At 37.5% G+C, this 65964-nt stretch overlaps 6 protein-coding genes, 1 long non-coding RNA gene and 2 pseudogenes across 14 annotated transcripts; 7 read left to right on the top strand and 2 right to left on the bottom strand.

The window, feature by feature from the left end:
• Positions 1–6170: 6170 nt before the first annotated feature.
• On the top strand, positions 6171–10165 carry LOC104809840 (E3 ubiquitin-protein ligase ORTHRUS 2-like). Its single transcript, XM_010535925.2, has 9 exons — positions 6171–6691; positions 7130–7659; positions 7839–7964; positions 8329–8428; positions 8518–8579; positions 8664–8766; positions 9040–9184; positions 9339–9553; positions 9682–10165. Exons 1-9 carry the CDS (start codon positions 6245–6247, stop codon positions 9994–9996), a joined length of 2043 nt encoding a protein of 680 aa, XP_010534227.1. The 5' UTR covers positions 6171–6244; the 3' UTR covers positions 9997–10165.
• Positions 10166–17688: 7523 nt separating this feature from the next.
• LOC104809839 lies at positions 17689–19962 on the top strand. The gene is made up of 3 exons (XM_010535924.2): positions 17689–18078; positions 18203–18397; positions 18685–19962. Exons 1-3 carry the CDS (start codon positions 17934–17936, stop codon positions 19857–19859), a joined length of 1515 nt encoding a protein of 504 aa, XP_010534226.1. The 5' UTR covers positions 17689–17933; the 3' UTR covers positions 19860–19962.
• Positions 19963–25664: 5702 nt separating this feature from the next.
• LOC104810140 lies at positions 25665–28450 on the top strand. Its single transcript, XM_010536340.2, has 2 exons — positions 25665–27464; positions 27593–28450. Exon 1 carries the CDS (start codon positions 25819–25821, stop codon positions 26986–26988), a length of 1170 nt encoding a protein of 389 aa, XP_010534642.1. The 5' UTR covers positions 25665–25818; the 3' UTR covers positions 26989–27464; positions 27593–28450.
• Positions 28451–29549: 1099 nt separating this feature from the next.
• LOC104809838 lies at positions 29550–31176 on the top strand. Its single transcript, XR_771215.1, has 2 exons — positions 29550–30197; positions 30301–31176. It is a non-coding gene; the product is annotated as an uncharacterized LOC104809838 (long non-coding RNA).
• Positions 31177–33762: 2586 nt separating this feature from the next.
• On the top strand, positions 33763–34304 carry LOC104809836 (non-specific lipid-transfer protein 2-like). Its single transcript, XM_010535922.2, has one exon. The coding sequence runs from the start codon at positions 33815–33817 to the stop codon at positions 34097–34099; it is 285 nt and encodes a 94-aa protein (XP_010534224.1). The 5' UTR covers positions 33763–33814; the 3' UTR covers positions 34100–34304.
• On the bottom strand, positions 34166–36155 carry LOC104809837 (annotated as a pseudogene).
• Positions 36156–54949: 18794 nt separating this feature from the next.
• Positions 54950–61949, top strand: LOC104809834. 4 transcript variants are annotated; one of them, XM_010535921.1, is made up of 16 exons: positions 54950–55541; positions 55999–56208; positions 56320–56514; positions 56599–56966; positions 57397–57625; positions 57780–57948; positions 58050–59282; positions 59432–59603; positions 59872–60093; positions 60182–60319; positions 60523–60754; positions 60880–60942; positions 61075–61146; positions 61225–61395; positions 61485–61590; positions 61708–61949. In XM_010535921.1, exons 1-14 carry the CDS (start codon positions 55197–55199, stop codon positions 61363–61365), a joined length of 3789 nt encoding a protein of 1262 aa, XP_010534223.1. In that variant the 5' UTR covers positions 54950–55196; the 3' UTR covers positions 61366–61395; positions 61485–61590; positions 61708–61949. The 4 variants fall into 4 exon arrangements, with proteins under 4 accessions (XP_010534223.1, XP_010534220.1, XP_010534221.1 ...); XM_010535918.1 differs by having other exon boundaries at positions 61225–61590; XM_010535919.1 differs by having other exon boundaries at positions 60523–60757; positions 60883–60942; positions 61225–61590.
• An 894-nt stretch (positions 61950–62843) lies between these two features.
• On the top strand, positions 62844–64383 carry LOC104809833. Of its 5 annotated transcripts, none has more exons than XM_010535917.2 (3): positions 62844–63586; positions 63723–63803; positions 63899–64383. In XM_010535917.2, the coding sequence occupies exons 1-2, from the start codon at positions 62957–62959 to the stop codon at positions 63798–63800; spliced, it is 708 nt and encodes a 235-aa protein (XP_010534219.1). In that variant the 5' UTR covers positions 62844–62956; the 3' UTR covers positions 63801–63803; positions 63899–64383. The 5 variants fall into 5 exon arrangements, 3 of the variants coding, with proteins under 3 accessions (XP_010534219.1, XP_010534218.1, XP_010534217.1); XR_771214.2 differs by having other exon boundaries at positions 62845–63586; positions 63723–64040; positions 64147–64383; XR_771213.2 differs by having other exon boundaries at positions 62845–63586; positions 63723–64040; positions 64126–64383.
• Positions 64384–64572: 189 nt separating this feature from the next.
• Positions 64573–65964, bottom strand: part of LOC104810139 — a 5287-nt pseudogene continuing 3895 nt past the window's right edge.

The following is a 65964-nucleotide window of genomic DNA, read 5'->3' as shown; positions in this document are numbered from 1 at the left end:
AAGAAGTTCGTCCCAGTCAATTTATCCTTCTCAAGGATAGATCGCATTGTCAAACTCGGTACGCTAGCGGTTGACGCCATGTCCTACAAAAAAAGACAAACAGAACATACAAAACAAATGCAGATTCTATTAATGATCAACTACCAGCTAGCCCATCATCAATCAGTGTCTACATATCTATGATTTACTACCAGCTAGTCCATCATCAAACAATGACAACATAGATGCAAAAACGAGCTATATTCCCATACAGAAAAATAACCCTACAATAATTCTCTATATGGGACTAAGATTCGTATTTCACATAAGAATGAGTTGTTATACTCAGCCTTACGCTATTTAGGTAGACATCTAATGTCAATCACATCCAATGTGACTCTCAGATCCTTTTATGAGACTATGATATCAAATATCATTGCATACTCATCTCATCTGTACCGTTAAGTCTCAAGTCAAAAACTTGATAACTCAACCTAAGGTAAACCGCGTTCAAGCTGTGGGAACCACGATTTCCCACCCTGCCTCACAAAGATAATCCGGCACGCTCAGCTTTGGCATGACCCGTGTTACGGACGATCGATGCCTTGACATGCGCTCTAGTAATGGGAGGTACACACTTAGCATTACATAAATAAGGGATTTTCGAAACCACGCTTAGATCAAGCATCTACTTTCAAGCTATGAGAACCACCATTTCTCCATCTTGCCTCACCAAGATAATACGGCACACCCAGCTTTGGCATGGCCCATGACACGTACGATCGAGGCCTTGACAAGTGCTTTACTCGTAGAGCTCTTAGATCTAACAGGTTTCTGTGCAATGATTGATCATAATTCGAATGGATAATCCAATCGATTATGCAATCCCAATCCTGAAGCTCCCACTCAATCAAACACATTTAATACCTTGATTAAGTTACATACATTCATTCACTATGGACCATCCATAAGAAAGAATCATGTTATTCTGAATCATAGTTGATCGGTTTTAAGCAACGATTGCTCTAACTAGATCCCGAAACGCAAAATCAAATTTTGGTGAAGCGTCGGGACCTAGACCGATCGGTCTAGGCGGTTCGGTCTTCGGATCATAGTCGGTCCGTTCGGTCTGACTCTCCAGACCGTTCGGACTTGCCCCTTCGGACCTCCTCTCTCGGACTAGTGACTTAGACCGGACGGACTGGCTAAGCAGTCCGTTCGGTCTACACACCTTAGTTCGTTCGGTCCAACATCTTGGTCCGAACGGACTGAGGTCGTTTAGTCCAAGGAGACGAAAAGCCCTAGATCGTCCGGTCCAGAGGACCAGACCGTTCGGTCTAGGTGGAAAAAATGCGATCAGATCACGTTCTTCGTCGTTTCGGTCCCGATTCAGATCCGATTTCAACCCCGTTTTCGCCTGTGAACTCAGAATAGAAGCCTCTTGCACACTATGGAACAAAGAACATGAAATCTACCCTAGATCCATAATCAAATCATGCATAGCATCAAAGCAAACACGGATTCAAACAATTCAAATCCTATAACGTGCGTGATCGGGTTCTAACAAAATCATGCAGAGCAACCAAGCTCTGATACCAGGCTCTGATAGGCGGTCTCTAGCAAGACACTATGACTACTTATCTCGAATAGAGTTTGTTCGTGATCTTACGAACGCCAATGATGATTCCGGTTGATGATCCTTTTGTATCACGATATCATATGTCGAATATAAGGCATGGACAAACCACCTTATCTGATTCGACTGCTTTCTCGTTCACTGAGTTCGACTGTCTGAAATAGACGACGTTCGTCTATAGTGCGGCCACACATTTCTATAGTCTCGCTCACACGAGGGGCCCAGCGATATCTCTCTCTTTTACGAGAGGTACAAATCCCGTCTTGACTATCTACAATCTAGCACATGATTCGTTTCGTATCTGATACACGCCTTTATAGTCCTCCTGTTACGCAGGACGTTTGACGTAATCAAAGTACGCAACTCCTCATGTTGGATTCCGTAGATATCTCAGGTCTTAGGATCCAATCATGGAACCGTCATATGAGATTCAAGTCATGACGCTAGTCCATGTGACAATCTCATGCGGGTCAATCCGGTATTGCGTTCTCCAATGAATACCTATGATTGTGATCGTATCCAATACCTATGATCATCTATGTGATCATCAATCACACATCATACTAGTCTTTTATGTCGTTATTCCCATAACGACACAAGACTAGGGAGTTAAGTATCATTCATAATGATACATGGATTCCATAACACATCTAGTATGCAAGAACATGTAATGAATCAAATACTCTCATAAACCATAGAAAGTATCAATACATCAAATGTATCTAAATAAACCTCATAAACAGTACATCATAGAGCACTAAACCAACAATTTGTAATGCTAGGGATAATGCCCAGGTCTCCCACAAATTTCCTGATCCAAACAGCTTCCTTAGCTGCATCCGATGCTGCTCTGTACTCGGGTTCTGTAGTCGAATCTGCAACGGTTGGCTGTTTGGAACTCTTCCAACTAATAAGCCCACCGTTCAGGCAGAAAACGTAACCTGACTGCGATCTGAAGTCATCTCTGTCGGTTTGGAAACTAGCATCGGTATAACCCTTTATAGCGAGCTCGTCTTCCAATCCGCCATACACTAAGAACAAATCCTTAGTCCTTCTCAAGTACTTAAGGATGTTCTTGACCGCAATCCAGTGAGCCTCACCTGGTGTAGACTAATATCTACTAGTCATGCTCAATGCATATGATACATCCGGACGAGTACACAACATGGCGTACATAATGGATCCAATTGCCGAGGCATATAGAATCGTACTCATGCGCTCTTGCTCATCATGTGTCTTTGGACACCGAGTTTTGCTAAGAGCCACGTCATGTCCCATTGGCAAGGCACCCCTCTTGGAGTCTTGCATCTTGAACCGATTCAAGACCTTGTCAATGTATGTACTCTGACGTAGACCAAGAAACCTTCTCGATCTATCTCTATAGATCTTGATGCCTAGAATGTAGGCGGCTTCTCCTAAGTCCTTCATCGAAAAAACTGATCCTAGCCAGGATTTTACTCCTTGCAAGGTAGGAATGTCATTTCCGATGAGCAATATATCATCCACATAAAGCACAAGGAAGACCACTGCGCTCCCACTGACCTTCTTGTAAATGCATGGCTCATCTTCGTTTTGCTTTGCAAGAAGCCAAACGTTTTGACTGCCTCGTCAAATCGAAGATTCCAGCCCCTCGAAGCCTGCTTCAGTCCATAAATGGATAATCAATACAAAGTCAAAATGTCATATCACGGATCATCCTAGAGCATCACAACCAACATAATGGAGACAAGAAAAATTCTACATTTCTCCATCGTTTATACCTAGATTTCCACGTATGATATTATGATATTTATTCCCTTTCTTCTATGGTTAGGCATTTCGATTTTTGATTTAATTTATTTATGTTTGTTTTTTCAATTTAGAAAATTTAATTGTGTTTAAGTTTGTGTTAGATTCGAGTTTTAATGATAGAAATACTTATTTGTAAAAAAATACGATTTTTTGGTTATTTTTATATTCGGTTCGCATTTGTTTTTTGAATTATAAACTAACATATACTTATTTGGATTTTATATCAAGTTCATTTTGGTTACTCTACGTATTATATAGTTAAGATAGATTCGATTTATGAATAACCATTCTTGATATCAAACCCTGCTGTCTAGTTTCTCGCTGCGTCTGCAATTTGCGTTTGCGTTTTATGTATAATGGCATTTAGCGCATCCCTTGATTATCAAACGCAAAAATAACCTCTTTCTACTCTTTTCAACATTTATTTTTTCTCATGGATTAGGATTTAGATTGTTAAATAACATAATATTTTAGTAAATAATTTTGGTATATATATATATTAAATTAAATGTAATAAATTCAAAGGCTAGAGAAGTCAGTTTTTTTATTACAAAACAGTGTAATGCTTGTAACCAATGGCAATGGACATTGGGTCTACACTTCGATCGAGGAATACTGTTGCATCATCATTTGAGTAGTGAAAGGGTGAGTTTTCTTTCTTTTCTTTTCTTTTTATTTTATTTTATTCCTTTCTCACGATCGTCAAATCATTTGATTTAATCTGTCACAATTTTAAATTTGCATAGACTGTAAAATGGACGGACGGGTTCGGGTTTAGAATTTTTTTACTCGGTATCAACTCGGTTCGGTAAACTTCGAGTCTATATTTGAGCATTCGAAACCCGGTTCTACATGGTTTTGGACGGGTTCGAATTTCATCTATTTTATTTAATAATAAAAATAATTTTTCTTCATAATCACAACATAACTATAAAAAATAATATAGTAGTAAACATTTAAAAATCATAAATTCAAAAAATATCTTTACAATTAACAATATTGAAATAATATATTCAAAAACAGGAAAATTACAAATAAATATATCAATTTGCTAATTTTTTACTGATAAATACATGAATTTTTTATCTCTTAAAAAATACATCAATTCGCAATTTTCTTCCAAATTATTACACGGACACTAACACCGTTAACTCTTAACGATTTTCGATGAACGGTGCCGACTTGGCTCACCAGATTTTCCACGTTAACACCACATGTTACTTCCACATAGATTGAGATATTACGATTATAGATTATACTCAATTAATGAAACTAAATTTGTGTTTTTTTTTTTGCAGAAAATTAGCACGATAATCTAAAGACTTGATTAACCAATGTCGGTGTTGGCAATAGTCCTCGAAATCTAGAGTTTGATCCTTAGATTTTCCCACATCGCCAGAGATTTTCAGATTTCCATAATTGAAATTTGGGCTAACCAAATTCTTGCACATAAAATAAAGCAAAATTCAACTTTTGTCATATAACTAAACATAATAAAAAGAGGTTATATCAATGAGTTAAATATGATAAAAAAAAAACATACAAGTTAAGTGTATCATTAGTATTAGAAAGTTACTTATTAATCAAATTAATCATGAGAACGAGTTAGTTAATTTCAAAAAATATATATTTTTTGGGTAAATTCAAAGAATATATTTCATAAATCTCTTTTTATTTTGCATTTGTTACATAATCAATTTAACTATTTTTTCAAATCATCACGAATCCGCGCGAAGCAAATTTTGAAAAACTTTTATTGTGCATTTTTAATATATATATTCTCCTTTAATTCAATATATATCCTCTAATTATTAATAAAAAATGAATTCTCCAGAGCAAAGGAATTAATGAATATAATTTTTAGATGGTGGATGAAAAAACTAAAATTTCAGAGTATTTAGAGAATTTATTTGAAAAAGAAGATTAACCGAATAGTTTTGTTTTATAAAACGATTAAATTTATATTGAATGAAAAGGCATGTATACAAATAATAAAACATTGGACGTCAGATGGCGACAAGAATTTTAAGGGGACAAAAAAGATTTCGAATCCGGCCTAAAACCCATTTGATCCTAGACTTGAAAGCTCGAAATCTTAATAAATTTAGATTAACCGCGTTTCGGGGTTCAGACTTTTTTACATCCCTAATTTTCCAATTACCTTTAACGAGTGATGATCATTTCGGATTTGGATTCGGTTATATCCGGATATCGTTATTTTCGTTATAAAAAATTATAATCATTCGGTTTTTATATAAACTTTGGTTCGATTCGGTTCGTTTATTTTTCGTTTAGGTTTTGTTTGGTTTCTATAAAAAAATTTATTTTTTTTAAAGAAATTGTAGGTTTTGCGGTTATTTTTTTATTTGGTTCGGTTTTGATTTTTTAAATTTAAAAAAAATAATCCATTCAAAACCATTCGGTTTTGATGTTGGTTTCGGTTCGAATACAATTATGTCTTATTCGGTTCGGTTCGGTTCGGTTCGATTATTCGGTTAATAAGCGAATTGACCACCTACGCCTTTTAACTATTTGAAAAATCACAATAAACCATATATGTATATAATGAACTCCACTAATTATGTATCTTAATGCATAGTCTATTTAAAAGAAAGTGGAATAAATTTCATCCCAAATCTAAATTTAATATTCATTCTCTCTCTTTCTCTCTCTCTCTACTTTGAATTTCAAAGACGCTCGCCCTCCCAATTTTCAAAGCCCGCCTCTGCTCTATTCGCCTCTCTGTCTCCCCCCTTTTTATAAATCTCTCTCTCATTAATCTCTCTCAGAAATCAAAATCTCTCTCTCTCTCTCTCTACACACACTGTTCGTAGGAAAATGGTGCGTGACGTTCAGCTTCCGTGCGACGGCGATGGCGCGTGCATGCGGTGCAAGGCGAAGCCTCCGCCGGAGGAGACCCTCAGGTGTGGCACGTGCGACGCGCCTTGGCACGTGCCCTGCCTCTCTACCCCTCCCGAAACCCTCTCCTCCACTCTCCAGTGGCAGTGCCCTGACTGCTCCGGTGACGTCGATACGCTTCCCGCTTCTGGAGTCGCCGGTGACCTCGTGGCGGCGATCCGCGCTATCGAGGCGGACGAGTCGTTGTCTGAGAAGGAGAAGGCCAAGAAGAGGCAAGAGCTGATGGGTGGGAAAGTTGTCGGAGATGACGATGAGGAGTGCGGGAAGAAAGAGGATCATGCTGGGATGGAGAACGATGTTATCGCTGCTCTGGGCGAGAATTTAAACTGCTCTTTCTGCATTCAGATCCCTGAGAGGCCCGTGACGGTTCGTTTTCCATTGCTATTGCTCTCTCGCTTTACGCATTAACTCACATGGGTATGTAGTCTAGTATATCCAATGTGTTTCTTCTCTTAGATTCCTTCTATGGCTATGGTGACAGTCTCTTTATGTCATGTGCGTTCTGTGTTCTTATTTTCTATACCCAGAATTTTGTTAACGGGCATTCATATTTTCCTACATTTGAATGATATGATACTCCAAATCCATCAATAGTTATGATAAATAAGCCTGCACGACGATTTTTGGAGCTTGTTTGGATGTGGTATTGATCCATTTTGTTCAAATTTTTTGTTCTGATCGATCCTTGCATGTTGAGAGCTAGTTTTAAATTTCCGGTTTTCATCTATTCCTTTGTCAGAATGTGAGTATAGAGGCAAGAATTACCCTGAGCGATCTGACTGGAGCTCGTTTGTTACTTTTCAGACACCATGTGGGCACAACTTCTGCTTGAAATGTTTCCAGAAATGGATTGGGCAAGGGAAGCGGACCTGCGCAAAATGCCGCAACCCTATTCCAAATAAGATGGCAAGCAACCCGAGGATCAATGCTGCACTTGTTTCTGCTATTCGTCTGGCAAAAACACCCAAAAGCTCTGCTGCTGCTGCTGCAAAGGTCTACCATTTTATCCGCAATGAAGACCGTCCAGATAAAGCATTTACCACTGATCGAGCAAAGAAAACTGGGAAGGCCAATGCTGCTAGTGGTAGGATATATGTGACGATACCACCGGATCATTTTGGTCCTATACCAGCTGAAAACGATCCTATAAGAAATCAAGGTGTTCTGGTCGGAGAATTCTGGGAAGACAGGCTGGAATGTAGGCAGTGGGGGGCTCACTTCCCACATGTTGCTGGCATTGCTGGACAATCAGATTATGGATCTCAGTCAGTTGCTCTTTCCGGAGGATACGAGGATGATGAGGATCATGGGGAATGGTTCCTCTATACAGGAAGGTATGCAGTAGATGACTTGCTAGTATTTGTTTCTCATCTTATCCATGGATAAGTATTGGCTCATTTCATTAACCATCTTGTGCTTTTGTGTGTCTGACTGAGTACTTTCGGGAAGGGCTGTGTTTTAAATCGTATATATGTACGTCTCTCTTTTTACAACTCTCACTTGTGTTTTTCAGTGGAGGCAGAGACCTTAGTGGCAACAAAAGGACTAACAAGGATCAGTCTTTCGATCAGAAGTTTGACAAAATGAATGAAGCCCTCAGAGTTAGTTGCAAAATGGGTTATCCTGTTCGAGTTGTCAGGTTAGCTGCTTTTTCAGCAAAATTTTCTTATGTACGTTTATGCCATCTCTGAACCTGAAAGGTTGACTGAGTTAAGACACTTTGCCTTTCATCTATCTTGATGTAGTTGGGCTAAGACCGTCGAGCATCTGCTTTAGTGGGTTTAAGAAATTTGAACTTGTTGTGCCTTGTCTTTGATCTGTAAAGACATTTCTTCGCATACAATTACTTAGTATATTCAGGTTCATTGTATAGTTTGATCCTTTCTTCGGGATATATTTACTTCCAGTTTCAGCATTGGAAAACTTCGAGCTGAAAGTGGTGGGGTTTACTCTTACCCTAAATATGTGACCTCCTATCTTCATCCTGTACTTGAAATAAGCAGGTCTCACAAGGAAAAACGTTCTGCCTATGCCCCTGAGGTCGGTGTAAGATACGACGGGGTCTACAGGATTGAGAAGTGCTGGAGAAAAGTTGCTAGACAGGTAACATATCTAATGATCCAAATTAATTCACCAAATAACTTTTTTTTTTCCAATAATAGAATCTCAGCTGATGTATTCTTCTTCCACAGGGTTTTAAGGTCTGCCGTTACCTATTCGTTAGATGTGACAATGAACCTGCTCCATGGACCAGGTTTGCATTTTGATGTTTGAATACCTTCCACTTTCGTGCTCTTTGAGTAACTCCGTTAAAAGGTGCTTGACAATTCTACTACAGTGATGAGAATGGGGATTGCCCAAGACCTTTGCCTAAGATTCCAGAGCTTAAGAAAGCAGTTGATCTGTTTGAGAGAAAGGAAAGCCCATCTTGGGATTTTGATGTAAGATGCGTCTTTTACTCCATTCCCTGGTATCTTTTCTTATGTTGGATCCATGTGTCTTGGACATGAAGAGATGGATATACTACTACTAAGATATCTCATTCACTTAACTGCCATCCGGAATATCTGGACATATCCTGGCATAATTGTAGCAACTTGAGCTTTTATTTTCTCAATCTCAAGTAGTTTGTGAATGGACTTGAAATTTGTGTTTTCTTAATTCAAAGATTTGAAATTTTCTAATGTACTTCTCTTTATGTGTGACATGAGCAGAAAGCTGACAGGCGTTGGAAGTGGATGAAGCCTCCACCTGCTAGCAGAAAATCAGTTAATGCAATGGATCCTGAGGAGAGGAAGAGGGTAAGGAAAGCTATGAAGGAGGCACATTCCAACAATGTCAGGGACAAGCTTCTGAAAGGTCAGTCTTTTCAATTATATCTATTATAGGACCCCCATGGATGGAGCTCGAGTGTGTTTGCGTAGCTCCATATATTCACTAAGGAATTGGTGCTTTCTTTTTGGTGTTTCATGGAAGACATCAGATTTATCGTAATTGGGTTTTGTTGAGACAGAATTCAGTTGCCAAATCTGCTGTCAGACGATGAGTCTTCCAGTGACAACCCCTTGTGCTCATAACTTCTGCAAGGAATGCTTAGAAGCCAAATTTGCAGGGAAGACTCTTATGAGAGATAGAAGCAGAGGCGGACGCACACTCCGTACACAGAAGAACATCATGAACTGCCCTTGTTGCCCCACTGACATCTCTGATTTTCTCCAGAACCTTCAGGTAATAATGCATGGCTTTTGAACTATAGCATTTGCTCTTACACCAAACATCCCAAGTATATTGCTGCTTCTTTTCTTCACTATTGCAAGTTAGATATCTTTGCATACTCTTTTGTTTTTTAATAACAGGTCAACAGGGAAGTGATGGAAGTGATAGAGAAGCTGAAGATCAAGATTACGGCTGAGGAAGAGAATGCAGACCCTGTAGATGCATCAAGCGAAGAAGAGCCTGACACAGTCACAGATGGGAAGGATGAAAATGCAACTGGGTCAGAGTTCGAGAATGGGGAAGCCGCTGCAGGAGAAACCCCAGACAAGGCCGAACCCGAAACCAAACCTGAACCACTGTCTGAATCTGAACAAGAATATCCAAAGAAGCGTGTTAAACTGGACATTGGCAACATACCTCCTGTGGCTGCATTGAAGAGCGTTGAAACCGCCTGAGAGCTGTAATGGAACATAATATGCCTTTTGTAGAAGATGCAAGAGAAACATTTAGGAGGTTTTAATTCCGTTTGGGTTGTTTTTGGAATATGAGAAGAAACTGAACTCTGTCAAGTATGCATTATGACTCGGAGCACATTTGATCAATTTGATGAATGCTTTCTTTTAACCATTGGTTCCCTTTTATTTCAATTTGCTGTTGTGTTTGTTTACGATTACGACAGTCTTTTTCTTCTCTTCTCTTTACCCATTTAATTTTGAACGATCAGAAGCAAAAAGCCATCTCTGTTACGATTTTTTGGGAAAGGATCCATATAAAAAAACATATTAAACTAAATTTAAAATTTTGTGAATTTCTAAACTAAATTTGTTAAATATAAGAAAAAGAGTTAATATAAATAATCGTATTTTAAAATAATAAAATGATAAAAATAAACAAAACTATTAATTAGAACTTCATAGGTAATCTTCTTCAAAAGAATCACTCGTGCGATTAATACTATTCCATTCAGTCTTTCTGTAATTGAAAATAATGATATATATCTGTTAAAATGGAATATAATTAATATTTTAACGCTCTTAATTGATATAAAAAGGTGATTTAAAAATTAAAGTTAAAAATTGTGATAGATTTGTTTTGATTTGTTTTTAAATTTATGTAGAATTTTGTTTGAACCATGAATCGACATTTTTAATATAAAATAAAAGATACAGAATCACATGATTATTATGATTATTGGAAAATGTAATCCAAATGCGGTAAAAAAAATTGTAAACCCTTGAACAAACAAAATTTACTAAGATCAAATTTGGAAATTTTGGAAAGTAATAAAGATTAAAATTAATATATTTTTTTACTGTGTAAATCCCTTAAAATATGGTAGTGGGCAAAAAATTCCAGAATGTCAATCACGCCAGTCCAATCCAACCCGGTTTGGGTTCGATCCGAAAGTCCGAAGAATATTTCCAGACCGATATATTTAAATCCAAAGTCTGATATTTTTCGAATAGATTTAGATGCGAGTTTCAAATTTCGATCCAAAATTGACACCCTTACAGACAAGGACCTGAACGGCTCTCAATAGGAGTTATATGAAAAATGTCTTTGAAGTGATGTATGCCCTTCAAAACATATCCTCCAAAATGCAACGGTTCAAAAAAAATAAAAAACGGGCAAAATAACAAAAATATCCATAATTAAAATAACAAGTGGCTCAACTCCAAGAGGCATTCTTTTGAATTTCCTTAATCGCTATATAAGGATCCAATAAATAGAAGTTTCAAAATTTGGAAAAAAACCCTAAAAATTCATGAACTTGTATTTTAGAGTAATATTAATTCCTAAACTTGTAGAGGTGTCTATTAATTCTCAAACTTGCAAAATTGAACACGTTAAATCATGAACTTATTAAACGGTTCCATATTCGTCCATAGCGTTATTTGGTCAAAAAAACGAGTTGACCGATCCGACGTGGCGCGTGACGTGGCGAGTCACGTCGGATCGGTCAACTCGTTTTTTTGACCAAATAATGCTATGGACGAATATGGAACCGTTTAACAAGTTCAGGATTTAACGTGTTCAATTTTGCAAGTTTAGGAATTAATAGGCACCTCTACAAGTTTAAGAATTAATATTATTCCAAAATATAAGTTCAAATTTTTTTAGGGTTTTTGTGAATAAAATATGAGTATCTTTTAATTTCTAAATTGTCTATAAATTGTTTTAGAAAAAATTATATTAAAAAGAATATTTCTAAATTAAATATATTTTTTAATAGTTATGAATATGTAATCAAAACTGTGAAAACTAAAAATAAGATAATAAAATAATGTTGTGGAAGAAATGCACATCGAGCACATCACTATAATTTATTTATTTAAATAGATTATTCTAATGGTCCTAAATTAAGTTAAACTAATTGAATTAACAAAACATTTAATCAATGGTTCGTTCTTATCCAAAAATCTGTTTATTTATTTATTTACTTTGTTTTTATTCACACAAAACTTTTATTTAATTATTATTTACCTTGTTTTGTTTTGGCAAATTAGTGGTTCTCATTTCCGGGTCAATGCTAAATTGTACTCAAATAATTTTCTTCGTTCTTTCTACTCTTCCTAACGAGATTGAAAATCATATTAAATCTCATATAATTTCTACGATAAATGAATATTTATTCAAAAGAATAGTTTATAATTTTATTTTCATCCACAAACTGAGAAAAAAGAAATACAAGTGGAAAAAATATTCATTTGAATGTTGAGACTTTTTTTGGCAATGTTATTAGTTTCTATTGGAAAAATATTTTTAAAAAATGCATGTCTTAATTAAGCATATAAGTTTGGTGGATCCACGTTATTTACTCCCTTTCATTTTTTTCTGAAATTTTCTTACAGAAATTTAAATAATATATTAGTATAATTTGTCTGCTCCTCAGATTAGTCCAAACAATAAATTACAAAAAGAAAGTTTGAAAATTTAAAACAATAAAGATAATCAAAGACAAGAAAGAACAATAAAAAAACCTAAAAATTCCTAAAGTTATAATTTGGAGTAATATTAATTCCTAAACTTATAGAGGTGCCTATTAATTCCCAAACTTGCAAAATTGAACACGTTAAATCCTGAACTTGTTAAACGGTTCCATATTCGTCCATAACGTTATTTGGTAAAAAAAAACTTGTATAAATATGTAACTGATGTTATGGAATGAAGTTATGCTTTTTGATAAATCATCGTTAGTCACAAAACTCCATCGATCCCTTTCATTTCGGAAATCACAAAAGTATAGATTGAAAAACATCAACAATTCAGAAGCAGAGATCAGGCGGGACGCGGGAAGAACTTTTCAAAGTCTTAGTTACATCAAAGCCCGTGCCCGAGTTGCTATATTTGACGATGCATTATCACATAATTACGTTGCCTGATTCTAGTGGAGCAAATGAAATTATGTTGATTATGCATATTGCCGCTGCTGCATATCTTCCCCTTGGCATTGATTTGTCTCCCCATTTGTTTCCATTTGTTTTACCATAGAATCTTTATTTCCTTTTTTGTCGGGTTCATTAGTTTTTTTTTCCTAAACTAGGATTTCTATTTATTTGTACACTTTCTCATTAGGTCACACAAGTTATATTGGTCATACTAATTCAAGTTATGACTGCAATCCTAAATTGAAAAAACATGTCGATATTGTTGAAATAGAAACAAAATATGGAGATTTGATATGATTGATAATAATTAAAGGCATCATATCAATTAAGAATAAAATATATATCGTGTCAATTATATTTTGCCTTATTTGTTTCTTTCGTATCTTTATTTCCTTGTTTCTTTTAATGACTTTTCCTATAAATCTATGAATTATTTTCATTGTAATGTAACAAAAAGAAGAGATGTAGCAATAAAGTAATTCCGTTTATTTTCATTTGTCTTATTCTGTTTCCACATTTTATTTTTCAATATGCTATCAGAGCCTGGTTGCGATCTGAACTATATGTTTCTCTTTTTCTAATTTTCCAATCTCTTCTTTTCTTTTGCGTTTTGGATGTTCATATATCCAAATCGTTCAAAAAGGAGTAAAAAAAAAACCAGATTCAAACGATGTGTTATGAGAAAAAGAAGTCAAAGCTAAAAACTCTAAGATCAAGCAAGATGCTATGACAAAAAGAGTTAAAATTAGAACTTTAAAGTCAAGCGAAGTGATTTGAAAAAGGTTAGTATTCTCTAAATGAATGAAATTTGGTGTCTATGGATTGTTCTAATAACAGTGAAGTTTTTCATCATTTTGTTTTATCTTCAAGATTGATTTTTGAATTCTTTCAAAATCAATCTTGAGGGGGAATGTTGAAATAGAAACAAAATATGGAGATTTGATATGATTGATAATAATTAAAGGCATTATATCAATTAAGAATAAAATATATATCGTGTCAATTATATTTTGTCTTATTTGTTTCTTTTGTATCTTTATTTCCTTGTTTCTTTTAATAACTTTTCCTATAAATGTATGAATTATTTTCATTGTAATGTAACAAAAAGAAGAGATGTAACAATAAAGTAATTCCGTTTATTTTCATTTGTTTTATTCTGTTTCCACATTTTATTTTTCAATAGATATCATTATTTAACAATAATGTTGAGTTATGCCGACGATATTCGGGCTTAATGGGTCCAATTAATCATGGATCTCGTAATTATATATTGTGTTAAACTCTTTAAACATCTCTGAAAATTAAAAATTGGTATTGGATCGATCTACTTTTCTTTTGATTCACACTGCTCAAATCGTCTCACTGGTGATACATGTCACACTATTCACGCCATATAAAATTCTATTTGAATAACAGGTGGATCACACTAGTTATACCGTACAAATTTTTATGCAGATACGTTCTATTCCTTCGTCCAAAACGTAAATTCGAGTGGCTTGGTACGAAATATTGCTTCGCCGACGCTGCAATTCTATTTGTATAATTATACAAATACAAATCTCGTGTGGTACACGGAAACATTATTAAAAAAAAAATTGGGAGAAGAAGTTCGTTACATATCAAATAATATAATAAAATGTCGCAACTATTGGAGAGAGAGAGAGAGATGAACTTTGATTGATTGGTGTTTCCCAAATGGTCAATCAAGAAACTAATCTGATGTAATCAGCAATGATTAAATTTGTCCTCAACCCCTCCCGTTGTCCATTCGTTAAATTTATTAAATATGCCTTTCGCTTATTTGAGAACACATTTCAATATTTATATATTAGCACCTACACTACTGTCGGTCGAATACATATATTTTTTTTTGGTTAACTTATTTTTATGTTTTCTTTTTTTTTTCCCTTGTATTTTGGGAATGCTTTTTTTTTTCTTCAGGATTTGCCAAATCACGATCGATAGTTTTATAACCAAAGTGTTACCTCTTGCCATGGGTTCCAATCTTTTATATTCGATTGTCTTGTACAGTATTAAGTTAGTAATATAATTCACATTTCATATAAAAAAAAACAATAGGATGTATGGACAAACTAGTGAGAACCATCATAATATATAGAGATTACATGACAAACGATATTTAAAAGAAAAATAATTATAATTTGATGCATTGGTATCTAAAAATAAAGACAAATGCTAAATAATGCGAGTGACGTTGTTCTTTGTGACTATCATTTTAGTTTATAAAAAATCTCTGGTTAGCTAGAAAACATCTAGGTAGGTATCATTTCAAAAGAAGGTATAACTATCATATAATATATATATATTTTTTATTTTATTAACACATGTATGTTTAAAAGAGTGTTTTATTGCACTTGGAATTGGAAACACAAGGGGATGCTTCATGTTTGCTTGAGAAATGTAATTAATTATAAGTTTGTGTTCGAATGTTTGGAAAAACGAAATTAATGTAATTAACATTAGTTATTATCACATGTGATACACAAACACACACGCTTACGATTATAGTTGTAGCTATATATGCATGCATGTAATATTATACAAGGTGCAACACTTGGCTTGTCATGCAACCTCACCAAATGGGCTACGAAAGACATGGAAAACTGTTGGCATGTCTCTTTCCACGTAACAACTATCCTCATTTTCTAATTTCTTATTGCATATTATTTGACTATATCATCGTATAATTCTTGTACATAACCAAGAAAATGTAATTTTTTTACTAATGCATTTAATATGAAACGATGACCATAAAAGATTCTAAAGGAAAAAAAAAATACAAATACAAAGAGTACCTCTATTTATTTCATGTATAGGTGCTTTCTCCATAAACCTGAATCAAACCCTAATTTTCATTTTCTTTACTTTTTTTTTTCTTGGAGCAAAAGGAGGCCGAGGCCATCTAAATTTATTTTCAAATGGATTTTGTGACAGTGTGTCACATTTGGGTAACTGAAACTATAGGTTATATGTATGAAATATAGAAAAAATCTAAAAATGTGAATATACAAAGTCCAACTCTCTAACAAACATGTTTCACTCCTCAAATTTCAATGTAAACTTCACCAACTGTTAGTTGATTCAGACCAAACTGGATTCTGCCTCCAAAATATACACAAAAGAAAATAGGCACTACAAGAAACATTAAAATTTGCGACAGAAAAATCTGTCGCAAATACAAAAGAATATCTGTCGCAATTACAAATTTGCGACAGATTGCGACAGAAACAATTCTGTCCGTATATTGTTGTCGCAAAAGTTTGCCGGTCGTTAATCTGTCGTAAAGTTGCGACGGACAAAATATAATTATACATATACACATAAATTTATATACATATATATATACATACACATATATTCATATACATACATTTACATACACACATATATACATATACACACACATACATAAACACACATTCATACACAAAATTTACATACACATACATATATATTACATATATGCACATAATTATACATATACACATAAATTTATATACATATATATATACATACACATATATTCATATACATACATTTACATATACACATAACATATACATTACACACATACATAAACACACATTCATACATATTCACATATACACATACACATACATATATATATATTCACATACACATCACATAAACACACATAAACATTTATATATATGCATACACATTCACATTCATATTCACATTCACATACATACACAACACACATACATAAACACACACACATACACATACATACATAAACACATACACATTCACATTCATATATATATATATACACAACACATACATATACAAATCCATATACACGATATATATACACATACCTTGGCGAACTTTGAAGAAAAACAATTTGTTGGAGAAGATTGGAGAAGATTGAGATTTTTTTTAAAAAAAATTCGAAGTCTGGAGGAGAAAGACGAAGTCGCAGCTTTTATTAAGTGTTGCGACGGATATTGCAGTCGCAACCCGTCGCAAAACGAAAAATAAACCGCGAAAATTTAAAATTTTTTATCGAAAATAGCGGAAAAAAATAAAATTTAGATTTGCGACAGAAATTTCTGTCGCAACTCCGTTGAAAAAAAAAAAATAAACCGCGAAAATTTGAAAATTTTCATCGAAAATAATAAAAAAAATGAAATTATGATTTGCGACAGAAATTTCTGTCGCAAATCTGTCGCAAATTCCAAAAATAAATAACTTTAATTTAAAAATAAATAAAATTAATATTTGCGACAGAAATTTCTGTCGCAAATCTGTCGCAAATCCGCAATTTTAAAATTTCTGTTGCAAATAATGTTTGGTTCTGCGACGACAACGTTTCCGTCGTATTCCGTCGCAAATTTGCGACGGATTTTGCGACTAATTGCGACAGAATAAAAATTTTCGCATTCCGTCGCAAATTCGTCGAATTCTGTCGTAATTTCTTTGCGACGGAAAAGTTTCGTCGCAAATTCTGTCGCTATATTAAGATTTTCTTGTAGTGAAGAAACATCAATCATTTAGGTTTTGGTTCATGTCATACACAGTCAACTACTATATATGTCCCTTTCCCTCCATTTTCTGATTTATAGAATTTCTCCAAAATCCATTTAATGTTCTTTATTTTTCCTCAACAAAATGCATTTTATCTGAATATAATAAACAAACTCGAAACCGAAACAAGAACACGAACAGTTCATTCATCTCTCTCTCTCTCTCTCTCTCTCTCCCCCTCTCTCTCGTTGTGTTCTTTTTTATCCATCAGTTTTCTTGATCCCCTCTCGAAAAGATTTTCTCTGAATTCCTGCACGCTGCGTTTGCCCATCAAGTCATCCAAATCAAGGAGCTTATCATTAGGCGCTTATCATTTCATCATTATATCCTCTCTTTCACCTAATGCCCGTGCAAACATATCATCCCTTATAATATTCTTGCGCCGCAAGAAAAGAGAAAGTTCCTGAACTGTGGAGATATATAAGGGGAAAATGACAGAGAAGGTGGTTCTGTACGATACGATACTTGCTCGTAGCTTCAGCCGGCACGAGCAGAAGAGACTTGGATATTTTGCTCTCGTCGCCTCTCTTCTCTTCGCCTTCATCCTCTTTACCGTCTTTAAGCCTTATCCCGTCCGTAAGTACTCTTTGATCGCTGCCCATTAGCATTCAGTTCATTACTACTACACATTTTCACGTTTAGAGAACGCAGAGACGAAAAACGTGTTTGAAAGCAATGTTTCTTTGCTTGTTTTGTTCAGTGGAGTTGCAGCTCTCAGTAGACGCCGGTCTCCGAATGCTGAGGACAACCGAAACGCTGCAATCAGAGACGCTCCAAAGCGACCCCAAAACGCTAGGTTCAGACATTGTTACTGTCTCCAATGTGAACCACGAAAATGAGACATTACAGAGATTGATCGGTTCTGACAATTGCAAGAACGATTCCGACCTATCAGGTTGACAACTTCAGTTCTTCCACCACCTTGGTTTTTTGTCTTCTTTCCTTTCCTTTTTTGTAAGATTTATGTTTATTTTAATTTTTGGGATTTTGAGCTTTTAAATGGATGTTTTGTAGTAGTTGAAGACCTTTTTTTGGATATTATTTTTAATATTGAAGTTTTATTTAGATTTTTGGGTAGTTGAACTTTGGATCATTTGTAGATTTTTTTTTGGAGTTTTCCAAAAAAAAATGTACGTGTTTTTTCTCCTTGCTAATTTAATTTTTCGTGATTTTATTTTTCAGACCAAAATGGCAAGGCCAAGAACACGAAGGCTGTGTGTCACAAACTTGCAAGAACTGATTTCTGCGAACTAAACGGCGACGTAAGAATCGCAGGACGAAACGCGATTGTTATTGCGATCAGCACCGCGTTTTCAAGAAATTCCACATGGCAAATCAAACCTTACGCCAGAAAAGGTGACGTCGCTGCAATGGACCGCGTTAGGGAATGGACGGTGAAATTAGCTCCAAACGCTGATCAAGAAAACGCTAGTTTTCAGCGTTGCGTTGGCAACCACAGCGTTCCAGCCGTGGTTTTCTCTCTCGGAGGCTACTCGCTGAACAATTTTCACGATTTCACAGACATCGTGATTCCTCTGTTCTTGACCACCAGAAAATTCAATGGAGAGGTTCAGTTTCTCGTCACGAACAAGAATCCATGGTGGGTCAAAAAATTCGAACAAGTGATTAAAAATCTGTCGAGTTACGAGGTGATCAACATCGACGAAGAAGAAGAACTTCACTGTTTCTCAAACGCAATCGTGGGTCTGAAACGCCACCCAGAGGTTTACAAAGAGCTCACGATCGATCCTTCCACGTCGGGATCCAAAATGTCGGATTTCAGACAGTTCCTGAGAGATGTATACGCATTGAGAAACACCGCAGTGATCGCTCATCCCAGACGCCGTCGCCGCCCAAGGATTATGATCCTGTCGAGGGGAAGAACCCGGGCGTTTGAAAACGCAGACGCGGTCGCAAGATTAGCCAAACAAGTGGGGTTCAAGGTCGTGGTGGCAGAAGCGAGCTCCAGCGTTTGGAGTTTCGCTCGAACCGTGAATTCATGCGACGCGATGATGGGCGTTCACGGAGCGGGTCTAACGAACATGGCGTTTCTACCCGAAAACGCCGTCTTGATTCAGATTCTACCGATTGGAGGGTTCGAGTGGTTGGCGAAGACGGATTTCGAAGAGCCGTCGAAGGGGATGAAGCTGAGATATTTGGAGTACAAGATGGAGCCAGAAGAGAGCTCGCTTCAGCGATTGTACGGACGCGATCACGAGATAATGAGAGATCCGACTGCGATTGTTAAACGCGGTTGGGAGGCGTTCAAGGAGGTTTACTTGGCGCAGAACGTGAGTCTTGATGTGGATAGATTCAGACCTGTTCTTGTTAAGGCTCTTGAACTTCTGCAGTGGTGAATAATCTTCACATTTGGACCGACCATATGGAATGTAAAATTATGTTTATTTAGTTTGCAATTATTGTTAGACCGAGCCTTGGGATGAATAATGTGTGGAGTCATGTTCCCACGTGTTTCCTTATTTATGGCTTTTAGTTAGTTTTTTTTTTAATAAAAACCTATACAATGGATGAATAAAAATAGAAAAATTCCCAAAAATAAATCATCCAATTTAGAGATAAATTACAGTTTCCTCGTGAATTGTTAAAATAATTATATTCATACTGAATTTGAATTTTTTTTTAAAAAAAAATCATTCAGAATTTGAATTTTTAACAAAATTCTCATCGGAATCGAACCACGTAGACAGAAAACACATACTTAGCATGTACTACTTCACCACATAGGATACACATTATATTAACAATAAAAAATTATAAAAAAATTATAAAAAATGCTAAAAAATTGAAAAAAAATGGAAAAAAATTATAAAAATTGTGAAAAAATTGCAAAAATTATAAAAATGTAAAATTGTAAAAAATTGTAAAATATTTTCAAAAAATGTAAAAATTGTAAAACAAATCGTAAAAAATTACAATTTTTTTAAAAAAATTGTAAAAAATTATAAAAATTGTAAAAACCTATTTAAAAACTGATTTAAAAACCTTTACTCCATTCCAATTTTTACAATTTTTTTATGAAATTGGTTTTTCAATTTTCATTCCTTTCAAATATATCACCCCACCAATTATATTTATATATACAATTTTTACAATGTTTTTATAATTTTTACAATATTTTTTTTCTTTTTACAATTTTTGCAATTTTAAAATTTTTAAATTTTTATAATTTTTTTATATTTTTAACATTTTTTTTACATTTTTTATTTTTTATTTTTATAATTTTTTAATATTAAAATTATATGTATTTTACGTGGCTAGTTAGTACATGTCACGTAAGCGCCATTTTTTAGAAAAAAATTTCAAATTTAGAATAAATATGATCATTTTAAAAGTTCGTGATGAATCTGCTAGTTATCTCTAAATTGGATGGTTTTTTTGAAAATTTTCCATAAAAATAAGCCCTTTCGTAGGCCCAAGATAAGAAAAAGTTTCATTGTCCTCTTTCGTTCTTCTCTTCTCCCATGCCATAGATTTTTTTTTGTGTTCCGCATTAAATTCAATATTTGTGAAGTCTCGGTTTTTAATTTTTGTCATGTGGTACTAGAGCTGCATTTTAAAGATCCGAGGGTTTATTATAAGAAAAAATACCTGAAAATTCTTAAACTTGTAAGTTGGTGTAATATTAATTCCTAAACTTATAGATGCACCTATTTATTCCCGAACTTGCATTTTTGAACACAATAATTTCTAAACAAACAGGTTTAAACCGTTTAAACCCAATTTATTTATGACCCGGTTCGATGGGTTTATCTATAAAACGGAACCTGATCTAATAGACCGGTTGTGCTTACGTGGCATCCCTTGCTGATTTGTCTCGACATGTCACATGCAAGTTCGGGAATAATATAGGTGCACCTACAAGTTCAGGAATTAATATTACACTAAATTACAAGTTCAGAAATTTTCAGGTATTTTTCTCTTTATTATATATGTTTTGAAATGCGTCCTTAGCAAGTATCACGAGGGAGAATACAAGTGATTTCTCGGGAGTTACCGAAGTGAGGATATCATCGAAAGAAAGAAATATTAACTATAGCGGTACTGGCAACTATAACGCCCCGTAACCTATATCCTTCAATACGAGTGCACCACATATACAACTAAAACATAAAATATGAATATTGAAAAACACATAGAAATTAAAATTTCTTTTATATTAATGTGTAACAAAAACAAATACAAAGTTGGTAGTGTACGATTTCAATAAAACGCAAATATGTAAAAACTACTTACCAATCGCGTAAAATTGAATTTGCATATCTTCGAGCCTCTGCCCAACTTCGTATGCGCTTCCACGCCCGTTGCGAACCCTTCCAGAAGCTTCCATATAAAACGTGTAGATAACCATGTTTCGGTTACGATCTCCTCACGATACTCCTATCTAAAACGTTGTATAACAACGTCATAAGATATGTGGTTTGGGAATAATAAGGCTCGGTGTGATTATGATTGGTTTTTTTGTTCAAGTCTCGGATTGTTGAAGAAACGGTTATGAGAGAAGTTGAAAAGACAGCAGTTATGAAGAAAGTTGTATGCAGTTTTGTGGGTTATTTACGGTTCTATATAAGAACAAGTGTTGGGTGTTGTACAATTTATTGCAGAAGGAGTTTCTGTAATCATATGTGAGTGTCTTTGTCCTTTTTTAGTTTAAAGGAGAGAGACTAAGAAGAGATCTCTTTAAAATGATCGAAGAGGACTAATTGTGAGAAAAATGTGCGTCTAAATTATGTTTGCGTTGTAATAAGAGAGTTTTTATTTTAAAAAAAGTTCTTTTTGGGATCTTTGTGAGTACGAATCGGATAAACGATTCGATTTCGGGTTATAATTTGGTTTTTTGTTTTTGGATTTGAAAGAAAAAAGAGATTTTGTTTTTCGGTTGTTCAAAGTAGAGAGTGCAAAGAAAGGTCACCCTCCGAGGAACAATAGTGAAAGATGATGACGACACAATGGTGTTATCCGTGTCACTATATTAATTAGTTCGTGAAGAAGAAGAAGGACGGTGGTGGTGTCGTGCGTTACAGTGGAGCATGAGACAGCCACATGGATTGAGTTTGTGAAACAACCGCGATACGATACATTGTTTTTGTTTCAGGAGGAACCTCCGGAGGAGGAGTTCCAAAAAACCGGTGTATCTCTATTACCGGAGATGGCAAACACAAGTTAACGGTGAAAACAAAATTTTCTGTTTTGTTGTTGAAAAAAGTTTGTGATATGAGTCTGAGAGACATTGAACCAAGGAGGAGTTTTGTTGGGTTTTTCGGTTCAAATCTCGGATTGCTAAAGAAGTTGAAAAGAAAGTAGTTATGAAGAAAGTCGTATGCAGTTTTGTGGGTTACTTACGATTCTATATAAGAATAAATGTTGGGTGTTGTAGAATTTATTGGAGAGGGAGTTTCTACACCCATTTGTGAGTGTCTTTATCCTTTTATGCTTAAAGTAGAGAGATTAAGAAGAGAACTCTTTGAAAGGATCGAAGAAGACCAATTGTGAGAGAAAGATGTTTTTTATGTTACAATAAGAGGGTTTTTGTTTTAAGAAAGTTATCAGATTACGAAGTTTCAGGTTATCATATGAAAGTTTAGAGGCGGCCCTATGGCGCCTTGCAGGTGTCTCCACCTAATGCGTGAGGCCGCTGTCTCTAAGAATCGAAGCATGAACAAAAGAAATTACTGAGAAATAGAGGTGAAGAAGAAAGCGGAAGGGAGGAAGAAGATGAATATGAATGAAAGGAATGGAAAGGGTGAAATAAGTGAAAAGATATTTAATTTGTTTTAGTGAAGTCCACGTGTATTATTCTCTCTAATAAAAAATTTCTACAAAATATTAAAATAATGATACAATAATATAGTTTAAATAATTAATATCTATAATTAGGTTATTAATAATTAAATTTATTATAAACATAGATTTATATTGTATTGATTACAAAAAAAGTCAAATATTGTTTACAATGATTATAATTTTTATTTATTTAATATGATTATTTTAATAGTGTTTTTAAATTTATTTTGACACTATTCCTCTTAAGATTTTATTATCAAATATTACAATAAAATTTAATAATTTTTTAAAAAATAAGTATAATTTTCATTTGTTTAATATTATTGTTCTAACATATTTTTAAAATTTAGATTGACAATATTTTTAATTTAAAATAGTTATAATATACTTTTCAATTGAAACTAAGTGGTACATAGCACCGGTTTTTTCGTGAAAAAGATTTTTGTGAAGAAACAAAATAACTAGGGTGTAAAATGGGCGGGTAGGATAGTTTTGGACCAGATTTGATTCGAGCCTAGATTTTTCGGATCAAGTTGGTCCACCCATTTATTGTTCGGACCTATGATCGGAGGTCTGTATCCCAGTCCTATAGAATTTCGGGTGGATTCGGATCGGATTTTGATTTTTTTTTTTCTATTTAATAAAAAATAAATATTAGTGCATAATAATAATATTGATGAGTTATTTAGCAGTTTTAAAAAAGAAATTAATAATAGCAAATTTTCTTCTGCCACAATAATAATTGAAAAACTTTTAAATCTAAAAATAACTATGTAAAAGATATTCGTTATAATATTTTTAATATATATAATATAAAAAAAATATTTGTTACAATAAAAAGTATAGAAATAATATTTATATAAAACTTAAAAATCAAAGTTAAATTTATATATATATATATATGTTTATGATTTTAGAAAAAAAAAATGATATATAATTTTAGTAGGGACGAATATGTTGGTCCTATTATATAGTTTATGATCCATATGACCAGAAATATAGTCTGGTTACATGTTAATTATATTGGTCATAACGTTAAATTTTGATTAGTGAGATATATAAGGGATGAACATAAGAATTAATGTGATCACCTAAATTTTATGTTATGACCAATGAGACCAACATGTGACACAATTATATTTCTGATCACATGTGTCATAGGATCACAGTTGAAGAAAAGTATGTGTTGAAGTCAAAATAACAAATGAATGGTATTTTTGATATAGTATCATTTTGTATATATATATATATATATTAACCAAACCGTTCTAAAAGATATATATATATATATATGCCGTGGTTTTCTCTCTCGGAGGCTACTCGCTGAACAATTTTCACGATTTCACAGACATCGTGATTCCTCTGTTCTTGACCACCAGAAAATTCAATGGAGAGGTTCAGTTTCTCGTCACGAACAAGAATCCATGGTGGGTCATATATATATATATATATATATATATATATATATATCTATCTATTATATGAAACATAATAAAAGTCTCTTTTTAATACTGTCTGATAAAAATATAATCATCTAATATTTTTTTGGGGCTAAATGAGCCTGTCGGACTCGTTTCAGGGTTTAATTTCTTCGGATCAGACTTACCCGTCTATTTATTTATCGGTCTTATATTATTAGTCCTAAACCCTTAATTTGTTTTTGTACAGATTTGGGCAGAGTTTCTGAGTTTTGGGTTTTATTGATATCCTAAAAAAAAAACCATTTAAGTCTCTTTGTTATTATTGACTGTGATGAGCTATTATTATTGGTATTATTACTCTTTCGGCCCTAAAAAGTTGATGCTTACCTTTTTTTTGGTTTAACACAACAAATTACGGTAAATCCCCCAAAATTTGTAAATAAGTTTTATAAATAAATAAAAATCTTAATCTTGTATCGTCCCACTAAAACACAAGAATTTGGTAGCGATTTCTGCCGAAATTCTTCGACTTGCATTTTGATTTCAAATTAATCCGTTGATTTTGTTAATCAAATATTCCGCCAATTGGTCACTGAGGTGACATCATGACCAACTTGAGTTAAAGTTATATCAACGTTTTAAGTTCAAGATTTTTCTACAAATTATTATTACAAATAAATATTCCTTTTTCATCATATATTAAATAAAACTATATATATCAAACGAGTGAGAGTTTTATTGCACCGCATTGAGATGTTGTCGTGATGGTCTGAAGTAGTATCTTTTAGAGGATTCTTTATAGGTTTGTCTATAATACACACATATATATATATATTATAAAAGCACCAACAAAAAAAAAACTCATGATGATAGATTAGGATTTCTACTATCATATTTTAACATGGTACCATGTGACTATGTGAATATGGTACCGGGAAGAAACAAGTTGCAACTCGCCGGACCTCTGACTTCTCTCTAGAGAGAGAAACTCTCTGACTTCTCTCTACATTTTTCTGTAAATTGTTCCGTTACCGTTAACGCCCTCGCCGGCCGGCGCCGCCGGCTGGTCACCACCAGATTCCTCACCGCAACGATGACCCCTCGCCTGCGCTCTTCTTCTGCTCCTCCTTCTCCAGGTTTACTCGGGCCCCCTCCTTCCAAATATCTTCTTCCCTCTTCGCAGGATGGCCCCCGATCATCTCTCTCCATGAAATCCCCCAAAATTCCCTATCTATGTTCTTCTGCCTCCCTGACCCAGTCAGACTTCAGCTCTGCTACTCACGAAGTGGACTCCTTGGATAAAATGAGGCTCTACCCTCAGGATAAAAACACACCGGCTACTTCATCACTCTCCCGGCGAAACTCCACGTCCTGCCCTCCCTCGGGAACGAGAACTCCTAGGAACGCAGATCTGCCCCCTCCTACATCAGATCTGGCAGATCCGAAGGCGCTTGGAAAAGCCACTCAACCTCCCCAGGGCTCCCCTCCCCCTGCGGCCACTCCAAAATCACAGCAGGTGGCGCGAGTCAGCTCTCCCGCGACTAATACTCAGAACTGGAGCGAGAAGTTGATGGCGAACATTCGAACTCTCAAACCCACTGGCATACCATCGCTACACGCTACTGGTATACCTCTGATTCAAATTCCTCTGGAATCCATCACCGACTCAGCTGATGAATGGAAGGAGTTTGTCATAGGCCAATTTTACGGCCTTCCTCCCACAATCGGAAAAATTGACGGAGTAATCAACTCTGTTTGGTCCAAGAATGGTCCTAGAATCAAAATCCAGAATATGGGCAATGGAAAGTTTATGTTCAAGATGCCGAATTCGTCTACCAAGAAGCTGGCACTCAGCAGAAAAATCTGGCATGTTGGTCCATGCCCGTTATACGTTTCGGAATACTCGCCCTTCCACGATCCGAACAAACCCCCACTAACGAAGATCTCTACGTGGGTCTCTCTCAGAGGGGTTCCTCACCAGCTTTTCAATTTCGACTGTTTGAGTCGACTGATAACTGGCATAGGTATCCCCATCTACCTTGACAAAGCGACGTCGCCGAAGGAGAACCTGACAGTGGCGCGCATATACACAGAAGTGAACGTCACGGCTAAGCTACCACGAAAATTAGCGGTAAATCTTCCATCGGGTGATGAGATATACATCGATGTTGACTATAGCTGGTTGCCCCCGCGTTGCCAATCTTGCTCGGAAATTGGACATGTGGCCAGATATTGCCCTTCATCCCAGAAACCAACTGCCTAGATAGAAACTGAGAAAGTAAAGACCTCGCAGACTGAGAGCACTGAATTACCTGCTTAAAAGGAGCAGATTTCAAATGCCTCTTCACCTAGCTGCCCAAAGCTCCTCCAAACTCCTGTCTCCGCAACTGGTAGCCACCATGAGCATCAACGAGACAGACCATTTTCTACCAACCAGACCTATGAAAAACTAGTGAAATCAACGCAGGCTTTCCAGCAAGAAGCTGGAAGCTCTGACCCGATTGCACATGAAAAGGAGATGCGTGATACAGGTACTCATGATAATATTCACCCAAATCCGCAACTCCAAAGTCTGCAACAACAAGATGAAGAGTCGACACCAATACCTACTGCCCCTACAGATGGAAAACAGAACCGCAAGAACAAGTCGGGTGCAGCAACAAAAAACACAAAACCAGAAACTGGAAAGGGTAACACTCCTCGCGGTCGAAAAGCCACGAGGAATCGTAACTAACTATCGTAAGATCTTCCATGATTTTTGCCTGGAACATTAGAGGCCTAAATGGTCGAAATAAATGTTTTTTGACTCGTCGTTGGATCAACGACAACAATCTTTTTTTTGGTGCTTTGTTGAAAACACATATCAGGGAGCGAAATGCCTTGCGAGCCTCTCTTGCATTCCCGGTCGGCTGGCAACTTTACTGCAATTACACTCATGATCAATCTGGCCGTATATTCGTTGGCTGGGAACCTACTGCGACAGTATTCATCTATAAATCCAGTTCTCAGACAGTCACTTGTGGATTTGAGCATCCTACACTTCCATACGGGATCACGGTAACTTTTGTTTATGCTAATAATTCAGCAAATGCTAGAAAGATTTTATGGCAGGAACTAAAGGAGCTTTCAGCCTACCCACCACTAGCAAATAAGTCATGGGTTGTGCTTGGCGATTTCAACCAAACGTTATTCCCCTCGGATCGATCGGATTACCCGACCCAAACTGCTATCACATCCTCTATGCAGGATTTTAAAGACTGCCTCTTTGCAGCGAACCTGGCGGATATACCATACCAAGGGTTCCGGTACACTTGGTGCAACAACCATCATGACGTCCCGGTCTCCATTAAATTGGACAGAATTTTAGGCAATACGGTTTGGCTGACTGATTTCCACTCGTCGGGAGCAGAATTCGGAAGTCCAGGCCCCTCGGACCATTCTCCGGGAATTCTAAAAATCCCGACAGCAAAGCGCCAGGTACGTAAACCTTGCAAATTTTTCACGCATCTGACTCTAGCCCCGAATTTCCTGTAGGTGGTGGCTGAAAACTGGGCAGCTCGGGCCCCGACAAATCATCAATACCACCTCTGCAAGTCCCTCAAGCAGCTGAAATTACAACTACGAGCACTAAACAGAAACTGCTTTAGTCAGATCTCACAGAGAACTCTACAAGCTGCTGAAAGTCTGAAATTGGCTCAACAGGCCCTATACGAATACCCCTCCTCAGTACTCTTTCGATTGCCGAAGAAAAATTCTACCAACAAAAATCCCGCATTTGTTGGCTGCAAAAGGGTGATCAGAATACCGGTTTTTTTCATCGTGTTGCAAACTCAAGAAATGCAAGAAACAAAATTCTCTACCTATTGGACGATGAGGGCAATCGGCTGGAGGATTCAGGACAGATCAAGGAACACGTAGTCTCCTACTATCAACAACTCTTCGATCCAGCAAATGCTAGCCTACCAACAGACATTACCATAGAAAGGATCCAAAGTTTGCTGAATTATACTAGCCCTGTCGAAATGCACCAAAGCCTACTGTCAGTGCCCACTCCTCAAGAAATCTATCAAGCACTGAAGTGGATGCCTGAAAACAAAGCACTAGGACCTGATGGGTATACGAAAGAATTTTTCGCAGCCTCATGGACTGTAGTTGGACAAGATACGGTGAAGGCAATTCAGGAGTTTTTCGAAACTGGGCAACTTCTTGGCCAGATAAATGCTACGATGATCTCGTTGATTCCGAAAAGGGCTGGAGCAGACAAGTTAAGTGAATTCCGACCTATTAGCTATTGTAACACTGTCTACAAAGCCATCTCTACCATAATCACAAGCAGACTAAAGCCGATTCTCAAGCAAGTGATTTCATCGAACCAGGGAGCATTCATACAAGGTAGATTGATGCTGGAAAACATCTTAGTGGCTTCAGAAATAATTAGGGACTATCACCGGCCTTCAACGGAGCCTAAGGCGATGCTGAAAATCGACATACGAAAAGCATTTGACACCATTAGCTGGAGTTTCATAATCAAGATATTGAGAGCCATTGGTCTGCCACTAAGATTTGTTAAATGGGTTCAGCAATGCATAACAACTCCGAAATTCTCGATTTCGGTTAATGGGGAACCGGCAGGATACTTTCCGAGTGGCAGAGAGCTTCGACAAGGAGACCCGCTATCCCCGTATTTATTCATACTTTCCATGGAAGTCCTGTCGAGGATGCTAGATGAATCAGCCACCTCGGGCAGATTAACTCCACATTATGGCTGCAAAGACCCGCTAATCACTCACTTGTCTTTCGCGGACGATGTCATAATATTCACAGAGCGGTTCAAGAGGTTATTCAGCAGTATGAGACACTCGGGCCTTCGAGTGAACTACGACAAATCTGATTTCTTTACTGGGGGAGTTACCGAGCAAACGGCAGACCAACTGGCAGGAATATTGGGCATCCGACGAGGAACATTACCAATTCGCTACCTTGGCATTCCGCTAAGTCCATGGAAATTATCTAAGCACGACTACCAACCGTTGTTGGACAGAATCAACGCCAAAATAAATTCATGGACATCAAAATTTCTGTCATATGCTGGCAAGGTACAATTGATTTCCTCTGTGATTTATGGTTTAGTTAACTCATGGTGTTCGTTGTTTCTGCTGCCCAAATACTTGCTTAAGCAGATAAACAACATATGTGCAAATTTCTTGTGGAAATCCACCTCGACGAGTGGAGGGGCACACCGAGTTGCCTGGCCAATTATTTGTCTCCCGAAGAAGGAAGGCGGATTGGGACTGGTAAACTGGTAGACGTTAATCTGGTGGCAAGGATGAAATTGGTGTGACTACTATTCTCCAAGGCTGGCTCTTTATGGGTAGCATGGCTCAAAGCCAACATTTTCAAGCGGCTGTCTTACTGGTCAATCAACCCCTCGCCACGACATACTTGGAACCTACGGAAGCTAATTGGACTACGGTAGCAAGTCAGACCTTTTTTAAAGCAAAAATAGGTGATGGAGCCACCACCTACTTTTGGCTCGATTCTTGGACAGAGCTTGGGCCTTTGATTGTTTTTGCAGGGGAACTTGGACCGAGAGAACTGCGAATCCCTCTCCACGCGATGGTCAAGGAAGCAACGAACGGGGAAGGCTGGAAGCTACCACCGGCACGATCAAAGCGGCACAAAGAATCCACGAAATCTTAACCACGAAACCTATTCCAACACCAGATAATGGGCCTGATAAAATGCAATGGAAGCAGGGACAAGATCTATTCGCTGAAAAATTCATCTCCTCAGCAACCTGGAGGCTCTTACGTTCACCATCAGTTGAAGTTCCTTGGGCGAGCGCAGTTTGGTTCAAGCAAACAACGCCGAGACATGCTGTTATCCAGTGGCAAGCATTCTTGGGAAGATTACCAACACGAGACCGGCTACATCGTTGGGGACTTCAGCAAGAGACTATCTGCTCGATGTGTTATTCGGATGACGAGACGCACAACCATCTATTCCTTCAATGCCAATTTAGCTCCAGTATATGGCGCCACTTTGCAGAGAAGATTTGGTGCAACCCCCCACTCTTACTACATCAGATTCCTCATTGGATTGAGGAGGCGACGATTGATCGAACACGACAGCGAGCTGCACTAGGGAGAATAACACTACAAGCATTGGTTTATCTTGTTTGGCAGGAGAGAAATAGCAGGATTTTCCGCGCACAGAGCACTCAACTGCCAGATTTCATTCATAAGCTGGACCGGCTAGTTCGGAACATTATCTTATCTTGCCAAACGAGCATGCAACCTCGTGAAAATTTGTTACTACAGGATTGGTACTATATCACAAGGCCTCCCTGATATGTCTTTTGCTAGGAAAACAATAGGCATGGAAGTTTTATTTTGTTAACCGATTTCAAAACGGTTCTGTAAACTACAAACAATAATTTTTTTGGTTAATAGATGCACATTTCATCAAAAAAAAAACAAAACAAGTTGCAACTCATAATAAAATTTCAACACTACAAAGTGGGAGAAATATGATATGGTATAGAGAGAGATATTTCTGTAAATACCACCACTATATAAAGTAAAGTTTAAAAATTAAAATAAAGAAAAAATATTTAAAAATTTCTGAACTTGTAATTTAGTATAATATTATTTTCTAAACTTGTAAATACGTCTATTTATTCTCGAACTTGTATTTTTTAACACAATAATTCTTTAACTTGCATTTTTGAATACAGTAATCTCCAAACTTATATTTTTGAATACAGTAATTCCTAAAATTTGCTTTGGTCAGTTCGTTGTATGGACGATTATGGAACTATTAAGGATGTTTAGGAATTACTGTGTTCAAAAATACAAGTTCAGAAATAAATAACCTATAAGTTTATAAATTAATATTATACCAAATTACAAGTTCATGATTTTTCAGGTATTTTTCTCTAAAATAAAACAATAACAATTGTAAGCTATAATATTAAATATGTCTGCACCATAATTCTATAAAGATACATATATAATGTAGAAAGAATATTTTCTGTAAATGAATTTATTCAAACTAGTCATATACAAACTTATGTACTAGCACAACGTGTTCCAACGATATCTCATTACCAAAATAAGTCATAATCATTATATATAAAGATATATTTATCTGTAACAACAACAATAATAACAATGTTGGGCATGAGGATCTTATAAAGTTTTTATATCACCGATGTTTTCCGGGTCCACTTTATATGATATCAATTTCCATGTGATCTTTGAACATTCTTTTATTTATTTTTCACATTATAATTTTTTTAATTAATAAAGAAATAAGGTTTTGTAATCGTAACCCATTTAATTAATATATCCATCAAGATCGAAAGATCTTTCATTTACAAGGTCTAAATTAGTTATTTATGTTAGATTTCGAGTTTTAATTTTCAAAACAAGAGAAAAAATGAGATTGTGTTGGTAAGTAACATGGTCAATATCTAGAGAGGTTGAGGGTTCGACTCTTTGTTCACCTGTCAGCTGTAAGTTACGATTAATTTACTTCTCACGTGTGTGACGCGAACTCGTATACATGGATAAGATTTCAGCCAGCGCGTCCGAAGAGTAGCACTTTGGATTCCCCACGGTATAAAAAATGCAGTTTTAGTTTTTTTTTTCTCTCTCGGTAGAAGTACTTCTTGTCCAACTATCTACTAATGTAACGACATGGATCTCACAAAATATTTGTTACTTCACTACTGTGAAGGAATATTGGCATTTGGTTATTTTCCGTTTGCTCTTGTTGGGAACGTGACTCAAAAGTAGTTTTAGAGAAGTTATGGCGCAATTATATGTCAGCTTTATAAGTGTAAATTGAAACAGTTATATGTAGTTATGGGTAGTTATCTCTATAGGTCTATATACATATAGGAATTATACTAGAGAAATTTGTGTCTTTTCTTTTTGTGTTCAAAGCAAAGAGATAAAGAATCTCTTTAAAAGGAACAATGAGATAAGGACAACCACTATATGGTGTGTAAAAGTGTATGTTGTGTAATGTTTGTGTTGTAATAAAAAGAAGGTTTTTTATGAGAGTTTTTCGATTTTTAAAGAGATAACAGCCCTGTTATTCATGGTTTAGTAGAAAGTTTTTAGATATCTAATCCTTGAATTTTAAAATTTTGCTTTTATCTTCTTTTGATATGATATCATAGTTTCTTATTCAGATAATCTATTTATTCATGCAATAGATTATTCCCGTTAAAGTGGCAAACAACATTGATACTGCCATTAAAAATTTCTAAAACTGTTATTGTTGATATTAAGAGAATAATTAACCAAACAAGGTAAACAATTAGTAAGTGTTCAAAAAATTATGATATTTTTTTACAATTGCAATTCCACTCAAAACATGCGGATAATTATAAATTATCAGATCAATAGTAAATATTGCTGTAATGATTAATCACACGGATCCCGAAACGCACGCTTCCTCCCTTTTCATGCTTTATTCAAAACCATAACATATATATATATATATATATATGAGTATTAATAAGTGCATATCTCTGCGACGAAAATTTATGGGATGTGATGTGTCATAAGGACAAATCCATATTGGAGGAAACAATAAATTTAGACAAGAACTTCAAAACCCGTAGCCTACAAAATTTCATTTAGATATATTTATTTCCATAATTAGTATAGTTATAGTGTATAATGTGTGTGTGTATAGATATATAATGGATATGTCTTCTTGCTCATGATTTTAGTTACGTATATTCTAAGCATCCAATTAATTCGATGAAAGCTTTTGTATGTATATTACTGTATATTGGAATGATTTTGTTTAAGTTTTCACTTTCTCCACATTCCATATTATATATATATATATATAGTTTTCTATCTCCTCTTGTGTGACAATAATATTTTTTTGCTTTTCTATATTCTTTCGACTTAAAAAAAATAGAGAAATATTAAGGAAAGAGGAAGAAAAAAGAAAAAAAAGAAAGGATTTCCATTGTTTCCACTTTCCACTCTATAAATAGAGAGAGCGGAACACAGCCCAGACCAGACAGACACACAGACACAGAGAGACAATACATATCATCGACGATGAAGACGGCAAAGTGGATTACCGTAATTGCCCTCGCGGCGGTGCTCCTCCTCCTGCGGCCGGCGGCGGAGGCGGTGACGTGTTCGCCGTTGGAGCTGAGCCCTTGCGCTGCGGCGATAACGTCGGCGAAGACTCCGCCGTCGGGACAGTGTTGCCAGAAGCTGAGGGAGCAAAAGCCATGTCTCTGTGGTTATCTCAAGAACCCTACCCTCCGTTCCTTTGTTAGCTCTCCGAATGCCAAAAAAGTCTCCACCAAATGCAATCTCCCTTTTCCCAACTGCTGAATCTACAATCATATAATTCACGCTCATGTTTTCATTTAATCCATGATTATGATTTCTCAGTTAGTGTTTTAATCTCATGATGTGGGTAGAAGTTTTTATTGCAGATTTATGTTTCTGCAATCTTGTGTGTATATGTAAGTTTGTGTATTGTATGTGAGTTATGAGTGGATGAGTAAATGCAGAAAAAGTGGTAAGAAAACGTCTTTATTGTGTGAGTGTTTGATTTATAAAAGCTGTCAAGCTAAGCTCTAACCCTTCTTCTGGTACAGAGACTCTCAGGCCCCGGTTCTTCCAAGAACACCTCTTCCACTAACCCTACGACTCTCGAAGCTTCTGTTCCGCTGTCTCGGGCAGTTACTTTCCCGGCTAATGATTCCCACAACATTCTTACCTCAATCCTGCATTTCCACATCATGGGCCCAAATTCAGTTGTGTTTAATAGATTCGCTTTAGATTCATACCAGACACCGTTCTTCTCCAAGAACCCGGGACTAGAATCTTGGACTGAGATGAGAAGGCGGGTTCCTGGCTCGAGAAGTACGACACGAGATGGGACTTTGAACACTGATTGGATGTAGATGGCTCTTACAGAATGGGGCAAGAGAAAAGTGTCTGGTCCGCAATTTCTAGCGGATTTTTTTAGAGAATTCGACGAATTCACCACAAACCCAAGCAACCGCGGATAATATCAGGTGAAAAAACGGATTGCCATGGAGGATCGTTAAGCAACACCCGAGAAACACGAACCAGTTACGGCCGGGCATCTTTGACCCTCGAGTTCGATCAACTGATGCTCCATCTCTTCCCCCTCTCCGGCAATGCGGGATTCTAGTCATTTCCCCAAGAAGAGACACGTACCAATCGAAATCAAATAGGACCGATAATATCATTGCAGAATAAAGGGTCTGATTTAAGGGCGTAATTCAGGAGAATCCAGGAGATCTCTGATACATTATCTTCATTCGCCATTGCCATTTGTAGAAACCAAACTCCCAAACCGATGTTTTGATTTTCAAACCAAAATCAGAAACAAAGATCAAGAGAAACATTTACGAAATATTCTAAAAACCTTACTTTACTTTTGTTCTTTTGTTACATCCTTAAATAGAAAAGGTGAATAATAACAACCAAACTACAAATACGCAACTACAACTTTGTCCGTTTCTATTGGACACGACTCCAACTAAAATGTAAAACTGCAGACTAAATCTTAGACTTATTCAACACTAAACCGAAACATTTAACCGGACACGAACCAAGATAAATCTGAACCGACATTTAACAAGATTATATCTAACACCATTAACAGATTTAATGGCTCGAGCTAAACGTTCGGATCCTCATCGCTCAGAGCCTAACTGCCCACAAATTCGTTGGAGGCATGCAGACCGAGATACTTGAGATTTGGGTCATCATGGCCGATTCCTGGTCGCTCATGCTACTCTCCTCTGTCATAATACACTCGAAAACAAGAGACATCGATGCCTTCGTCCTTCTTAGCCAACCTCAGCTATATCAGAGCCACCTTTGCCAAGATTTTCAGAACCCTAATCAGAGCCCAGTTGTTGTTCGAATCAATCAGAATGTCATACAACTACGGATCTAAGGGAAAGATACGGTCCTGGGTCCGACCACCGCTGACAGAATCTGAGTATTGGAGCTCTCAAGACTGTCGACAAGACGCTTGAAACATACCCTAACAGCATTAGGGTTCTTGTCCAAAACCCTCGAGACCAGACCCAATAGCTTTTTTTGCCTGACGAAAAACTTGCTACTACCCAAGGCGTGAAAACCTCGGGCGCCAAATCCCTAGCCAGATCATCGGTTCCAATCCTAGACAAAAATTCACAAGCGTGACTAACCTCGTACTCGTTCGTACTGTTCAAATCCTTCCGGAGCGTGTTCGTTATCAGAAGCAGAAGAGGTGTCTGGTCGCTGATCTTGAAGGGTTGAGCAATGGCGTGGCAACCGATCCTCTTGTCAGCAAAGTGAGACGAAGGGGCAACCTCCAGGGCTTGGAAAGCGGCCCACAACATGCCGATGGCCTGTTTGGTTCCCAAGAAAATAATGGGCCATTAGGGGAAAAAAAAACGTTTTTTGGGGTTAAGTCCAATCACCATTTAAAGAATATTTTTTGGTGGGCTTCTTATATATTATTCAACAGTTTTGTTTTAACAATTTCATTATAATTGTTAAATCAAATGAATTAACATATATCAATATCCTTATATTTTCTATTGTAAATCCATATCGCCAAGAATTTAAAATTATTGCTATACATATTTATGAAATAATAATATTAATAATAAAAATATTATTCAAACAATATAGTATAATTAAATACCTAGATAATATATTATACTTAAAATTATATTTTGTTATGATAATAATTTTTTTTTGCTAGAAATTGGTAGAAACTGTATAATTTGAAAAATATATAGAAAACATGTGGCTTTTTATTAGTAAAAGAAAAATAAAAGATTTAATTAGATTTTATCTTTTAAAGTAATTTCATATTTTAATAAGTAAAAATAGTTTTCAGCAAAGATTACAATTTGCTATATTGATAATATCTAATTTTTCATTTCACTAATTATCCCTTTTTTTCTTATAACCCCTCGATATTTAGTATCATGGAAAATACCAAATATTAGACTGAATAATTTTGAAAAACATTAGTTGTCATCCTTTCCAATCAGCCGAATTTGTCATCATGGAAAAAAGGAGAGAAAAAAAAAAGCAAAAATAATAGGAAGCAAAGCAATTGTCCACAAATCAACATCCATGTGGATGGTTGGGCCCCACTCCCATGGACCGTTTTTGGTTTTATCCTTTTCAGTAGGGGTGGGCACGGGTCGGATACCCGGGAAAATCGAGAGATTTGGATTCGGATCCGGGAGGCTCGGGTATTTAACTATGAGATTTGTATCCGGGATTTGGTATTTACGAGTATCCGGGGTACGGGTATCCGGAATAATAGTCGGGTACTCGCGGATATCCGGATCCGGATTTATTTAAGAAAAACAACAATATTCATATATAAAATTTTTAAAACATGAAGATATATTTATAAAAATTGATGAATTATGATAAAATATATAAGACAAAAGAGATAATAAGAGACAAATAATAATAAATTTAATTTTTTTGAATTAATATTAAAAAAATATGAAATTATTTCATCTAAAATAATTGTATTTTATAAAAATGTTATATAAATATAAGATATAATTATTTATAATCATAATACGCGGGTATCCGCGGATATCCGGTTTTAAAAATTCTATTATCCGGATTTGGATCCGGATTCACGGGTATTGAAAAATAAGGATTTGGATTCGGATTTGAAAATTACGAGTACCCTAAAATCGGGTATCCGTGAGACGAGTATCCGACGGATACCCGATTTTCGGGTATTTGTGCCCAGCCCTACTTTTCACAACGAAAAATAAAAATAAAAGTTGAACAGCAGATAAAAAGATATAATAAAAGAGGAGAAGAGGAGACCAAATAGTTTACGTATCACATTATATGATAAAACTGGTTCGGATGGATATTTTTTATTTATTCATTTTAAAAAATTTATTCCTATGTCGCATCTGATTCCTTTATAGTATTTAAACGTGGTTCGAATTTATTAAAAAATATGTTTTTAATTTTTTTTTTTGTATTTTAAAAAATATATTTAATTTAAATTTGATTAATTTGGTTTAACTAAAATTATATCCAAACAGTTAAATATTATTCTATTTGATTCGAATAAAACGAAATATATATTTTTAAATCATATTACATCTATACATTTTAAGTCAAATGAAATTTAAATAAGGATAAGCTATATGAATAGGTTTTACATGAATAAAATATTTTCATTAGATAACCGTTTGAAAATTAAACCTGGAAAAATATTTAAAAAATGAAAGATACAAATAAATTATTGTTGTTATTTTCTTCAAAATTTTGAAGTATATGTTACTAGTTTTTTTAAAAGGAAAAAACAACTAGATTTTTTTTAAGAGGACACGACTTTATATTTATCCAAAAGAGAACAAGACAAACACTAAAATAATGATGTTGGTCGGATTTATTCATAAAATTTCCGTGTCTTGTATATTATATCTTTCGTTAATCTTGGATATAAAGTATCGTAATTTAATTAATACGTTAATATTTTCAATTTTTGTTATTAAATTATAGAATTATATCTAAATTTAGCCTATATAAAACAAAAAAAAAATAATTTATTATAAATGTGATAAACCAAAAATACGAAATCGAATAGGAAAACTAGAAAAATAAAATTTTTAAAAAAAAGAGGAAAATATCCTATCAACTTTAAAGAAAGGCAGAGAGAGAGAGAGAGAGAGAGAGAGAGAGAGAGAGAGAGAGAGAGAGGGGATCAAAAGTGAAATGAGTAGTCATGGATCATGTAATCCAACACAATCCACACTAACTCATCTTCACACCACTTGGTGTCCCCTCACGGTATTATTGCTTTTGCTTAATACTTCCTCATTGATGGGAAGAATTTCAAGTGGATATTATTTGAATAATCATCCAAAAAAATATATTTTCTATTTTTTTTAATCAATTTATTGTATCTTTTCCGCCGATTAGAGCAGGTTGATCGACATTCGGTCAAAAAAATGAGAGGGAATCATAATATTATATTAGATTTGTTTTGGATAATACACAACTAAATATATATTTAAAATAAATCATGTTATAAAAATATAGATTATAAAATTGAAATGAATTAGATCTCATATATGAATTTTTTATATATTTCAACAAATTTCTTTTATAATGTTGATATTTTTCTGAAATTCTAAAGATTAGAATGTATAAAATAGGGTAGGAGATATCCAAAATTTTTAGAATATCTAAAATAGAATTATGTATATTAAAATTCAAATTCGAATCTTTAGATATCCGAATTATATTATCTACAATGCAATTTTGAATATCCATGAATTTTCAAACCCAAAAATTTTAAACAAATTTTTTTATTATATAAAAACTTAAAGTTGATAGTTTATGTAACAACCCAAAAAAAATGATGATGACGATCGATTGATCGTCCAAAGACGATCGACCGATCGTGAAACAAACACGATCGATCAACCGCGACATAACGATGGCGCGATCGTCCGTCGAAAAATAGAGTGACAGCGACGACCAGCGGACGAAATTTTTCATGCCGTCACCAACTCCGCACTCTTGTCTCTCCAAGCAGTGCCACAGGTGACTATGACCGCAGCTCCGTGTTCTTTAAAACACGAGCGAGCTTCCTCCGCGTCGAGATACTGAGAGACAGAGAGAGGGAGAATGGACGAGGTGAGCTGCCGAAACGCTGTCAAACGGAGAACCAAGCTTCTGCACCTCCAAAACAACACCACCAGCCTCCTTATTCTAAGAACCACCGTCAAAACTCGGTGAGTAGTTCGGTGTTAATTTCTCCGATTTTGGTTTAATTTTGGAGTTAAGGAAATTGGCGTTTCTGGGCAAAATATAGACATAAAAGTAATGGGTTAGGAGTCTGGATGGATTTGGCATAAAAATTGGTAGAAACTAGTAAGAAAATCGGCAAAATTCCGATTTACAGTCTCGGCGATCGACCGATCGTCGAAGGACGATCGATCGATCGTGATGCGTGATCGACCCATCGCTCTCGGACGATGGCATGATCGCGTCATGCGCTGAAAACCAAAGAAGACGATACACGATTGACCGATCTTGTCGTTAAAAAAAAGGTCTGGGACGACCGAATAGAAGCCAAAAATATTAACATTCTATTTGACTTTTACAGACCCAGAGGAGCTCTAGGAAGCTTCTTATCCATCACCCAACTCGCAACCTGCAACCCGCAACCCACAGCCCGGAATCCGAGGTGAGTGAATTCGAGTTTAATTCGGAAGTCTGTTGACATGGAGTTTTGTAATACCCGATTCTCGAATAAATTATTTGCAGGAATAAAGGAGGGTAGATCAAGTCCAAAAAGTAGGATAATTGGCGTAAATATGGAACCGAAGGACAAACGGGACTTAAACACGTAAAAAATGACGAAAAACGAAGAAAAAATTGTCTAGACCAGTCGGTCCAGAGGTAGACCGATCGGTCTCGAGAAAAACGGAGGAAAAATGGAAAATCGTGCAGACCGGTCAGTCTAGAGTGCAGACCAGTCGGTCTGAGAGCTGGGAAAAAGATGCCGAAAATGCTGACTTTCTTCCATTTTCGGCCGCGATTTTCTCGCGACACATCGACCCCATACGCGAACGAACACCACCTAAATGCAGTGGACGACACTCTCTGGCCCTCCTACCCTCTCTCTAGCCTCTATGGCGGCGTTAAACGTCCATTTAATCGGTTCCAACAGGTGAAGATCACCATTCTGTAACCTAGAAACCGGTTCTTCGAAGGGAGAGAAAAAGAGAGAAATTCAGGGGATTTGAGGCGAAACAAGCTTGGGGAATCAAAGAGGGACATCTCTAGGAGGTTCTTGGAAAGTTTCACGACCCGAGACAACCCATAGAATGCACACGAGCTCGACCAAAATCGCACAGCACTTGAATCCGAGGTGAGTGGTTTTGAGTTGAGTTTGTGAGATTCAATTCTCATGTTTAATGGTGTAGATTAGTGTTTCTACAAGGATTTAGGGCCTAAAGATGTTAAATAATGAGTGGATAGCAATCGAAATCGAAATCGGATCAAAATCTGGTAAAAAATGGTGAAATCGGGCAAGAACTAGCGGGAAAGACGAAATCTAGGACCCAGATCGACCGGTCTAGACCTGGACCGACCGGTCTGGGCCATAGATAGAAGAATGGACCGTAAATGATCTTGACCGACCGGTCCACACCCAGGCCGATCGGTCTAGGAGTAAAAACGAAGTTGGTTGATCAAAACGCGTAGACTGGACGGTCTGCTTATAGACCGACCGGTCTAGGCGAAAACAAAAACGGAGAAAATCCCAAAATGGCTGGATACATGGACCGAATGGACTGGCTGCAACCCCGACTGTAGGTTCAAACGATCTGGAATGAGACCAAAGGAACCAGAAATATTGGCGGACCGGACGGTCCAATAAACGGATCGATCGGTCTGATCTAAAAATCAACTGAGAACACTCTCAAACGGATCAAACTATAACAAAGTGCTAAGTTATAACTAAATGTAAAACGACAAAATAAGTGGATTGAACAAATGTGATAAAGGTGGAAGTACATATATAGAGGAATTGAATTGCAAGCCGAAGTGAGTATGAGGAATAAATTCAGGAGAAATTTCGGGAATGGGAATATTGAAATAAAGGATAAATGACCATATATGTATGCATGTGATTGAATGATTGATGGACCCCGTACTTAGTACCGGTTGACGACATGGAGTCAGTACTAGTACAGGGATGTGTGGATGTGGAACCAGTGTTGGTTGACGACCTTGGAGTCAGCATTGGTGGATGTGTGGGTTTTGTAGTAGTACCGGTTGACGACCTTGGAGTCAGTACTATTACCTAAATGTAACACAAGTACCGGTTGACGAAGTGGAGTCAGTACTGGTGTACTTGGGTGGACGTTCCTATAACAGTACACGTTGACAAAGTAGAGTCAGTACTGTTATAGAAATGTGTAGTGAAGTCAATATCGGTTGACGACGTGGAGTTAGTACTGGTGGATCTGTGTGGTCGTCTCTGTAATAGTACTAGTTGACGAAGTGGAGTCAATACTATTATAGAGAAACAGTGTGGAATCTGGTACCGGTAGAGAATTGAGTCAGTACTAGATGATACTGATACGAATGATATTTGATAATGCCGGTTGACGAATTGAGTCAGTACTATCAGATATCGATAATGCATGGAATAATAATAATTGAAATTCAATGAATTAAAATGGATTATTGAGTGAGATTAACATGGGTAAATGAAAATAAGGAAATTCTTGTATAGAAAGATTAGTTGACATCGTTCTCCATGATAATGGGCTCTTCGGACTTAACCCGAGTCATTCACTAAACATTATGCTTAGCCCTCTGTTGTTGAATTTTTCAGATTCCGAGGAGAATGAGTAACATATTTTGAACGACGACGAATTTTTGAAGGCAGCATCATGTACGAATATATATATATATATATACATAAATATATATATAATTTCTTACTTCGTGTGTTTTGAACTATGGAACATGGTTCCACGTTTGTACGGTTGTGTTTAATTATGTTTTTGGACATGTGCTGTTTTGAAAGACAGGTGATGTTTGTTTTGTTGGGAATTTCTGGGATCTCTACAGCGAATCTAATTCCTAAGAGTTCGATTCTAGGGTTTGCGCAACGGATGTAAAACAAAATTTTCTAATAAACCCTAGAACCATGCATGTGTGAATCGTAGAAATGTTAGAACGCTTACCTCAATCGATCCGGGGTATGTATCAATCGATGTGTTCGTCTGATCACAAAAGGGAGGGAGATTACCTCACCCTCTACACGTAGTCACACATCGGGATGATTCCAACGATTGGAACTTGTCTGCTAGGACAGAATCTGTTATTCGGTTATGTGCAATGAGAAAACGAGATTTAGATCACTTCTTAGACCTTCAAAGCTCATCAAGAGGTCTGTAGAAGTTCTCTTTTTCAGTCACTCAATTAGGGTTCTTAATCTCCTTCTTATAAAGTGATTAACCCTAATTTTGGCTTATTTTCGAAAATCCCGAAAGTCAGAACGGACGGTCCAGATTTACACGTGGACCGTCCGTTCCAGCATCCCAGAACGGAAGGTCTGGGTTATGCGGACCGTTCGTTCCAGACATTCCAGAACAGACTGACTGACACCCTCTGGACTGTCGGGTCTGGACCTGTTGGACCGTCGGTTCTGGCCCTTCTGGTCCGTCGAGTCTGGACCTGCTGGACCGTCGGGTCTGACCCTTCTGGTCTGTCGGGTCTGGACCCTCTCGGTTTTTCGCCGTTTTTCTCGTGCATTTGTCCTTCCCTGCGTGTGTGGCCCTGTAGGATCATCCGATATAGCAGTATACACAAAATCTCTATTCCGTTTTTCTCGGTCTCTTGCAAGACACTATGACTAGCTATCTCGAATAGAGTTTGTTTGTGATCTTACGAAAGTCAGTGATGATTCCGGTTGATGATTCTTTTGTATCATGATATCATATGTCGAATATAAGGCATGGAGAAGCCACCTTATCTGATTCGACTGCTTTCTCGTTCACAGAGTGTCGTATCTGATACACGCCTTTATAGTCCTCCTGTTACGCAGGACGTTTGACGTATTCAAAGTAGACAACTCCTCATGTTGGATTCCGTAGATATCTCAGGTCGTAGGATCCAATCATGGAACCGTCACATGAGATTCAAGTCATGACGCTAGTCCATGTGACAATCTCATGCGGGTCAATCCAGTATTCCGTTCTCCAACGAATACCTATGATTGTGATCGTATCCAATACGCATGATCATCTCTATGATCATCTATCACACATCATACTAGTCTTAGAACATCATTGTTCTCACAACGATATATGACTAGAGAGTTTAGTATTGTTCATAACAATACACGGATTTCATAACATATTATAGTATGCAAAACATGTAATGAATCAAACACTCAACCATAAAACCATAGTAAGTGCCAATATGTCAAATGTATCATAATAAAGCTCATACAATAGTACATCATAGAACACTAAACCAATAATCTCCCACTTGCTCTACTCATGGACTGCTAAACATCTAATGCCCATATCCCTAACATGACCCTCATGCTTCGACGAAGGGAGAGGCTTTGTCAACGGATCGACAATATTGTCATATGTCGATACTCTGCATATGTGTACGTGTCCTCTGTCTATGATCTCCCTGATGAGGTGAAATCGTCTTAGTATGTGTTTGGATCATTGATGGGACCTAGGTTTTTTCGCTTGTGCGATTATACCATTGTTGTCACAATATAGAGAAATGGGGCTATCAGCACTAGGAATGACACCAAGTCGCCAACGAACTTTCTGATCCAAACAGTTTCCTTTGTTGCATCCGACGCTGCAATATACTCAGCTTCTTTAATAGAATCTGCAACGGTTGCTTGCTTAAAACTCTTGCAGCTCACAATGCCTCCGTTCAAGCAGAAAACATAGTCAGACTGCGATCTGTAGTCATCCGGGTCTGACTGAAAACTAGCATTGGTGTAACCCCTTACAGCGAGCTCGTTTTCCGACCCACCGTATACCAAGAACACATCCTTAGTCCTTCTCAAGTACTTCAGGATGTTCTTGACGACGATCCAGTGCGACTCATCTGGATCTGACTGGTATCTACTCGTAATGCTCAACGCATAGGATACATCTGGTCGAGTACAAAGCATGACATATATGATGGATCCAATTGCCAAAGCATATGGAATCCTATCCATGCGTTCAGGCTCATCAGGTGTCGTAGGACACTGACTCTTGCAGAGAACTGTGCCACTGCTCATCGGTAAGGTTCCTTTCTTGGAATCTTGCATCTTGAACCGTTTCAAGACCTTATCGATGTAAGTACTCAGACTCAATCCCAGAAGCCGCATCGATCTATCTCTATAGACCTTGATGCCTAAAATATAAGCCGCTTCTCCTAGGTCCTTCATAGAAAAATGTGTTCCTAGCTAAGACTTTACGTCTTGCAAGGTAGGAACGTCATTCCCAATGAGGAGAATGTCATCCACGTACAACACTAGAAATACTATTGTGCTCCCACTGATCTTCTTATAAACGCATGGCTCGTCCTCGTTCTATGAGAAACCAAACCTTTTGATTATTTCATCAAAGCGAAGGTTCCAACTTCTCGAAGCCTGCTTCAGTCCATAGATGGACCTCTGAAGCTTGCACACCATCCTCGGGTTCCTTGGATCGACAAAACCTTTGGGTTGTGTCATATACACAACCTAGGTTAAGTTCCCGTTAAGGAACGCGCGCGGTCTTGACATCCATTTGCCATATCTCATAGTCGTAATATGCGACTATGGCAAGTAGGATCCTGATGGACTTCAGCATGACTACAGGCGAAAAGGTCTCATCATAGTCAATACTATGAATTTGACGGAATCCTTTCGCCACAAGTCGTGCCTTATACGTGTGCACGTTGCCATCCATGTCTGTCTTCTTCTTGAAGATCCACTTGCATCTGATGGGTTTAACCCCTTCATATGCATCAACCATAGTCCATACTTGGTTGTCTGACATGGATTGCATCTCGGACTTCATAGCCTCGCGCCATTTCTCGGAGTCGGGACTCGCCATAACCTCTAGGTATGTGGAAGGCTCATCATGTTCTAACAACATGAGCATCATTCCCAGTCACGATAAAACCATATCTCACAGACTCTTGGCGAATCCTGTCTGATCTCTGAGGTTCACTAGTTGAAGGTTGAGTCTCAATTGACAGTGATACAAGTTGAACATCTTCAACTTATTCACTCGGCTCAGCGTCTACTTGTTGCTCTCGAACTTCCTCAAGTTCGATCCTACTCCCACTGACTCTTTTGGAGACGAACTCTCGCCCATAAAAGTAGCATTCCTGGCAATGAATACATTGTTTTCTACCGGAATGTAGAAGTAGTAACCCTTAGTTTCCTTAGAGTAGCCTACAAATAAACACTTATAGAATTTGGAGGATAACTTATCGGTCATCAGATGCTTCACGTAAGCGTCGCAACCCCAAATTCTGACGAATGACAACACGCGACGCTTCCCCATCCATATCTCATATGGCGTCGTTTCAGTCGTCTTCGTTGGACTCCTATTCCGCAGATACACAACGGTCTCTAAAGCATAGACCCAAAAAGACTTCGAAGATCTTCTGACTCATCATTGACCGAACCATGTCTAACGTTCCACTGTGGCGTTCCAGGAGGAGTTAGTTGTGATACAATACCACAATCAACCAGATAGTCAGTAAACTCTTGACTCATATAATCGCCACCATGATCAGATCGAAGTGTCTTGATCGTCTTGTCAAGCTGGTTCTGTACTTCGTTTCTAAATGCCTTGAACATTTCAAGTGTTTCATACTTATGTCTCATCAAATAGACATAACCGTATCGACTGAAATCATCTGTGAACGTAACGAAATACATATAATCTCCTCTAGTTAGACAGCTCATTGGTCCGCATACATCACTATGTATGAGATCCAATGACTTTGTCGCTCTCTGTCCTTTTTCTTTGAAAGGATGCTTTGTCATCTTGCCCATCAAACAAGACTCGCAAGACTCAAAAGACTCAAAGTCAAATGAGTCCAAAAGACCTTCATGATGAAGCTTCTGAATGCGTTTCTCGTTTATATGGCCTAGACGACAATGCCAGAGGAAGGTCGGATTTAAATAGTTCACTTAGACCGTTTAGCACTCACGTTATAGATGGATGATGTCAAGTTTGAAGACTGATCATTCAAGACGTATACACCATTCACAAGATAACCATTACCATAGCAAAACTTGTCTCTATAAATCATCAAACTCGAGTTCTCAATCACAAATCGAAAACCATCCAAATCCAGACATGAAATAGAAATAATGTTTCTCCTAATCTCAGGCACATAGTAATAATTACATAATTCTAAAACAAGTCCAGAAGGAATATGCAAATCATAAACACCAACACACAATGCAGCAACTCTTGCTCCATTTCCGACGTGCAGATCCGCTTCTCCCTTTGCCAGCATCCTACTTCTTCTTAGTCCCTACACATTTTCACAAATGTGTGAGGCATTTCCGGTATCCAATACCCACGAAGATGTAGTACAAATGTTAGCTTCTATAACATGAATACCTGAGGCAGAAGTTTCATCAAGCTTCTTATCCTTCAGACCCTCCAAGTAAAGGTGACAATTACCCTTCCAGTGTCCAGACACTCCGCAGTAATGACAGTGACCCTTATCGGGCTTAGGTTTAGGCGTAGAGGTAACTTTTGCCTTCTTCGTCATCTTCTTTTTCGCTTTACCCCGCCGCTTCTTGCTGGAGTTCTTCTCAACAGCAAGCACAACCTTAGTCTTAGGGACCACGATATCCTATTCAGCCGATTTCAGCATCCCATGCAGCTTGGCTAAGCTCTTAGTCATCCAGTGCATATGGTACTGCATCACGAACTGATTATAGTCCTCAGGCAATGACATCAGGATTAGGTCCACGGCCAAGTCACCATCGAGCTTCATTTCCATGCGCTCAAGTTCCTCAATATGAGCTCTCATGTTGAGGACATGTGTGTTGACAGAGCTACCTCTCGGCATCTCCGTCTTCACCAGAGCTTTCAACGTCTTGTATTTTTTAGTACGCGCTAGCTCCTGAAACATGGTCTTGAGCTGTTCGATCATATCAAATATGTTCTTCCCCTCAAACAGCCTCTGCAGATTCGGTGCCATGCTCCCCAACATGAGATAGGAAATCTCGTTGTCGTCAGTCTGATGCTTCAACCAAGCATCTTTGACGGCCCTTGTTACATTGGCCGCATGCTCTGGAGGTACAACCCCGTCCAGGACGTATGACTTCTTGTCGTGCTTGAGAACAATTCTCAAGTTACGATACCAGTCTAAAAAGTTCGTCCTGGTCAACTTATCCTTCTCAATGATAGAGCGCATCGTCAAACTCGGTACACTACCGGTCGACGCCATGTCCTACAGAAAAAAGACAAAACACAACGAACAAAAACAAAATACATATTCTATCAATGATTTACTACCAGTTAGTCCATCACCAATCAATGACAACATAGATGCATATACGAGCTAATCTTTCATATAAAAAAATAACTCTATAATAATTTTCTATATTTCACATAAGAATGAGTTGTTACGCTCAACCTTATGATATTTAGGTAATGTCAATCACATCCAATGTGACTCTTAGATCCTTTATGAGACTATGATATCGAATATCATTGCATACTCGTCTCATCTGTACCGTTAAATCTCAAGTCAAACTTGACAACGTGACCTAAGTTAAACCATATTCAAGCAGTGAGAACCACGATTTCCCACCTTGTCTCACAAAGATAATTCGGCACGCTCAACTTTGGCATGACCCGTGATACGGACGATCGATGCCTTGACAAGTGCTCTAGTAATGGAAGGTACACGTTTAGCATTACATAAAAAGGATTTTTAAACCTCACTTAGATCAAGCATCTACTTTCAAGCTATGAGAACCACCATTTCTCCATCTTTCCTCACCAAGATAGCACGACACACCCGGCTTTGACATGGCCCATGACACGTACGATCGAGCCCTTGACAAGTGCTTTACTCGTAGAGCTCCTAGATCTAATCGATTTATGTGCAACGATTATACCAATCGAATCAAGGATCAACTATTGTTCCTTGATCAGATGTATTACATAATCCGAATAGATCATCCATTCGATTATGTAATCCCAATCCCGAAGCTCCCACTCAATCAAACATATCTTATATCTTGATTAAGTTACATGTATTCATTCACTATGGACCATCCATAAGAATGAATCATGTCTATTTGAGTCACAGTTGATCAGATTAAACAACGATTGCATAATCGGATTTAGAAAATAAAAAATTTCGGAATCTGGGTCACGGACCGTCCGTTCTATACTGTAGAACGGACGGTCCAGTTTTGGAGAATAGAAGGTCTGACTTGGGATCGTTCTGGTTCGGATCTGAGGTCCTGGACTGGACGGTCCAGGCAATCTGGAATGGACGGTCCAGACGTTTCGGTCCGAACCCTAATCCTAGCCCCGTCGCCACCCCGGACCGTCCGGTCTGGCACACCCAGAATGGACGGTCTAGGGTTACGTGTTCACATCACGTTTTTCCGCGTTCTCGACCTCCATCATACCCGAAAAACCTCTGAATTCATCTGTAGACCCAAAATTCGAACTTCTCCACTCTATGCAACATGAAACATGCAATCTACCATAGATTCAATCATCAAACATGCATAGAAATAAAAACAAACATGGATTTAACGATTTAAACCCTAAAACGTGCGTGATTGGGTTCTACAAATCAAACAGAGCAACCAGGCTCTGATACCACTGTTGCGAATTCCTGGGATCTCTACAGCGAATCTAATTCCTAAGAGATCGATTCTAGGGTTTGCGCAGCGGATGTAAAACAAAATTTTCTAATAAACCCTAGAACCATGCATGTGTGAATGTAGAAACGTTATAACGTTTACCTCAATCGATCTGGGGCATATATCAATCGATGTGTTCGTCCGATCACAAAAGGGAGGAAGATTACCTCGCCCTCTACACGTATCCACGCCTCGGGATGGATTCCAATGATTGGAACTTGTCTGCTAGGACCCGAATCTGTTATTCGGTTATGTGCAATGAGAAAACGAGATTTAGATCACTTTTTAGATCCTCAAAGCTCACCAAGAGGTCTGTAGAAGTTCTTTTTTTCGGCTCACTCAATTAGGGTACTTAATCTCCTTCTTATAAAGTGATTAACCCTAATTTTGACTTATTTTCGAAAATCCCGAAAATCAGAACGGACGGTCCAGATTTACACGTGGACCATCCATTCCACCATCCCAGAACGAACGGTCTGGGTTATGCGGACCATCCGTTCCAGACATTCCGGAACGGACAGACTGACACCTTCTGGACCGTGGGTCTGGATCTGCTGGACCGTCGGGTCTGGGCCTTCTGGTCCGTCGGGTCTAGACCCTTTGTCTCGGTTTTTCGCCGTTTTTTCTCGTGCATTTGTCCTTCCCTACGTGTATGACCCTGTAGACTCATCCGATATAGCAGTATACATGAAATCTCTATTCCGGGTATACAAGTCATAGGCGGTCTCTAGCAAGATACTATGACTATCTATCTCGAATAGAGTTTGTTCGTGATCTTACGAACGTCGGTGATGATTCCGGTTGATGATTCTCCTGTATCACGATAACATATGTCGAACATAAGGCATGGAGAAGCCACCTTATCTTATTCGACTGCTTTCTTGTTCACTGAGTTCGACTGTACGAAATAGATGATGCTCGTCTATAGTGTGGTCACACATTTCTACAGTCTCGCTCACACGAGGAGTCTAGCGATATCTCTCTCTTTTACGAGATGTACAAATACCATCTTGACTATATACAATCTAGCACATGATTCGTGTCGTACCTGATACACGCCTTTTATAGTCCTCCTGTTACGCATGACGTTTGACGTATTCAAAGTAGGCAACTCCTCATGTTGGATTCCATAGATATCTCATGTCGTAGGATCCAATCATGGAACCGTCACATGAGATTCAAGTCATGACACTAGTCCATGTGACAATCTCATGTGGGTCAATCCAATATTTCGTTCTCCAACGAATATCTATGATTGTGATCGTATCCAATACCCATGATTATCTCTATGATCATCTATCACACATCATACTAGTCTTAATAAATCATTGTTCCCACAACGATATATGACTAGAGAGTTTAGTATTGTTCATAATAATACATGGATTTCATAACATATTATAGTATGCAAAACATATAATGAATCAAACACTCAACCATAAAACCATAGTAAGTGTCAATACATCAAATGTATCATAATAAAGCTCATACAACAGTACATAATAAAGCTGCGTAATTGTATGGAAAAATAATTTTTTTAAATTCCCGTATTCGGTTTAGTATTATTTTTATTGGTTTTAGTCCATGTGACACATCCTGTCCACGGAAAACGGGATTCGGATGTGACAGGTTTGAGTTTTGAATGTTTCATGATTGATTGATATTTGATTCATGTTCTAATTGAAATAAGAATTTTTGGTAAATTACCCATAACAAATCATGTGTATTTGTGCGAATTTGGTGAAAAAAAGAGAAATATAGAAATAGACCAAAAATACGGGTCAGAACGGACTACACATAGTCTTTTTCCAAAATAATTAAATATGTAAGCTTAAATACCACGAAATGAATCGAACTGGTTATCCGGGCGGATCGAGACCAGGTAGGTCAAACCGGAGGTAAAACTCGGTAATTTAACTTGATAAAATGAAAAGAAGTATTAAATGATTATAAGGATAAATAAAAGACTACGCAAATGGAAATGCATGTATAGTAAGTAAACTATATAAATGCGTGTGACTGGGGTAACTGGCATTGCGTTAACATTAATTCGAAAGGGTTCGAATTAATGTCTAGCGTGTGATTGTAGAAAATGATATATATGGTTGAAAGCATGATAAGTGCAAGACTACGTTCCATCCATGGGACATCTGATCTGGGTTAGATGCCCCTCATATGGGATATGATTGTGATTGAAGCGATGACATATAATCGCGCCAACGTCCGAACGATAGGATGATTATGGGCATCCCGATGACTTGCGTAGATAGCCGATTGTAGTCGGTACTATTGCGTGATGAGAAAATACGGTTCTTGGCAACCGCACCAACGTATCCGCTAGCGACAGGGCGGATTGTGGAATATGATTCTTCCGAGGATGAGACATTACACATATCTGAGATTCAGGTAGATTGGGGTCTTCTGAGGAGGTGGTACAGATTTACTCTGCCAGATTCGAGCACGAACCTGACAGGTATTTCCGCGGCGGATGGTCGGCGAGGGGGAGTTGTAGCGACTGGCTCTCCCATTATAGTCGATGGCGTCGGTTGTAGTCGACGTCTGGTGAACTCTGGTGTTGAGAGGTAACATCAATGTCGGAGTGAGGTGACACACCTAGTATCGAGAGGTGCTATCGATGTTAGGGTGGGGTGATGTGTTCGGGTGGAGAAAAAAATAATTATGTCAGATCAGAAGAGAGAGGTGGTTATGCTATGCACATGGAGAGTATATTACATACGCATGAGGCACGTATAGACGATATGACGGACTACGTCCTGCGACTTGTCGTACGAACTTGATTATAATTGGTGACATGATTCTTGTGATTACATGTTTCAATTCCTTTTTATTAGATTATTAGCATATATATGTATTGCTTTCTCTGATTCCATGAGAATAGATCTCTGGGTTACGTCCGAGTTAGGAGTGACCATTTCGGTTATTAACCGAATCGAATCGAATAACATCGGTTCGGTTCGGTTTGGTTATTTGTTTAATAACCGATCGGTTGAGCAAGTTTAATAATCGTTTAGTTTCGGTTCGGTTATTAACCGAATAACCGCGGTTAAACCGAACGACTATTAGTATTTTATTCTAAATATTTGTACAATATTTTTAGAATTTCACTTTTAATTTTCATACATTCATTATATCTCAACCTTTAATTTATAAATAATTAAAAGTTATTTTCTTATCTTATGAAAATCTTATTTTTATATACATTATATATTAATTTATTATATTTTTTAAAAATAAAAGAAGGGAAAAAATAGTGAAGATTGAAAATTTTGAAAATTTTTGGAGATTTTGTGATTTAAAATTTGGATTGAACATTTTGGAAAATTAATATTTTGTAGTTTGATTTAGATTGATGATTTTAAATGGTTAATATTAATATTATGATGTAATTCGAAATTTTTAAAGATTTTTTTTTGTAACTTATTTTGTATATGTTAGTATTTATTTATAAACGAATATAACTGAACTGAACCAAATCGAAATCGAACTGAACTGAAACGATTTAATTTACATTATCGTTCGATTATAATTTTTTTATAATCGAACCCAAAATAACTGAACCGAAATCCGAAATAGTCAGTCTATCTAAAATAATTAAATCATAAAACGATAATTTATTTTATCTAAACACAGAAAATAATTAAATATTAATAAATATTTTGAAATTTTCTAATAACTATATTTTGTTATTTTTTTACTATTTGGATACGCACGGTTAATTATCGAACCTAAAAACATTAATTCGAATTCCAAATTTTAGACGTAATAAAATCTTATCTTTATCTTATTGAAAGGATATCTAATTTTCGGGTACTCGATTTTCGAATCACGATGGATACCCGAAATTCGGATAATTTTGCCTATCTATAATAGTTTTTCAAATATTCATATACGTGATAAGAAAATGATGTATTTAGATAGTCGTGGAAATTACGGGGGAACAACTAATATGGTAGTAATATTCAACGGTCCCCTGTATATATGATTTTTAAAAGTTTTTGTGTGGAAAAACAAGGGTATGTGTTGTGGAGAAGAGGGCGCGAGTGGAACTTGTTGCTGACTAATTGTCGCCACACTTCCCACTAGGGGTGGGCACGGGTCGGATACCCGGGAAAATCGAGAGATTTGGATTCGGATCCGGGAGACTCGGGTATTTAACTATAAGATTTGTATCCGGGATTTGGTATTTACGAGTATCCGGGGTACGGGTATCCGGAATAATAGTCGGGTACTCGCGGATATCCGGATCCGGATTTATTTAAGAAAAACAACAATATTCATATATAAAATTTTTAAAACATGAAGATATATTTATAAAAATTGATGAATTATGATAAAATATATAAAACAAAAGAGATAATAAGAGACAAATAATAATAAATTTAATTTTTTTGAATTAATATTAAAAAAATATGAAATTATTTCATCTAAAATAATTGTATTTTATAAAAATGTTATATAAATATAAGATATAATTATTTATAATTATAATACGCGGGTACCCGCGGGTATCCGGTTTTAAAAATTCTATTATCCGGATTTGGATCCGGATTCACGGGTATTAAAAAATCAGGATTTGGATTCGGATTTGAAAATTACGAGTACCCTAAAATCGGGTATCCGTGAGACGAGTATCCGACGGATACCCGATTTTCGGGTATTTGTGCCCAGCCCTACTTCCCACACATCCCCTCTTGTGTTGTGTTGTGTCCATCCACTCTCTCTCTCTCTCTCTCTCTCTCTCTCTCTCACATCACTTATCAACACTTAATTTCATCACATTGTATTAATCTTTTTATAAAAATAACACATCCTTCTTTATGATTAACCTTATCTCGATAATCAATAACTTTTTATTAATATTTTTTTTTGGTTATTTTCAGAAATAAGATTGGATATGATGTGGGTAATATTAGAGTTTTTTTCTGTAATTTTAGATCTTAGTTGCGATGTATGATTGGATTTTTATATTGTAAGATTTTTTAAACATTTTGTGAAATAAATAGTCATATAATAATATAAAAAATAAAGAGACAGATACATTATTTGAAAAGGGGAATATGATTTGAATTTATTTGAATTGGGAAATTTAGTTTAGTGAAAAGTAAATATTTGTTTCATTCAATTCAATTAAACAAGTTGATCAAATTCTAATACATCTAATAATTAAACAAAACTATATACGAAAAATTCAGTAATTAGGTTTATGCATTTCTTTTCTGCCGAAATATAAAAAAATATAACGTAGTCAGCACCAAAAGTTCATTTATATTTTTATATTCTCATGAACAAAATCTATCTTTTGGTTCAAAGTTCTCACCTAATCTAAAAGCCAAAATACATAAATAAAATATAAATATTTCCAATAAAATATTATTTTTTTGTCACAATAAAAATATCATTTCAATTGCATGGTAAAGGTATGTAGTGAGAGGCATATAATATATCAAAACAAATATTATTTTTAGTTAACGAAGCTAATTAACTCCAAATGAGGTAATGAGATTTACTGTTTTACCCCTTGGACCACATCCGCGAGCCGACGTCCCTCTCTCAAGTGACCATTCGGATCATAGGTACGCTTGCACGTGTCGCGCTACGATCGATCACGTGCCTACCTGTTGCTTGCATCAGCATCCGACGTGGCAGTGGAATCGGCCACGTGGTAAAACCTTCCTATAAAAACCTCACCCAATCCCCAAACACTTTTTTAATCGTAATTACTGTTTAAAATATTTTTGAAAATACAATAAAATGTTGAAAAATGAAATAGAAATAAAAATCAAAATCAAACAACGCCTCCGTTGAACGAAACCACACAAACAACCACAGGAAAACCAGATAATTCCATGGAGAAGCGGGCTGAGGAGTTTGAAGAGATTTGAACATTGAGTCATCGACGGTGAGAGAGAGAGAGAGAGAGAGAGAAAGAGAGAAAGAGAGAGAGATTTTCTCTGTGGATTTTGAAGACGCGTGGATAAGCTCTCAGAAATGGCGACGCCGTTGCCGGAATTTTCGGGCGGCGAGGCGGCGAGAGGCGGCGGAGGGGTGTCGTCGTCGTCTTCTTCGGCGGTGATTCTGCCGATTTCTTTGCCGTCTTCTTCTCCTCCTTCACCTGCGAAGACTTCGTGCTCGGGACTCGCGGAGGATGCGGGGGAGATTTCGCCGATCCTGATTTTCCTGTTCTTCCACAAAGCGGTGTGCAGTGAACTCGATGCGCTTCATAGATTGGCATTGGAGTTCGCTACCGGTCACCATGTCGATCTCCGGTCGCTACGCGAACGGTATCGGTTCCTGAGATCGATCTATAAGCACCACTGCAATGCCGAGGACGAGGTATGCGATTAGGGAGTCTTTTTTCCACTCGTTTTTCTGTCATGTGTTGGGAGTGGGAAATTCGAATTTGGAATCAGTCTCGTAGGGAAATTTGGCTTGAATTTTCAAATTGCATTTCATGACATTTGACATTTAATCGAGCTCAATATAATCACTGCGATGGCTCATTTGGAAATATTCACTCGAAATTTAGTCTTTACTCTGAAACATGGTGTATCAAAGGTTTGCTTTCCACGTATGGGCACTAGTACATATAGCTCAAAGCCTGTCTTTATCGGGGCTTGATCATGTCTTTTGAAGAACCATATCCTTGGAAGTTTTGATGATAAGTTAGGTTCTTATACTGATAATTCAATCCTTTCCTCTGTATGTGTGGTCTGTGATACGTGCTTTCTTGCATCATTCATGTTTTGTGTTATGAAGAGAAACTGTAGACTGCTGCATGCTGTGGATGTAGGTAATTTTTCCAGCTCTTGACATACGTGTGAAGAACGTAGCACAAACATACTCCCTTGAACACAAGGGTGAAAGTAGTCTTTTCGATCATCTGTTTGAGTTGCTGAATTCTGCGGGGGAAAATGATGAAAGTTTCCGGAGGGAGTTAGCTTCCTCCACTGGGGCCCTTCAGACATCTGTTAGTCAGCATTTAGCTAAAGAACAGAAGCAGGTATCGTCATGTTTGATGCTCCTGTTTTCTTTACTAGCACTGGCATGCTTGTTCTGTTGTTATCTTTTGACATATTGGTAAAACTGTGGCTTTTTTTCTTGCTGTTGGTAGGTTTTCCCCCTACTTGTTGAGAAATTCAAGTATGAGGAGCAAGCATACATAGTTTGGCGGTTTCTCTGCAGCATACCGGTGAACATGCTTGCGGAGCTCCTTCCATGGCTGTCTTCTTCCATTTCAATTGACGAATGCAAGGAAATGCAGACGTGCTTAAGCAAGATAGTGCCAGGAGAGAAGCTTCTTCAGCAGGTAAGATTTCTCTCACCATTCAACATTAAAAGTTGAGTTGAAGGGTGTTCCGTCTTATTGATTGAAAAACTTTTTGATAAAAAGGTTATTTTTACTTGGATGGGAAGGAGAAAGAGCAGTGAGGAGGCTTCAAGTTGCATAGAAAATTTCCGATTCCAATGCTGTGTAGATCCTTCAGGCAGCAGGCCAACTTGCATAACAAGCGCAGCACAGTGTGCATGTGCGTCATCCAAGGTTGGGAAAAGAAAATACCCAGAGCTCATAGAGTTGGATTCATGTGATTCTCAGATGCACCCGATTGATGAAATACTGCTCTGGCATAAGGCAATTAACAAGGAGATGAACGAAATAGCTGATGAAGCTAGAAATATCCAACTGTCGGGAGATTTTTCTGATTTATCCGCATTTGACGAAAGGTTACAATTCATCGCTGAAGTATGCATCTTTCACAGGTAATTGTTTGTTTGTTTTTCTGGCGATGAAAGTTGAACATTATGCCTAGTGGTATTCTGTTCTCTGAGATACATTCAGTTTTGCCATGGTGGATTGAGCTTCTTTTGTGAGAAAGGTATACTGTCAATCAATTCTGGCATACAGTGATAGAGGGAAAATAACAAGAAACACAATTTTTAAGTTTTTAGCAGAAAATGTTATGCTGGAAAGGTTGCTAGCCAGATAAAATTCTGTGGGGGCTGATTTCCCTGATAGTTTGTTTGACTATTAAGCTTTATGGATGCTCGATCATCTCTGATATTCTCATGCTTCATGGACATTTCTGGATGATGTGTCTCACCTTTGATGGTGTTTCATTAATTGTTCACATAAGAAGACTTCTGTAGCATTATGACTCTTTTTGAAATGATGTGTTCCTTTTGATTGCAGTATTGCTGAGGACAAGGTCATATTTCCAGCAGTAGATGGGGAGTTTTCTTTTTCCCAAGAGCATGATGAAGAAGAAAGTCAGTTTAACGAGTTTCGGTGCTTAATAGAAGGTATCAAGACTGCAGGAGCATCATCTACTTCCGCTGCGGAGTTTTACACAAAACTTTGCTCACATGCTGATCAAATAATGGAAACTATTCAACAACACTTCCACAATGAGGAAATTCAGGTGACTTTCGCTTCAGTTCTGGCTCTCCCAAGGCTTTGATGATTTAGTAACCAGTTGAAACTATGCAAATTTGTTTTACGAGTTGATGTCATGGCCCCATGGATATCCTGTTTACCATCTTCTTAGTGTGCCACTAACTTTGTAGTTCTAACAGGTGCTACCGCTTGCACGGAAGAACTTCAGCTTTAAACGACAACAAGAACTTCTCTATCAAAGCTTGTGCATTATGCCTTTGAGATTAACTGAACGTGTCTTACCATGGTTGGCGGCGTCTTTAACTGAAGATGAAGCTAAAATATTTCTGAAGAACCTGCAAGCAGGAGGTACCATCTGCTGTACTGTCTTTTGATGTGGACCTAACCTTTTCTCCCAAATTTTATCTACTTGCAGTGTTACAAACTTATGTCGTTTGTTTTTGCCTCAGCACCAACAACAGATACGGCTCTTGTAACTCTGTTCTCTGGTTGGGCATGCAAAGGACGCAAAGCTGGGGAATGCTTGTCTCCAAATGGAAATGGTTCATGCCGTGCTAAAACATTCAACAACATTGAAGAAATTCCTCTTCGATCATGTAAGGCATGTGCTTTGCCACCATGTTCAAATAGGGCTGTAGAATCATGTTGTGGGCATCAAGATAAAAGGCCATCTAAGCGATCTGCTGTACTGTCTTGTAAAAATGATGATACCACTTGTTCCTCCGAAGCCACAAACGGCTGCAAGGCATCTGGAAAAGGTAGATCTTGCTGTGTCCCAGATCTCGGAGTGAACAGTAATTGTCTTGGACTCGGTTCTCTTTCAGCAGCCAAAGCTATGAGGTCTTCTACTTTAAACTCTGCCGCTCCAGCTCTCAATTCCAGTCTCTTTGTTTGGGAAATGGATATCAACAGCTTCAGTGGTGGGCATTCTGAGCGGCCGGTTGCTACAATATTCAAGTTTCATAAGGCCATAAGCAAAGATTTGGAATATCTTGATGTTGAATCTGGAAAGCTCGTTGATTGTGATGAGACATTTCTTCGGCAATTCATTGGAAGATTTCATCTACTTTGGGGTTTCTACAGGGCTCACAGCAATGCAGAGGATGACATCCTATTTCCTGCACTTGAATCGAAGGAGACACTTCATAATGTCAGTCACTCTTACACCCTAGACCATAAGCAGGAGGAAAAATTATTTGGAGATATTTATAGTGTTCTTTCTGAGCTGTCACTTCTCCATGAGAACTTGCAAAGTGATGACATGATGGGGAATGGAGCCGAAACTGACCTTGTCCTGTCTAGTATCAGCAACAGTAACTGCAAAAAGAAGTACAATGAACTGGCAACAAAGCTTCAAGGGATGTGCAAGTCCATAAAAATCACATTGGATCAGCATATTTTCCTGGAGGAACTGGAGCTCTGGCCATTATTTGACAAACATTTCTCCATTCAAGAGCAAGACAAAATTGTGGGTCGTATAATTGGGACAACAGGCGCTGAAGTTCTTCAGTCTATGTTACCGTGGGTGACCTCTGCTCTTTCTGAAGATGAGCAGAATAGAATGATGGATACCTGGAAGCAAGCAACTAAGAATACGATGTTCGATGAGTGGCTCAACGAATGCTGGAAAGGATCGCCTGACTCATCCTCTGAAGGAGCATCAAAACCTAGTTTACAGAGAGGTGGAAACCGTGCTTCCCTTCTTTTTCCGCAGCTAACAATTAAGCTGGTTTTTTGACGGTTTCACTTTCAATCTGATGCCCTTGCTTTCTAAGTATTGTTTGCTTCTGACAAGCTAGTTTGGCTTATCTCGACTTCATTTTCCATGTAGATAATGATCTTCAAGAAAACTTGGATCAAAATGGTCAACTTTTTAAGCCTGGGTGGAAAGATATTTTCCGGATGAATCAGAATGAGCTAGAGGCTGAAATCAGGAAGGTTTATCGGGACACAACGCTTGATCCGCGGAGAAAAGCATACCTTGTACAAAATCTGATGACCAGGTCAGTTTTTCTACCACTGAAAGAAGGAAACTATCTCTCCACCGATCCCACATTCTTCTTTCTTCGCGATTTATCAGTTTTAAACTCGTTAGGGGCCAAAACAAATATGACTTTTTTTTCCTGTATTACTTGAAAAGATTTACGAAACAGGAACAGTGCTTTGAGTCCCTTGGCCCAGGTTCTTTCAATAGTTTCCCCTAGCATATGTATATCATCTGGGCGCGGCCTGCCAAAACTTTGCTTTAAGTTTCTTTTTTGCTTTATTTAGTAAATGGATAGCTGCTCAGCAAAAAATGCCCCAGGAAGCATCCACGGCCACTGCCAATGGTGATGAGGCAGCAGGATGTTCCCCATCGTTTCGAGATCCTGAGAAGCAAGTATATGGATGCGAGCATTACAAACGAAACTGCAAACTACGCGCTGCTTGCTGCGGCCAGTTGTTTACTTGTAGATTTTGCCACGATAAAGTTAGTGATCATTCGATGGAAAGGTAAGTCCAGATCTCGATCTCTCCGAACATAAATTTATTTCGAATGTATTATCACCAGATATTCTAATGTTAGATCTGCACTTTACAGAAAAACAGTGACGGAGATGATGTGCATGCGCTGCCTCCAGATTCAACCTGTCGGGCCTGTGTGCTTGACACCATCATGCCATGGATTCCCCATGGCAAAGTACTACTGCAACATATGCAAGCTTTTCGATGATGAAAGGTAAGCAAAACTCAGTAATTCGACGCTTGAATTAGTTGGTAGTGACTTGCTTTGCCCAAAAAGATGTAGCAAACTCATGCTCTCTTCTTTGGTGGAATGTTAAATGTATAGTGTTTTTCGGGATGATATCCCTGTATACAAAAACAGATACATGACCTTATTATTGTAGTTGATAAAAAGAAAAAAAACTCCGATGAATTCAGGTCCGTATACCACTGTCCGTTCTGCAACCTGTGCCGGGTGGGGAGAGGACTGGGAATCGATTATTTCCACTGTATGACATGTAACTGTTGTCTGGGGATGAAGTTGGTCAATCACAAATGCCTTGAGAAGAGCCTCGAGACCAACTGCCCCATCTGCTGTGAATTCCTTTTCACATCGAGCGAAGCGGTCAGAGCCTTACCCTGTGGCCACTACATGCATTCTGCCTGTTTCCAGCTCTCTCTCTCTCTCTCTCTCTCTCTCTCTCTCTCTCTCTCTCTCTCTCTCTCTCTCTCTCTCTCTCTCTCTCTCAACTTACTACGTTAATCGCCTTGAATGAAAATGTGAGCTGTGTTCTTCAGGCTTACCCTTCCAGCCACTACACGTGTCCAATCTGCGGCAAATCGTTAGGAGATATGGCGGTAAGGGGAATCCCCTTCTATGCATTTTTTCGTTATATATTTACACACCCGGGACCTTGTATATGTCCTCTAGTTTTCTGAACTTGGAGAGAATCAATGCAGTCTATAACAATCGTACTGCTTTGTTTTCAGGTTTATTTCGGCATGCTTGACGCATTGTTAGCCGCGGAAGAGCTTCCGGAAGAATACAAGAATCGCTGTCAGGTAACAAAAAATAAAAAGACTAAACCCGATGCGTGTGAACAATCAAAAACTGATCTCGGGTGTTTGTAAAATGATAAGGACATTCTGTGCAACGACTGTGAAAGGAAAGGGACAGCGAGGTTCCACTGGCTATACCACAAGTGCGACTTCTGCGGTTCTTACAACACCCGCGTCATCAAATCCGAAGCTCCGGCCCCTGACTGCTCCACCTCTTCCTGATTCACTTACCTTTTACATACATATGAGGAGGTCTCATTTCCCTTTTTCCCCTCACTTGTTGGAAGATTAAATCATATACACAAGAAAAAAAAAGTGGTAATAGATATTTCCATGTATAGTTAAAAAAAAGAAGAAGTAATGAGAGTATGAAGATGGTGTGTTTCCCATTTGGCCTCCAAAGCCATACGGATCGTGAAGCCGCATTTAGGGTTTCGGCAAAGATTGGTAAGCATTAATGAATCTCTCCCATCTGAGTCCTTTCGTCTCTCACCCCCTTTATCTGACTTGCGAATATAACTCACTTCTTTTATTTTGCGTTTTTTTTTCCCGTTCTGCATATAGTATATAAGCTGAGAGGGGATGTGTATTGGTGCAGCGGAAGCGTGCATGTTTTATTCTTTTTGGTTGCCTTCATTTTTGGTGCGAGGGTGTGTGAATATATGTTAAAACCAGAATCTAACGGTATTGTACGTAAAAATCACACGAGTTGTTAAAATTTGTAGGTTGATATTTTGGGTTTCGGTTACTTTTGGAGCAATGTTTTCCGGATAAAAAAAATTCAATTTCTTTCTATTACGGTTTTATTCGGATTTTAATTTTTTCAATGATAAAAATATTGATGTGGATTTTTTTTTATTTTCGTTCTGTTATTTTTATATTCAACTAGAATTTGTAATTTTTTTAATTTTAAAAAATTATAGCTGCTTATATTTTTTATAAGATTCGGTTTGAATATGATTATATAATTTTGTTAATCGAACCAAAATCGGCCCAAATTTAATTTAATCCAATTGAAATCGCCACTTGATGGAAAACCGATATTCTATGTCTACCGGCGCCACAGCAGACACAAGTTGGCTGTTTTTTAAAGGACCGGGGGAACATATTACCAAACCAAAAACAAATGAGACATAATCGTAGTGACTTGTTAGTGCCATAAATCGAATTTAAGATTACAATATTCATGGTAACATATAATGTTTGCTCTACAAACATTACAAAATCATTTGATTTGCAATGTTTTTAATTCATTATTATTATTTTATTCATCATCATCATTATGCACTTGTTGACATTATATGAAAAATATATAGTAGCTCACCCTATTGTTTATCGCCAACGTTCATCTTGAACTTAATCCAAAAATCATAATGACAAAAAAAGTTACCATAATATATGCTGTCTTCTTATAATGCAGTTTTAGGTTTATAATATTGAATAATAACTGGTCCATTTATGTTATAATATTAATCTTCATTATTGCTTGATCAAAGTCGTTGTACTAACTAACCTCCCATAATCTTTTCTTAGTTTAAAATTAAATTATAAATCTCACATGTATTTATTTAATAATTTCCTTTAATTTATTACACAAGGTCATAAATTATGCGTGTGTTATTTTTTTCCATTTTACGGCAGACCAAAACTAAAAGCTCAACGTTGCAAATTGCAATCTCTCTCCCCCAATCATTCATAACTTTTTTTTTTCCTTTTCTTTTTTCTTATGTGAGAATAAATACGCAAAACTTTGAACTGCTCGAAGCTCACAAAACTTTGAAAGAAGAACAAGACCAAACACAGAGATCCTTTAATGGAGTCTCCTCCTCCTCCGCCTCCGGAGAGATCCAATCGCCTCCACAACTTCACCTTGCCCCATCTCCGCTGGGGACAACAGAGATTCCTCCGCTGCGCCAAGCCTCCTCACCACCAGCTCCTGCATCGATCTCCTCCTCCCTTTCCTTCATCTTCTTCTTCTCCGTCTCCAGATCGCGCCCTTCAGATATCGGCTGCTTCCGCCTCCATATCCGGTGTCGCGACCTCGGCTTCCGCTCCGAGATTCGGTTCCGCTGTCGGAAACGGAAAGCCGGGGCTCGATCTAAGATACAACGCGAAATCGAAGGTTTCGATTCTCGCGGTCGGCACCGGAGACGACGGCGTCGCGGCTGCTCGACCGTGGAATCTGAGGACGAGGAGGGCGGCGTGCTATGAACCGAGGGATGAAGCGGCGAGGATCGGTGGTTCTCCGGCGAGACATGAGAGTGGCGTGAAGAGAGGAAGCGACGGTGACGGCGATGGCTACTGCAGGGAGAAGAATGAGAAATTGAAGTTCTCGGTCCCCTTGCTGCGAGAGGAAATCGAGGAGGATTTCGCCGCCATGATCGGAAAACGACCTCCGAGGAGACCCAAGAAGAGACATCGGATCGTTCAGAAGCAATTGAATGTCGGTCCATTCCTCTCTCTCTCTCTCTCGCTTCATGCATTGTTTGGATGCTGAGAAAATGCCGCAAAAACCAGATGAGTCTGCTATGTATCTTGGTATGTGACTTGACATATGCTTACTCCTGTCGAATTTACAGTCGCTTTTTCCCGGATTATGGCTGACAGAAGAAGTAACAGCAGACTCATACAATGTTGTTGAGATTCTGGAAACATGAAAGGTGAGTTCTTGGGAGACGTCTTCAATTGGGTCAAGCTTCTGTCCGCAATGTATTCATGTTCTTCTTCTTCTTCGACATCCTAGTTTTATATGCAGTTGCCATTGTAAAAAGAAAAGAAAATGCAGCAGCTTTTGCTTCCCGGCTAGTGTAGAAACCATTTGTGGTTTCTATATACTTGTTTGTTGTTGTAAAGGAGCGGCGGCAACTTGGATTGGATCAGTTCATTCCTACTTTTAGGTAATCATCTCACCATCATCATCATCATCATCGACATCATCATCATCAAACTAACTGTCAACGCCCGGAAATGGATCATCTCCAGCTGTTTGTTTGAATAATGCAGTAGCTCTTGTGTTTCTATGGATCGTTCTTACATTCTGAGGGCCTTCTCTGCTGTTGTTGCCTATTGTCGGAAAGAAAAACTATATATATCAGTAATAAGCTATTAGCTGTAGGATAAAAAAGACATGACCTTGATTTCGTAGAAGCTTCTTGTTCAGGAGGATGCATGTATTGCTTCATGTTTGTGCAAAGTTCACCGGTTGTTTTATGGAAGACAATATCCAAACCAGTTCATTCAGCCGACAATGTTTTTGCCGTTAGATATTCGTTTGTTGTTTTTTTTTTCTTCTTTTTGAATCTTATCACATGTTTGAATCAATGATCATTTAGACCAGATACACACGTTTGCTTCTACATTTCCTGGTTAACTTAGTTATGGGTATGTTATTAATTTTTATTGGGACAATGAGACATTACCCAATCCACAGAGGAAACACATGACATGACATACATAATTCGGCATTGGATATATATACATATACTTACATATATAAATAAAAAGAAGCATTCACCAAGGGACATTTATGAATGCCATCTTCAACCAAAGCCAAAGGGATCGATCAATAAGAGATCCAAAGTCATAGTCCCTCTCCCAAAACATTTAGGGTTTATGGGTTATGACGAAGGGCTCTAATCACCGGAGATCGATGACATCACATCGATGAGAAGGGTTGATATACACATCTGTACACGTACTGTAGATGGGTCTTCCATCCGCCTGGTTGGCTGTGCAGGTGGAACCCTCGTTGCTCGCATTGCCTTATCACCTTCATGCCTCCTGGCGTCGTCAGCCGGAATATTGCGTGATTCCTTCAAACAATAACCAAACCTTGAACTCAGTTTCAATCAGGAGACATTTGTGATTTGGAGTTTCTTATTATTATTATTATTGTTACCTTGTTGTGTCTTTCGGGGCCATAACGATTGCCACAGCTTCTGGTAACATGATCTGCACAATGGAACGACAAAACAGTTTGTAAAAAATACACGAGAAGTCGGAATAAGTAACTCCGGAAGTAACAGAGGGCTATAAAGAGGGTTTAGGGTTTAGGGATTTGAGTGCTTCATGAGTCATTAGATGTATGGTTTGCTTATAACTGAAAACGTTTCCTTCAAGTTGGAGGAGCAGGTGTATATTTGGGTTATCAGGCACCTTAGTATTGTAGAGTATCATCAAATATGCTATAGCATAATAATTTCCAACAATTTGTTCTATCTACGGAGATGGGATGAGAGTACCTGATATGAATAGTGGGTGTGCAGATCGATTGATGACATGAAACACGACTGCGTAGGATGCGTCTGAAAATTACGGAGACAATAAACACATAAAAGGAGATTGATCTCAAGCATAGGATGCATAAGAATAAAGGAAAACAATAACGAAAAAGCAGATATCTTCAAGAGTAGACCTGCTAAACCACACAGTTTCAAAGCTGAGATTCAGAACCAGATGTTGAAGTGCACATAGAGGCACTTACATGGATCCATCCAAGTGGGAAAAGAGATTGCTTATCCTGCACTTCAAAAACTTCCTCTTCGTTTGTGGTCGGACGCTGCAGAACGAGATAGTCAATAACTCGGACTCGGAAATATGAGAAATTAAGATATAGGAGTGAAGTCATATTTTAGAACAGAAACAAGAGAGTTGATTCCTGCTTCGGTACGATGAGGGCTGAAACATGAAATTTTCTGTCTTTCTGCGCATTCACATGTCATGTCAGCGATAACATCAATGCCATGTCGTAACATTTGAAAATAGAATCCCATAGACGCATCAGGACTCACAAGTGAACCGGCAAGTACACCACACGTCTCT

The sequence above is a fragment of the Tarenaya hassleriana genome, unplaced genomic scaffold (assembly GCF_000463585.1).
Source record: "Tarenaya hassleriana unplaced genomic scaffold, ASM46358v1 Cleome17, whole genome shotgun sequence".
Lineage (NCBI taxonomy): Eukaryota > Viridiplantae > Streptophyta > Magnoliopsida > Brassicales > Cleomaceae > Tarenaya > Tarenaya hassleriana.
The sequence above is the reverse complement of the archived record's forward strand: the minus strand, read 5'-3'. Positions and strand labels throughout refer to the sequence as shown.

What these genes read in the sequence shown, in the direction of transcription:
- LOC104809840 (XM_010535925.2), top strand. Translation starts at nt 6,245, where the DNA reads ATGGTGCGTGACGTTCAGCTTCCGTGCGACGGCGATGGCGCGTGCATG. An exon ending in GGAGAAAAGTTGCTAGACAG is followed by an intron (nt 8,429 to 8,517) that starts GTAACATATCTA and finishes CTTCTTCCACAG; the next exon opens with GGTTTTAAGGTCTGCCGTTA. An exon ending in CAGGGACAAGCTTCTGAAAG is followed by an intron (nt 9,185 to 9,338) that starts GTCAGTCTTTTC and finishes TTGTTGAGACAG; the next exon opens with AATTCAGTTGCCAAATCTGC.
- LOC104809839 (XM_010535924.2), top strand. Translation starts at nt 17,934, where the DNA reads ATGACAGAGAAGGTGGTTCTGTACGATACGATACTTGCTCGTAGCTTC. An exon ending in CTTTAAGCCTTATCCCGTCC is followed by an intron (nt 18,079 to 18,202) that starts GTAAGTACTCTT and finishes TGTTTTGTTCAG; the next exon opens with TGGAGTTGCAGCTCTCAGTA. An exon ending in GAACGATTCCGACCTATCAG is followed by an intron (nt 18,398 to 18,684) that starts GTTGACAACTTC and finishes TTTATTTTTCAG; the next exon opens with ACCAAAATGGCAAGGCCAAG.
- LOC104810140 (XM_010536340.2), top strand. Translation starts at nt 25,819, where the DNA reads ATGACCCCTCGCCTGCGCTCTTCTTCTGCTCCTCCTTCTCCAGGTTTA.
- LOC104809836 (XM_010535922.2), top strand. Translation starts at nt 33,815, where the DNA reads ATGAAGACGGCAAAGTGGATTACCGTAATTGCCCTCGCGGCGGTGCTC.
- LOC104809834 (XM_010535921.1), top strand. Translation starts at nt 55,197, where the DNA reads ATGGCGACGCCGTTGCCGGAATTTTCGGGCGGCGAGGCGGCGAGAGGC. An exon ending in GAGAGAAGCTTCTTCAGCAG is followed by an intron (nt 56,515 to 56,598) that starts GTAAGATTTCTC and finishes TTTGATAAAAAG; the next exon opens with GTTATTTTTACTTGGATGGG. An exon ending in AGTGATCATTCGATGGAAAG is followed by an intron (nt 60,094 to 60,181) that starts GTAAGTCCAGAT and finishes TGCACTTTACAG; the next exon opens with AAAAACAGTGACGGAGATGA.
- LOC104809833 (XM_010535917.2), top strand. Translation starts at nt 62,957, where the DNA reads ATGGAGTCTCCTCCTCCTCCGCCTCCGGAGAGATCCAATCGCCTCCAC. An exon ending in TCGTTCAGAAGCAATTGAAT is followed by an intron (nt 63,587 to 63,722) that starts GTCGGTCCATTC and finishes TCGAATTTACAG; the next exon opens with TCGCTTTTTCCCGGATTATG.